The sequence below is a fragment of the Engystomops pustulosus genome, chromosome 10 (genome assembly GCF_040894005.1).
Source record: "Engystomops pustulosus chromosome 10, aEngPut4.maternal, whole genome shotgun sequence".
Taxonomy (NCBI): Eukaryota; Metazoa; Chordata; class Amphibia; order Anura; family Leptodactylidae; genus Engystomops; species Engystomops pustulosus.
Window position 1 is genome coordinate 88,849,517 of NC_092420.1, and position 72,089 is coordinate 88,921,605.

Below are 72,089 nucleotides of genomic sequence, written 5' to 3' on the forward strand. Positions count from 1 at the left end.
ATCTTATTAAATCCCGGCCGGACCCGAATCCAGTGCAGAGAACGCGCCGCTGGATCGCGAATGGACGGGTAAGTAAATCTGCCCCTATATATACACATAGGGACAGTCTATGGTGGACATATATTGTATAGTTTATGACGTATACAACATATATGTAGAGTCACAGAAGAGAAGGCTTGTCCAAAGAAGATGGATCTTATGGTTTCGGTTTCAATGCTGAAACACATAAGGTCAGTATAGTGATAGACACGGAACCCTATAACTCCAGTATTGTATACTCTTCCTAAAATTTCACAAAAATCTCAATAACCCTTCAGGCCGGCCAATCATTTTCCATACTACTCGAAAAGATCTTTCACACTCTACAAAATCCTTTTTAATTGATCCATATATTTGTTTATCCTCCACTGGAGTATTTCTACCTTAGTCTTATCCATTCATTACACGGTGTTAGTCCCATTTGACTTTACATCTGGATGTCCCTCGTTCATGTTTTACAGAAACTTTATCATGACTTTTTGTTATTTTCATCTCAAATACAAGTTTATATTTTAATACAGTGTTTGAAGAAGGTCTGAAATTAGGACCGAAACGTCACCTTGCTGTAACTTTCCAATACAATTTGTAAATGTCTAAGAACAGTGTGACGGGAATCATAACTTTACCTGGACTAAGGGATTGGCTTCCCTTCCAGGAAACTCCTCTTCCATGTTATAATTTAGGGGACCTGGAGTGATGTTTGTAGTAACTTTTGGGGGTCCGCTTTAGGATATGTATTAGTTGAGGAAGTATGGCCTAAAGTCGATGTTAGGGAGTAGCGGTGTTCACTGGAGGAAAGCACCAGCACCAGTCTCGACTATAAGGTCAGGAAATACTTTCTCCATCGGTGACAACCTTCTCATCCATTCTGTACAAGGATCTATCGATGGTTATTAATGGCAGGAGACTCGGGGGTCATCATGGAGCTCAGACTAAAAAGGAAAGTAACTAGTGGGTCAATATCAACAAAGTGCAAACATGTGGCCTCTTGGATAAAGTCGGGACCTGACTAGGTTCTCACCCACTGAACATGTTGGAAGTTTAGACGATAGATGTTTATCCATTTCCATAGAAGTTATTTTGGGGCGGTTTATTGATTATGGTAGGTATGGGATTTTTGCCTCTTTACGGTTTAGGGTTAGGTTCAGTTATAATTCTCAAAGTATTTATGTATTTGTATAGTTAAAACTGTCTCTAACTGTGTAACAATTGCCGGAACACTATGAACAATATAATCCCCCCCCCCCCAGGGGATCAATAAAGTTGTATTGTATCGTATTGAATAACGTGTTTGGGACCATCCTGTGATTCCGTTTCCCACGTGAGTGACCCTTGTGTTTTGGCTTTCCTTTTAGTGCGTTTCGGCTATCTCCCTCCTCTTCATCATTGGAGCCATTGTTATCTTCTTCGAAGAAGCCCGAGTACATTCTGCCATCATGAATCAATCTGTCCCTTCCTACGACTACGTCCTCCATTCGGTTCCTCAAGAGCTGAACCTCAAGAAGGCTTCATATCTGCCGTATCTGGAGCTCCTCTGTGTCTTTTGGTTTATCTCGGAGTTTTGCATCCGTCTTATCTTTTGCCCTGATAGGAAGGAGTTTATTAAGAATCCACTGAACTGGGTGGATTTCCTTTCTCTCTTCCCCGTGTTCATTGAGTTGATGTCTCAGGGTCAACACCAGCAGATAGAAATCCTGTGGAAGGTTTTGGGTTTCCTTCGCTTGCTTTATATTTTGAAGTTGTTTCGATTCCTCCTGCACGTTGAAGGCAGCCTCGTCCTGCGGGTTCTATCTGGAACACTGAAGGATATTTCCCGGGAGATCTTTGTTTTTCTCCTTATCTTGGGCATAGAGACTCTTTTTTTTGCTAATTTGGCTTTCTATGCGGAATGGTCAGGGAGCTCGGTACAAGATGAGCTATTTTTAGATATCTATGATTGCTGCTGGTGGGCCATCGTTACCCTGACCACAGTGGGCTACGGGGACATCATTCCCAGGAACACCGCAGGCCGCATTGTGTGCAGCATGGCTGCAATCTCAGGTGTTCTCACCATTGTTTTACCCATCCCAATCCTAGTGTTAAAGTTTCACCATTATTATTCCATTGCTCTGGCCAAAGAGAGAATGAAAATTCATAGAAGCCAATAAGAAGGTTTATCCGTATTTAGAGCATTCGTCTTTTTATCTGCGGAACCCAAACAGGTGACGCCACAATGTAACCAACTATAAGTGTCAAGTGGCCCAGTTACCCTTAGGGTCATTAATAATAAGAAATATAATAATAAATCTTTGTTTATTTAGTGGCAACATATTCCGCAGCGCTTTACAGATTAATACATTTTTCATCAAAGACCCTAAGACAACAGCTTTAGCAGCCTCCAAGTCAACCACAGATTGTCCTCTTCTCAGCTCATGGGGAGGACCAGGGGATGATTTATCTTGTGTTTTACAATATAAAACTGCCATACAAGACGCATCATTTATGGTGCATGATATAGTTGTCCTCCTTGCAAGGTCGGCTCCAGGTTTCAGTAGGCCCCTGGGTGACAGAGCCTCAGTGGGCCCCTTTGCAGTGAACTTGAGTGGCAGCATTAAACATTTAAAAACTAAAACAGAGTCCTCTTCCCTAATATATTTCCTAATTTATCATCCCAAACAGCCCCCTCATGATTATTTTATACAAGCCCCCCTCACATTGTATGGATTCCTTATGTACAGCCTTATGTGGGGCCCCCAGCAGCTCTAGGCCCCGGCACTTGCCCAGGTATGCCCAGTGCTGGTGCCAGCCCTGCCTCCTTGCCTTATTAATGACCAAAGCTGAATGCTACCCTAATCCTAATGGCCAAACTGATGTGTGACTCAAGGCACTCAGTATGTTGAAGAGCCATCACCATCGCTTGTTCGATCATTTATATTCATATCATAGTAACATCGCTTGACATCTTCAGTTATATCAGGGCCATTCACTTTATAATAAACTACCAGGATCTCATGATTGTCACATTTCTTTGCATGTTCTTGTCCTACGATGGTGACAAAGTTTCTATACCCTGCTGCAGGACCAGGGTAGTGAACATTAATGGCTTCCACTGATGTGTTCACTCTAAGCCAATAAGCGGCAAAGTCGCAGATGACCTGGAATGGTTGATGGAGACTTTATAGGGAACAGATGATCAACCAGAAAAGAACTCTAACTTTATCTTTTTCTAGATCTAACTGTCAGGACTGGGAGTCTGTGGACCCTCTGGACCACCACGGTAGGTGATACTAGCCGACCTGGGACTGGAGTCTAAGTGGAACCCAGTTTTCACCAGAGCCCGCCGCAAAGCGGGATGGACTTGCTGCAGCGGGATACCACCAGGTCGTTCCACAGGTGCGACTAGCCCGCGGTGGCTGCCAATGTAGTAACACAGGAGACAGTACCCGCAGTGACGACAGGAGAATAGCACAGGAAGGCACAGTAGGACTCACATCAGGAATCACAGGAGCTGGCCCACAGGAACGCAGGAACACAGGAACGGACTGGCACACAGGAACGTACTGGCACACAGGAATCACAGGAACGGACTGGCACACAGGAATCACAGGAACGGACTGGCACACAGGAATCACAGGAACGGACTGGCACACAGGAATCACAGGAGAACTTTTTCTTCAGGGGAAGTTTGGAGATCCGGTAGGGGTAACAGGAAGAGGCAGGAATTTATATCAGGCCAGCGCCATTTATCGGCGCGCTTGCCCTTTAAATTTTAGCGAGCCGGCACGGGAGCAGCGGAGATCGCCGCTGGAGTCAGGGGAGGTAAGCGGTGCCGGGCTCTGGGGGTGCACGGAGAGACACGGGTGCGCCCGCAATCCGAGACAGGGATCGCGGGAGCACCCATGACACTAGCCCTGAAACAAGACACCGCTGTAACACATAAAATAGAAAAGGACCCCAGGACAAGTCATTCATATGTCATAATCAATAAGAACAATTACATAAATCACCAGCATAACACAGAGACAAAGAAAAAAAGTGTGGATGCTGCCCCAGCCAGTCTCAGTGCTTACGTCCCCTATTTGAGCCATCAAGGTAAAGCCTCTGCCCATAACCCTCAGCACGTTACTAGAAGAAATCAGCGCCGGACCCAGGAGGAGTCTCTCCAATGATCCACTGTGAGCATTAGGCTTCAGGCTGCGTTCACACCATGCGTTTGCCTTGTGTTTTGAAATGCATTGGGCAAAATGCTTCATCGCATGTAAATACATTTTCTTAGTAACAGCATGTGGTGTGTGACATTGTAAGTCATCGCTATTAAAGGGATTGTCCCATTAAGCAAGTACGGAGCTCGGCTATCTTCATCAGTAACATAGAGATGAACGGGGCAGCCTTCGTATGCGGGATTGGCTGCTCCAGTCATTTTGAAGAGCAACGAGGGTACATGGGACCCCTGTTCTCATGATCAGTGGGGGTCCAATCACTCCCTACAGATCAGCAAGTTAGGCCCTATCCAACAACCCCTTTAATGTTAACTTGCAATCCGGAATGCACTTTGTGCACATGCGCTCGGGAGACTCGTCCTCACTGCACATGAACTGTGTTCCTAATTGTAATTGAAGCGCAGCATGTGATCATGTAATCACCAGGAACCTAGGTGCACCCTAACCCTAAGCCAACCACAACTAGCCCTGAACTACTGACCCACTAACATATACAGTACCCTCCATAATTACAGGGGTTGTCCAAGCTGAGGGAGTAGGGAACGTCAAAACAAGAAAGCAGTCATAGTCGTACCTACCCTATCTGGTGCTCCTGTCCAGTGCTGTGACCCCCATCACCTGCGATCTGTATGTATACAGAGGTGCAGCAGTGACATCCAGCTGAGTATTTGAGAAATGTGACGTGCCATGTAGCTAGTCAATCAGATGTCTCGCTAAACACGCCTGATTATATCGCTTAACATCTGGGAAGGTGAGACCTCCGAACAGTTTTGGAAACATTAAATGCTGAAACGAGATTTGAGACCTTTTACCCTCCCATAGGAATTTGGTAAAGGATTTAGCAACATCTCTAATGTCTTTTTATTTTAGAAGTAGAGGCAGAGTTTGGAGCGGATACAAGAGTCTTAAAAAACTGGTCATCTTGATTAAGTGGACCCTCCCTGCCTGTAACACATGATGCTGCCTCTCAAGGTCACTTGAGAGATGATCTGAGATGGTCGTATTTTCAACCTCAAACTCTATCCATCAGCCTTTGAGAAGTTGGACAAATTGGTCATCCTGTGCCCGATGAGTCGGGAAGCACCAGGTATAATCAGTGCCGGGGGTTGGAAATCAGTCAGTTCTTTGGTAATCGGAGAGTGATCAGATATGAGCAATGGGGCTATATGTACCGAGATTGTACGATGGAGCAGGTGAGGTCTAACAAAAATATAATCGAGTCAGGACCAGGATTGGTGGACTTCTTAATAACAGGAGAACTCCATGGCATCCGAATGTAAGTGTCTCCATGTGTCAACTAGACCCAGTTCTATCTTCCGTTGCATACATTACTTGATTGGGTGAGAATCTTTTGCCAGAGTCGCCATCAGTGATATTGATGCTGGTCGACATTAGGGCCATATATATATATATATATATATAATCTGAGCTCTCCTACTGGAGTGTCTAGTGCCTCATGGATTACACATTTATCCTCTGAAACCTCCTGAAGGCGTACTTGTATAGAGACATTTTTGCTTATGAAGAGGGGAGTCCTATCTCTTCTGCGGGATTCCAAGTCCCCAAATGCATCTGCCATCATTAACTTCCATGAGACAAATATCACTTGCCATAAATGAGATTCTTGAATGAGGGTAATATCAGCTTTAAGCCGCCTGAGGTGACGTAAGACCAAAGCAATGCTCGCAGGAACACAGAAAAAGCGTTGTTCTACCCCAAACCAGGGTTGTAACGAGGCAGGACAGGGCCCCATAGCCGACTTCTGAATGGGGCCCCCTTATCCCCTCATAAAATATACATATTTGGATACTCACACATTTATACAGTCTTAAGTAGACGCAGGAATTAGAGATGAGAGATCCCTAGTCCTATTGTTTTGCTGTCTGCTCCCTCTCCCACAACATTTCTTATCTGAGCTGCTGATTCCTGCTGTGCGCTGTGGAAGAGGTGACCTGTTATGTACATATAATACTGTACAATGGGGCACATTTACTAAGGGTAGTTACGGCTTTTTACGCAACAGAAATCGGGAGCCATGGCCGTGGGGAAAACCCGACGGATTCGGAAAAACCGCGGAATTAAAAATAAAAATTTGTGTTGCAAAAATAGCACTCACATACACCAAGACGGAGGAGGTTAATTCCGGTGGACTTCAGCGCAGCAGCGACACCTGGTGGACATTGGGCGCACAGCCTTAGTGAATCCCGGCAGAACCCCAATCAGCGTCTGAGAACACGCCGCCGGATCGTGACTGAACCGGGTAAGTAAATCTGCCCCAATGTGTAGCATAATATGTATATAATGATACATATCCTCCATTCTTTATAGTTCAAGGTCGGATGCCAGGGCCCTCTGACATTGTGGGCCCCATAGCAGCTGCTATCGCTGTAGTTACGCCAGTGACCCAAACAGCCTAGATGGTGGGGAGTTTGCAGTCACATGGTGTCAGAGGCGGGGAAAGGAAACCCAGCACTCCCTGTACTATGCTCTGGGAAAAGAAAGGGAAATTGCAAAACATAGGGGCATACCCGCATGTAATTTTATCCTGGCTCTGGAGGAGAATACATACTCGGGGAATTTGATCATTTATTTAACTTATTATAGTGAAAATAAATATATGGTCTAATCAATAATGCCTCAAAGCCAATATATTTTAAATAATAAGCAAATAAAAGATATGTTATAACCTTAGCACTTACATCTCTGCCTTAAACTTCTCTCCCCTTCCACAACTTCTCTGAGCCCATTTATCCAACACCCTCTTCTGTCCCCTCCTGCTGAATCATTGAGCTCGTAATCTCTGGCCAAAACGCTCTATGTGAACCAAGTGCTACAGGGACACATTTCACACTTTGAAGACACATTCATACATACTAAGCAGGAGAGTCTTAGTAGCAGAGATGGATGGCAGACAGCCAGAGCCTTCCCTGTAGGCCACAACTTGCTGCAGGAACATGGACGGATCAAGAAGGAGAACTATATGACTGAAATATAGACACACTCTATCAAGTAGATAACCTCCTGAGACATCAGCAGGAGAGCTGTCCATTGGGCTCTACTTAGGATCCACCATAGTCTTCAACCTATGACCAGCATCTCAGATTTTCGACTACTTGCTGGCTGCCCTAAATTATTCTGTCAGTGACTTTTCTATGCCGCACCCCTGATGTCCTTTGACCAGTCTGGGTGGGTGTCCTTGTAGTAGCAAAGTCCAGACCACTATATAGGGGTCAAAGGGAGAAGACCAATGTAGACATCTGCAGTGGATCGGACTAAAGTTAAATTTTCCAAACATCATACATTTAGTTGGTTCCAGTTGAACCTTCTCTAGATCACTCTTTTCTTAGGGTTAGAGTAGGGTACAGTAAGACTCTTCTCTTGAAGTCAGGCAGGAAGAAATCAATATGCAGCGGTCATAAAGACTTAGTCCACCTGGTAGTTCTAGCAGCCCATGTGCGACACAGACAACACTGCACACATAGACACAGTGGACACATCTGCTGTAGGGTAACCATCATTCAAGTAGATGATGAGGCCCTAAATCTTCAGATAAAATACACCTCCATGGGCCCGCGGCTGCCTTCAACCTCCTACTCACACCTTTTGAGGCCTTGTTCTGCTCAGAATCCCCTCCGGAACATTGTATCTCTGAAATATATAGTTTCCTTCTGAATGAATCAGATACCTCAACCTTGCCTTACTTGGCTGGTTGGACTAAGGACTTGGGTATTGCACTGAGGATTGGGATAAGGCATTTTTGTTTTCACATAATCTCTCGGTGGCTTGTTCATCACAGGAACGCAACTACAAAATCCTTTCTAGGTGGTATAGAGTTCCAACCCTCCTACACTCCATCTACCCCTCGGTCCAGCACACATGCTGGAGGCGACATGCTACACATTTGGCGATGTGCCGTGAAATCTCTCCTTTCTGGAACCAGGTCTTTGCAGCTACATCTGAACTAACGGGCCAATTACCCCCAAAACTCTTGAAATAGCCTTACTCTCCATACTCCCAAGGGATATGGGAAAGCGAAACCTCCTGAGATTCTTTCTTATTGCAGCGCGGTCGGCTCCAACGTGCCTCCTACTATTTCAGAATCGGCACAAGAAATGTTGCATATCTATCGTATGGAAGAAATCATTGCAGATACCTCAGGCATTTCGGAGAAATTTCTGAAGCTGTGGATAATATTTTGTGAATCTCAAAGATTCCAAGACTCATAATCACAATATCATTCCCTCTCCCCGAGGCTTACATAATTTAGCTGAATTCACAGGAAAATTTCCTTTCCTTCCTTTTTCTTGCCCCCCTTTTCCTCCACTGTTCCCTTCCCAACTGTGTCCTACCTCCTTCCCTGTAGGTCGCCTGATTGTTCGTGTTTGTCTAAGTGTTTACTCTCCCCATGACTCGCCTGCAACTATCGTTATGCACACCCGGCCGGCTCTAGGTGCCTTACTGATCATATGCCAAGGCCAAGAGCAGACACTCTGTGGTCAACCTCACGCTTTGCATGTGAAAGGGACATGACAGCTCTATCCTTGCCTCAATCCTACAATACACCATCGAGTAACACCAAAGATACTACGATACTCATAGGACTGTGAGCCTCGTGACTATCACCATGATAGACTTGGAGGCCTCATGGGCAACACACCTTCATTTTCAGACTACTAAAGACCATGGAGAAATGTACTTGTGTTTTTGCTTGTTTCTGCCTCCTTTGTATATATAATTGTAGTTTATATGTGCTTGTTTGGATGTTTAAAATCTTTACTTGAAATCCAATCAAAATGATTGAATATAAAATACACCTCCATGGTACACACCTACCATATATAAACTATAGCTGTCCACAATGGCAGCTCATGTCAGAAGCGTAGGCAGCCATGGACATCTCTGATGGTTGCGCATAGTGGATGAGCGAAGGACATAGTCCCTCCTGTGGTCCCCATTCATTAATTTAAGGCAGAGTATACAATATTTAATCGATCCGTATGAGAGAAATGTCCCTCTGCTTCTACTACTGCCAACCTGTGATCTTCTGGGAGTGGTAGGTCTATGACCTGGTCCTATCTTCTGTGTCTTCTCACATCCTGGTGGTCCTGGGCTTCTGTAAGAGGGCGGTGAAGCCATTTTCCATCCCTCTGGTTGAATTTGGTTACCGTCATTGTGTGCAGTGTGTGAGGCGGGTGCAGGGGGTTTGCATTGTGTGATCAGGATCTGACTCACTCACACAAGTTATTACAAGAGTCAGGATGTGACATCACCGGAGGAGCAGAGCTCTGGCTGTTTTGTGCGTCGTCGACAACTCTCGGAACTGGAAGGTTTATGGATCTTCAGAAGCCATCACCTTCTCCACTAAGAAGGAGCAGCTCCTACTACCCGGGTAATGAGGGTGGGGAGGGGGTGACACTTTTCAGGAGGTTTATTGGGAGGCTCCAGCTGGTGGGGAAAGATTCCTACAGGACTTAACTTTCCACTAGAATAAGGGCGGGCATGGATGCCTCCTGCTACAGATCAGCACAGATTAGGGAGGTCTTCAATCATTGCCCCCCCTCCTCTATCAGCAGAAGCTTGTGTCGTCAGGTTCTTCTTGGAAAGCTTCTTCCTCGTCCACTGAAAACTTTTCTTAAAAAATGTCTAGTTTTTCTGACTTGATAAAGACTCTTTAGCAGAAAAAAAGGTGTTCACGTACTAATACAAGTGTTTCTTGCTGCTGGTACGTGACCTCTATGATGTCCGTCACCAAAGGGGGTGGATACTGACCTGTGGTTCTGCTCAGAAAGCATCGGATTAAGACTAGACATCACACAGGACTGTCAGGTAGAGCAGGATCCTGAGGAGACATCACACAGGACTGTCCGGTAGCGCAGGATCCAGACGAGACATCACACAGGACTGTCAGGTAGCGCAGGGTCCAGACGAGACATCACACAGGACTGTCAGGTAGCGCAGGATCCAGACGAGACATCACACAGGACTGTCAGGTAGCGCAGGATCCAGACGAGACATCACACAGGACTGTCAGGTAGCGCAGGATCCAGACGAGACATCACACAGGACTGTCAGGTAGCGCAGGATCCAGACGAGACATCACACAGGACTGTCAGGTAGCGCAGGATCCAGACGAGACATCACACAGGACTGTCAGGTAGCGCAGGATCCAGACGAGACATCACACAGGACTGTCAGGTAGCGCAGGATCCAGACGAGACATCACACAGGACTGTCAGGTAGCGCAGGATCCAGACGAGACATTACACAGGACTGTCAGGTAGCACAGGATCCAGACGAGACATCACACAGGACTGTCAGGTAGAGCAGGATCCAGACGAGACATCACACAGGACTGTCAGGTAGCGCAGGATCCAGACGAGACATCACACAGGACTGTCAGGTAGTGCAGGATCCAGATGAGACATCACACAGGACTGTCAGGTAGAGCATGATCCAGACGAGACATCACACAGGACTGTCAGGTAGAGCATGATCCAGACGGGACATCACACAGGACTATCAGGTAGCACAGGCACCAGACGAGACATCACACAGGACTGTCAGGTAGCGCAGGATCCAGACGGGACATCACACAGGACTATCAGGTAGCACAGGATCCAGACGAGACATCACGGAGGACTATCAGGTAGCACAGGATCCAGACGAGACATCACGGAGGACTATCAGGTAGCACAGGATCCAGACGAGACATCACGGAGGACTATCAGGTAGCGCAGGATCCAGACGAGACATCACGGAGGACTATCAGGTAGCACAGGATCCAGACGAGACATCACGGAGGACTATCAGGTAGCACAGGATCCAGACGAGACATCACGGAGGACTATCAGGTAGCGCAGGCTGCAGTGGTACGGGTCTCTCACTGCTGCTTCCCTTGACCCCATAATTTTTCTTTGATGTTATATAATGAGTTACATAAGTGTTATTCTCTCTTATTATGGTGAAGGTCTCAGCAGACTCTTCATTTTCCTTCTTCTTCTTGTAGATTATCTGCTGTGATCTGCATGACAGAGCGGGGCAGACATCATGGCATTGTGCCTCACCCAGGTCTTTAACAAAGACAGAACATTTCGTCCAAGGAAGAGATTCGAGCCTGGAACTCAACGGTTTGAGCTCTATAAAAAAGCACAGGCCTCTCTGAAGTCAGGCCTAGATCTGAGGAGTGTGGTGCAGCTTCCCCCCGGAGAGAACATCAATGACTGGATAGCTGTGAATGTCGTCGACTTCTTTAACAGGATAAACCTAATTTATGGGACAATGTCTGAGTTCTGCACGGAGAGGATTTGTCCTATCATGTCAGGTGGACTCAAGTATGAATACAGGTGGCAAGACGAGCACAAGTACAAGAAGCCTACAAAGGTATCTGCTCCGCTCTACATGAACTTGCTAATGGACTGGATAGAAACATTAATAAATAATGAAGACATATTCCCAACCACAACCGGTGAGTCAGCTCCACTTTGGGTCTCTGCACCATGAAAGGTGAATGTGCTGGGTACATGGGCAGGGTAAGATCGGCAGATCCGAGATCCATACAGTTCTTCGGAGAAGTCTACAGGCTGCAGTCACTCCTCCTCTTCGTATTTTTGGAATCCCAATGAATCTAGTAGAGCCACCTCCGCCAAAGTCACCCTCCCCACACGTGCCCATGCTTGGTCCCAAAGTTGGATGCCTAGAGGTTTGACAAGTGTCTTCTGTTGTTCAACTACAACAGACAATATAGTGGAACCATGATATAGAGATATGTGGTGGATTCTCTGTCAGTGACCTCCAGGGTTAGGGACATGCTGGCTGGTCCCTCCTCAGCTGCTCTGTGGGAATGGAGGCCTCATAGTTTCCTCTCATTTGTTATGTGGAAGTCACAGATCTTGTGGCCGCAGGGCAGGATATCCTGTCAGGCAGCAGCTTTCTTCACTGCTCTACGCAGACAACACGCAGCAGCTGGATAGTCCTATCTATGTGTGTCCCCATCCTGGAAACACCATATCTGCAGCCATAGTCCTTTTGTGGCCTTTGAAGACTAGATGACGCATGTACACAGCAATAACCAGTCACTACATTTAGATAGTTGCTTTGTTGGTGGTTATTATTCAGGAGTTACACTTTTGAGCACTTTAGGCATGACTATAGTCTACATAGTGCTACACGGTCCATGCAATGCACGGATTCCAGGAGGTGCAGGAAGCCGAGATAGAGTTGCCCACACAACCTCCCGTAAGGCACAACACTCAGCCACAACCCTGAATGGCTAAAAGTCCCCTTACACAAGTCTCAGTGAAACAGAGCCTTATCGGTACAGTAGGCTGCCACCAACTCTCCTTTGATCTAAACCCGGTCCATAACGGGAGTTATATAGAGTCAGAAGACAACCCAGGTAACATATTTATAACTGAGACATGGACACGGGGATTCAAGGATCGGGATAAAAGTGAACCTGCCACCTGGAATGTGAATTTTAAATGGTGACCGGTTCCAATATCCTAGGCTTAGTCAGCATTCTGAATCATTTTAGGAGTATAAATAAGTTTAATTCACATTACCTGCCCTAGGGGGCAGCCACAGCCTGTGTGTACCTGTGTCTGTCTCCTCTCATCTAGCACCCTCCCCCTTCCAACTTCCTGTCATGTGCATTGAACAGGCAGAGGATCGAGGGGGTGGTGTAAAGTGGAGGAAGAATACACAAGGAAACACAGGCTGCAGCTGTCCCCTCCCTCGCCTCCCACCTCTGGGACTCACCACATGCTACTGGCCCAGGAAATCTTTTTAAATCAGCATAGCATAGGCTATTGGAACCTGTTATCAGATAAAAATGACATTCCTGGTGACAGGTTCGCTTTAAGGGCCCACTAGACAAAACAATGTACACAATAGAGATATATAGTTAACAGAGTACAAGCGGAGCACTACAAGCATAAGCAATTCAGAGAGTCAGTAAACTGGTGCTGGTCAACGGAGATACTGTAGATTACCACGCTTGACGATTCCCTGCTCTTGGTGTGATGATAATATCTCCCAGCAAAAAAACAATGGGCAAAAGATGTGACTTGCTTATATTAAAAGCATAGACTCCCCCGAGGTGGCTCTACAGAACATCCCACCCAGATCAGAACCTTGGATGAATTATAACTTCTCAATGGGAGTTCATAAGATTATGGTTATGGTCCTATCAGACCCATCCGGCCCTCCATTGTATGTTGTCCCACATACTATGCTCCTATTGATAGTTATACGTATGTCCTTTTCCAAAGCTGCCAGAACAAACTGAGTCCCAGTAGCATGTGCGTCCCTGTGCCCTGATACCAAATATATGCTTGGCTTCTGGTTGGGATGGACCATGAATCCATAAATGGTATATTGGTTTGTGTCCCCTAGGCCTTTGAAGTTATGCCTCCTAGAGAGGTAATTAAGCCATTCAAGATAAGGCTGGGTGGTGGGGATAGTAGGGACATGTGTGATGCACTGATGCACAAGACAAAACCTGACACATGTCCCCCCCGATGATATTTCTATATCTTCGTCACAGTTCATCATTAGATACTAATGCATCATACAGAAGAGAATATACTCATCATATTAGAGAACACTCACCAGCCATCACATCATAAGAGCCCACCAGGGACCCCATGTCCAACCTTCAGAAACCTGCACTCCTGTAGTCAGGCTTCATCTTCTTTCACCATCCTGGGATACTTAAGTCATCCTTTGGTCATTTCCTTGTAGACTTAATTTTAAGTCTACAGTAGTGTAAGACGACCCGTCTCATCATTGGTTCTTGGACCCCCCCCAAATTCTGCCTCTTCTCATTGGATACTGGACACATTTATAAAAACTAAGCATCTACCAGGTCTTTGTTTCTGCACGTATGTATGGACTCTTAGCAGGAGATAGTCTGTAGGTGTCTTGGACCTCATTGAGTTTTGTTCTGTTCCAGTTCTTTCTCTTATCATTCTGTGTTTATATTGCAGGGATACCCTTTCCAAAAAACTTCCAGCAAGTCTGCACCAAGATCCTGACACGGTTATTTCGTGTCTTTGTACACGTGTACATCCATCACTTTGATGGGATCATTAGTGTGGGAGCCGAGGCTCATGTCAACACCTGCTACAAGCACTTTTACTACTTCATTACAGAGTTCAGCCTTGTGGATCATCGAGAGCTTGAACCACTGGTAAGAGACGTCAGCCGAGATACTCGGTTGTACCTTGTTCACTGGTGAGACAGAAATACTTGGGTATGTACCACGTCTGTAGTTATAAGTGATTAGGATGTGGCCCGTATCCAGGGAACATGGACCTGTATCAGTAGCAGCTTCATCACAACCAGGACCGGAAGCAGTGGATGTAGTGGCCACAACCAGTTCTTGTTTCTCTACCTACAAAATGTATAAATACAAAAGACACAAAACTTAAGAAGCACAAGTTAAAGGAGGACAATCTATTTTTAAGGGGTTGTCCACTTTACTTCATATTTTGTGTAATGTGGGTGTAAGTCTGGGGGGGGGGCAGGATATTGTTACTGCCGTGGTCGGTGCAGGCAGCAATCCAGGCACATAACCTGTTAAGTGCCACATCCAACGCGACCACGGCACCTGACTTACCATCCCACGGTTGCCACGATCTTGGATGAGACTTGTAGGTTGCTGTGTGTAATGATCTCTTAAGGCCAGCAGATGGCAGGCTATTAGAAATCAGCACTAAAATTGCCAAATACTGCTACACAGTAGTACAGGCAGTCCCCTACTTAAGAACACCCGACTTACAGACGACCCCTAGTTACAAACAGACCTCTGGATGTTGGTAATTTAGTGTACTTCAGCCTTAGGCTACAATAAACAGCTGTAACAGGTATCACAGGTGTCTGTAATTAAGATTTATTGTTAATCCTGGTTCTGATGACAACCCAACATTTTTAAAATCCAATTGTCACAGAGACCCAAAAAATTTTGCCTGGAGCTACAATTATAAAGTATACAGTTCCGACTTACATACAAATTCAACTTAAGAACAAACCTGCAAAACCTATACTGTATGTAACCCGAGGACTGCCTGTATTTCAGTTTATAGTATTATCAATCATACCCTGCACGGTTACAGAACACTGGAGGGTCTTAAATAATGGTTAAATTTATTTTTTTAAATAAAAAAATAAAATAAAATAAAACAAATGTAAAAAAAAAAAGGTAAAAGAGTTAAATCACCCCCCTTTCCCTTCACACAATTAACAAGCCCTAACACATCTCTGTAATCGTAAAAAAAAAAAAAGTTATTCCTTTTGGAATGAGAGGAGTAAAAAACAAACGCAAAAACGAAAAAGGGCCGAGTCCTGTAAGGGTTAATATAGTTCATGTTTCAGGTCGTGGATGCTTGTGATTGTAATCTGTTATGGATGTAAGTTGTTATCTATTTTTTTATCTGATCTGAGGATCGAAATAATAATTTCCTCATTGGGGTTAGTTTCGATTTGTCGTAGAGAAAGACGCTTGTGTCTTCTCTCCGGGTTCTCCGGCTGTGGAGACCACGCCTGCTCCTGCCACGTGTCACAGAGAGAGACACTCATTGCCCTCGGTCGTTATCAGGTTAAAACAAAAACACACGGTCAGCGATTGGGTCAACAAAAAGTTTACTTTGAGGCCTGGGACAGTGACGTGTGAGCAGCTGCATGTATCACACGTGACCCGCTCTATCAGACGCACACAGATAACCACGACATGACTTTCTTTTCCCACTCATTCTGCGTAGTTTTACATTTTCTGCAAGCAATCTTCCCATTTTTGGGGTTATTATGGGGTCAAATTGGGGGTCATTAGGGGTCAAATTTATAATCATTAGGTCATCGCCGGGTTAAAGTGAACCTGTTATCAGAAATGTATTTTTGGCTGCTGACAGGTTCCAATAGTCCCAGGATACAATGATCAGTTGTGACTGTTATCGCAGGCGTCTGCAATTAAGCTTTATTGATACTCCTGGGTCTTATGACAATCCAACATTTTTAAATTCCGATTGTCACAGAGACCCAAAAAATTTAGTTTGGAGCTACAATAACAAAATATACAATTCCGACTTACATAGAAATCCAACTTAAGAACAAACCCATAGAACCTTCTTGTACGTAACTTGGGGACTTTGGGCTCCGAGTCTCGCCTCTGGCACGTATGCTGTAAGGTAGACACCATTGACCTTAGGCTGCATTCACACTGCAGTTGCCCGCCGTACCGTACCGGGCAACGGCAGCGCACGGGGAGAGGAGGAGGAGGTGAGCCCAGCTCACCCCCGCCCCACTCCACAGGAAGATATGGCGCACGGCGAAAGCTAGGACATGTCCTATTTTTTTCCGGGGTACGGAGCGGTACGGTGCCGCACTGTACCTCTCCCGTAGGGCGCCGTGCGCCCATTGCCGTCTATAGGGGACGTATATCGGCCGTATATACGTCCCCCATCCGGTCATGTGAATGTAGCCTAAGTTAGGAGGACAACATGACAGATGGAGCTCACATGATCCGTCACAGAAATCTTCTATGCAGATGTTTGGATGGCAGCCAAACATCTCTAGAGAAGTTGGATTGCAGTCAGCTCTGGGATGATGCAGGAACACTCATAGGGGGTTATTTATTATCAGGTTTTAGAGTTTTTTTTGGCATAAAAATGTTTTTTTTTTTTAAGTCATTTTTTTTAGGACTTTTTAGTGCTATAAAGTCACACAGGACTATTTCCACCACTTCATTATTCTGGCATAAACATATTACTGTTAGTAGAAAGCCACATTCATGACATTCACGCACAATGGGGCACATTTACTTACCCGGTCCATTCACGATCCCGCGGCACATTGTCCAACATGGATTTGGAACTTGCGGGATTCACAAAGGTTGTGCGCCCGATAGCCACTAGGTGTCGCTACTGCGTTGAAGTCCGCCGGAGTTCACCTTTTGTGTTCTGGTGTATGTGAATGCTATTCTTGCAACACAATTTTTTTTTTAAATTCTGTGTTTTTTCCAAATCCGTCGGGCTCTCCGACGGCCATGCCCCCCCCATTTCTGTTGCGTGAAAGCCAGCACCAATGCGCCACAATTCGATCGCGTGCTGCAAAATCCCGGGGCAATTCGCCGCAAATCGGAAATATTCGGGAAACCCGACGAAAATGCACGATTCAGACCCTTAGTAAATGAGCCCCAGTGACTCTCGTCAGGGTTATCGTATGTGCTGAATGTGATGGTCAGTGGAGCTACAAAGACAGACATAGAAGGGCTTATGGAGTCAGAGCCCGATGGGGGGGGCACGGGTAGCGCTAAACGGCATGAGAACATTGGGAATATATGTCTGGATCGACCTAGTCAGGGACGGCGACCTAGTTGCTGGACTTATTCAAGGTGCTTAAGAGGTTAAGTCAGACCAAGGGAGAGACAGAGTTGAGCTGTAGCCACGTGGATGGGAGCGTGTGGTAGAGAAGGGGCGGAAGCTGGAATCTGTAACAGAGGAATGATTGATTTCGACAGGTGGGAGCAGGAACAAGCCTGGTGCATATTGCAGTGACAGGTAGATCTATGTGAGTGGACTGAAGCTGAAGTATAGTAATTACTGCCCAGAGCTGCTAGCATGGTGGAACAGCCTGACCAGAGACGTTCTGAGGCACTAACACACATATACATTATTGTGTACTCACCTGAGGACATATTTCATTTTTAGAAACACATAGAACAGAAGTCATATAGTAAAAGAGATAAGGTTTCAAAGTCAGAGAGGATACAAGCCAGGTGAGGGGGTTATACACAGGAGAGGACACAAGCCATGTGAGGGGGTTATATACAGGAGAGGACACAAGCCATGTGAGGGGGTTATATACAGGAGAGGACACAAGCCATGTGAGGGGGTTATATACAGGAGAGGACACAAGCCATGTGAGGGGGTTATATACAGGAGAGGATACAAGCCATGTGAGGGGGTTATATACAGGAGAAGATACAAGCCATGTGAGGGGGTTATATACAGGAGAGAACACAAGCCATGTGAGGGGGTTATATACAGGAGAGGACACAGACCATGTGAGGGGGTTATATACAGGAGAGGACACAAGCCATGTGAGGGGGTTATATACAGGAGAGGACACAAGCCATGTGAGGGGGTTATATACAGGAGAGGACACAAGCCATGTGAGGGGTTATATACAGGGGAGGATACAAGCCATGTGAGGAGGTTATATACAGGAGAGGATACAAGCCATGTGAGGGGGTTATATACAGGAGAGGACACAGACCATGTGAGGGGGTTATATACAGGAGAGGACACAAGCCATGTGAGGGGTTATATACAGGGGAGGATACAAGCCATGTGAGGAGGTTATATACAGGAGAGGACACAAGCCATGTGAGGGGGTTATATACAGGAGAGGATACAAGCCATGTGAGGGGTTATATACAGGAGAGGATACAAGCCATGTGAGGGGTTATATACAGGAGAGGATACAAGCCATGTGAGGGGGTTATATACAGGAGAGGATACAAGCCATGTGAGGGGGTTATATACAGGAGAGGATACAAGCCATGTGAGGGGGTTATATACAGGAGAGGATACAAGCCATGTGAGGAGGTTATATACAGGGGAGGATACAAGCCATGTGAGGGGTTATATACATTAGTGCAAACAAGCCATGTGAGGGGGTTATATACAGGAGAGAACACAAGCCATGTGAGGGGGTTATATACAGGAGAGAACACAAGCCATGTGAGGGGGTTATATACAGGAGAGGACACAGACCATGTGAGGGGGTTATATACAGGAGAGGACACAAGCCATGTGAGGGGGTTATATACAGGAGAGGACACAAGGTAGATCTATGTGAGTGGACTGAAGCTGAAGTATAGTAATTACTGCCCAGAGCTGCTAGCATGGTGGAACAGCCTGACCAGAGACGTGTGAGGGGTTATATACAGGGGAGGATACAAGCCATGTGAGGAGGTTATATACAGGAGAGAACACAAGCCATGTGAGGGGGTTATATACAGGAGAGGATACAAGCCATGTGAGGGGGTTATATACAGGAGAGGATACAAGCCATGTGAGGGGTTATATACAGGAGAGTATACAAGCCATGTGAGGGGGTTATATACAGGAGAGGATACAAGCCATGTGAGGGGGTTATATACAGGAGAGGACACAAGTCACGTGAGGGGTTATATACAGGAGAGGATACAAGCCATGTGAGGGGTTATATACAGGAGAGGATACAAGCCATGTGAGGGGTTATATACAGGAGAGGATACAAGCCATGTGAGGGGTTATATACAGGAGAGGATACAAGCCATGTGAGGGGTTATATACAGGAGAGGATACAAGCCATGTGAGGGGGTTATATACAGGAGAGGATACAAGCCATGTGAGGGGTTATATACAGGAGAGGATACAAGCCATGTGAGGGGGTTATATACAGGAGAGGATACAAGCCATATGAAGGGGTTATATACAGGAGAGGATACAAGCCATGTGAGGGGTTATATACAGGAGAGGATACAAGCCATGTGAGGGGTTATATACAGGAGAGAACACAAGCCATGTGAGGGGGTTATATACAGGAGGGGATACAAGCCATGTGAGGGGTTATATACAGGAGAGGATACAAGCCATGTGAGGGGTTATATACAGGAGAGGATACAAGCCATGTGAGGGGGTTATATACAGGAGAGGATACATATAACCCCCATGTGAGGGGGTTATATCATGTACTTCTGTTTAGGGGGTATTTAGTTCTCCTCTTCTGTATGATTCTGTACTGTTGTATTCCTTGTATTGTGCTCTTATACACTCATCATCCTGTTATGTTGGTGTATGGTGCATATTAACCTTCTCTGTGTAAGAATTCATGGTATTATGCCCTCTTTCTCTTTTTATCCTTTCATTTATTCCATGTCATTCTTATTTTGGTTTTTACTTTTGTTTCCGTAGAGAGAAATGACAGAGAGAATCTGCCACTGATACCAGAGATACCACAATCTGCCAGATTCCAGATATCATACATGGAACATCCAATGTGAATTTCAGAAGGGGGTCAATACCTATAATGTTAAGAGATGCTGGTAAATTTGTTGGTGGCCCATCAATCCCAACTTCCATAAAATGGGCAAAAAAAAACAGCAAAAAACTTCTACATTAGCAGTCAATTTCCAGGTATATTTCCAGGCTCTGGGATCAGCCTTGGAGTACAGTAGTATGGCCTCTTCCAGGACAAATGTATTGGACAGGACAATTGGACCACAGTAGGTTCTTGATATGGAGTAAAAGTACAAACCCCTTTGGTTTCTACTTATATTTTGGATTACTTTTGTAGCACAACAATATCATTTCAGTTCAACAACAGGAAAGTATTAGAATGTTTGGATCTTCCTGTATCTGACACTTTTTGCCCATGGACTTATATGTGATAATATGAGCCTTCCGGGATCCATTTCAATAATCATTAATGGTTGGGAGACGCGATGGCACAGAATCACAGTAACTTATGATGCGGGACCTATGTTTCTGTATAAGGTTATCTTGCAAGTCCTTCTAGTGACACATATGCAGTTCCTCCTGCATGGACCTTATAGAGAGTAATAAATATTATGAGGCTCATTTACTAAGGGTCCGTCGGACGCATTTTCGTTTTGGGATTTCAATTTTGGGCTGAATAGCCCCGGGATTTTGGTGCATCGGCACCGGCTTTCACGCAAAATCAGGGGGCGTGGCCGTTGGACAACCCGACGGATTCGGACAAACCGCGGAATTTAAAAAAGGAAATGTGTCGCAAGATCAAGCACCAGGAAGAAGCAGGTGAACTCCGAAGGACCTCAGCCCAGGAGCGACAGATGCAGGAACACGGGCGCACAATCTTCCTGAATCGCACCGGACCCGAATCGTCGTCAGACAACGCACCACGGGATCACGACAGGACCGGGTAAGTAAATCTTCCCCTATGTGTGGGGCATCGTACACTTCCTGCTGGGTGAAGAGATATTTGTTCCATGGTGTGGAGACCGTCTCAGAATTGCTGTGGTATCTATGGACAGAAGATGTGGTGCTTATGGATGGACACTGCACCCTCTACGTGTATTTTTGGTTATAGTCTGTGGAAGGAATCAGTGTGGGGAATATGTATTCCGAAACAGAAACAAAGTAACTGTGCAGATAAAACCTTTTTCTCCAAATATTAGCCCCTCACTTGCATTAATACAAAGGTGGACATGGACATCTAGCACTGTACAGCACAAAGATCTCATCCTCCAGAAGGAAAACTCTTCTTTATGAATATACAGTCTTTAATAAAAAAAAAAAAAAAAAAAAATGCATCTGTCAAGCCACCGATGTTGTATCTTTATCTGAGACTTAATAAAGTTTTCCTTGAATGGCAAAAAAAAAAAAAAAAAAAAAAAATGCCATCAGCTTGTGCGTGTAGCCGCTGTTATGCCGTCACCTCAGTTGCTGTCAGTCGCGCAGTCCCAAGTAGCGCGCACGCACCTCAGTTGCTGTCAGTCGCGCAGTCCCACGTAGCGCGCACGCACCTCAGTTGCTGTCAGTCGCGCAGTCCCACGTAGCGCGCACGCACCTCAGTTCCTGTCAGCCGCGCAGTCCCACGTCGCATACACCTCAGTTCCTGTCAGCCGTGCAGTCCCATGTAAGAAACACCTCAGTTCCTGTCAGCCGTGCAGTCCCATGTAAGAAACACCTCAGTTCCTGTCAGCCGTGCAGTCCCATGTAAGAAACACCTCAGTTCCTGTCAGCCGTGCAGTCCCATGTAAGAAACACCTCAGTTCCTGTCAGCCGTGCAGTCCCATGTAAGAAACACCTCAGTTCCTGTCAGCCGTGCAGTCCCATGTAAGAAACACCTCAGTTCCTGTCAGCCGTGCAGTCCCATGTAAGAAACACCTCAGTTCCTGTCAGCCGTGCAGTCCCATGTAAGAAACACCTCAGTTCCTGTCAGCCGTGCAGTCCCATGTAAGAAACACCTCAGTTCCTGTCAGCCGTGCAGTCCCATGTAAGAAACACCTCAGTTCCTGTCAGTCGCGCAGTCCCATGTAAGAAACACCTCAGTTCCTGTCAGCCGTGCAGTCCCATGTAAGAAACACCTCAGTTCCTATTAACCGCGCAGTCTCACGTAACATACATCTCTTGCATCAGCTATTGCTGTCTGGCCACCTCCATACACATGGACACACTGTCCTGAAGACAGACATTACAGCTGCTCCACTTCCATGACACTTCTTATAACTACCCGGAGCGAGTCCATCCCAGACGCTACCGCCTACCGCGCTAGAAGTAAGAAGTAGCGCACGTCCCCATTACCCTCTGACACATATTCCCGCCATTTCCCTCCTCTTACATGGAGGTTACATCACTTCCGGTCTGCATATGCCTCACACCTGAACTATGAACTGAGCGCAGGAATGACAAGGGGTGGAGCCACTCATCTGAGAGGGCGGGGAATCACAGGGAGACGCTGGCTAATCACAACACAGGAGGGAAGGACCTCGAAAAAATAAGCCAATCAGCGAAGAATGCGGAAAAAGAAAATGTAGAAACTGCCAATCGATGAACGGCGCAGCTGTGGGAGGGGCGAGCGGTGGGCGCTTGTGTCCGGCGGTGGCCGCTTCTGCTCACAGTCCTCAGTCACTCGGAGCCTCCGCCAGCAGGTGAGGGGGGTCTGCCCATAACTAGAGGGGTGACACAAGAGCTTACAGTCTATGAGGATGAGGGGGTGGCACAAGAGCTTACAGTCTATGAGGAGGAGGGGGTGACACAAGAGCGCGCAGTCTATGAGGAGGAGGGGGTGACACAAGAGCTTACAGTCTATGAGGATGAGGGGGTGACACAAGAGCTTACAGTCTATGAGGATGAGGGGGTGACACAAGAGCTTACAGTCTATGAGGATGAGAGGGTGACACAAGAGCTTACAGTCTATGAGGATGAGGGGGTGACACAAGAGCTTACAGTCTATGAGGATGAGGGGGTGACACAAGAGCTTACAGTCTGAGGATGAGGGGGTGACACAAGAGCTTACAGGCTATGAGGATGAGGGGGTGACACAAGAGCTTACAGTCTATGAGGATGAGGGGGAGACACAAGAGCTTACAGTCTATGAGGATGAGGGGGAGACACAAGAGCTTACAGTCTATGAGGATGAGGGGGTGACACAAGAGCTTACAGTCTATGAGGATGAGGGGGTGACACAAGAGCTTACAGGCTATGAGGATGAGGGGGTGACACAAGAGCTTACAGTCTATGAGCATGAGGGGTTGACACAAGAGCTTACAGTCTATGAGGATGAGGGGGTGACACAAGAGCTTACAGTCTATGAGGATGAGGGGGTGACACAAGAGCTTACAGTCTATGAGGGGGTGACACAAGAGCTTACAGGCTATGAGGATGAGGGGGTGACACAAGAGCTTACAGTCTATGAGGATGAGGGGGTGACACAAGAGCTTACAGTCTATGAGGATGAGGGGTGACACAAGAGCTTACAGTCTATGAGGATGAGGGGGTGACACAAGAGCTTACAGTCTATGAGGTTGAGGGATGACACGAGCTTACAGTTTATGAGGATGAGGGGTGACACAAGAGCTTACAGTCTATGAGGATGAGGGGGAGACACAAGAGCTTACAGTCTATGAGGATGAGGGGGACACAAGAGCTTACAGTCTATGAGGATGAGGGGGACACAAGAGCTTACAGTCTATGAGGATGAGGGGGACACTGCTCCTCTGTGCTGCAGATGTGTGATGGTCTATATTGGACCTGGATTATAGTACACTGTTGCCCAAACAGACTTGATACAATGTGGACGTTATCTTGGCGCCCCGGATCACTAGAAGGTCAGGAATTCTGTTTTGTTTGAACTTCATCTAAGTTTTATTTATATATTTATTTAAAATGCCAAAAGGTTTAGAACATCTTTATAAAACCAACAATGCGATTTAATAATAATAATCTTTATTTATGTTGCGCCATCAAATTCCGTAGCGCTTTACAAATCATAGGGGACATATACAACTATATTACATTACAAAGAACAAACAGTCATATGGAACAATAGGATTGAGGGCCCTGATCACAAGAGCTTACAGTCTATGAGAGGGTCCCATCCAAACACTTCATTAGGTTGTTATCGGGTTCGCCTGATGAAGTGTCTGGATGGGACACAAATCGTGTGGTTGTTTGTATAAAGATGGATATAAACCTTTGTTATGTTAAATAAATATATGAATAAAACTTTGATAAATAAAAAAAAAAAAAAAAAACAGAATTCCTGTGCTGCAAGTGATCCGAGACCCCACATTTTATCGAGTCCGTTTGGACCCCTGTGTACTGGTTTAGCTGCAGCCCATTGTGTTGTGGTAGGGGCGGGACGAGGCGAAGGTATCACACGGGAGAACTTTATTATACAAATATGAATATTAAAGGAATTATACAAATTCTACCCCCACGGTCTTTAGGTTATAAGATTTTTCTGTTCTGATGATGTCGCTGCCTCATTGTAACCCTTCATTCTCTCTAGACATGGTCAGCACGCCACATATCCCCATAGAGGATCTTGGGAAACGGAAAAAAAAAAAGAAACGGTCAAGAGCTGCTGAGGCTTTCACCGGGAGATTTGCAGGTTAAGTTTTGTGGTGACTGCCTGTTTAGGATATTTTGTCAATTTGTCAATGGCACTATAACCTACTCCCTCCCTCCCCCTGGCAAACAGAGTGGGGAGCAGAGGTCAACTTTACACTTCACAAAATGCCACCTGCTGCCCTTGAACTTAGAGCGTTATAGATGAGATGGTTCTATACCTTTTATAGAGGAGTTATATATCACATTCCGACCTGAAAGTTTGTGCAAAATGTATGTACACAGTGACTGCAGCAGCAGCAGAATAGTGAGTGCAGCTCTGGGGTATAATATAGGATGTAACTCGGGATCAGTACAGGATAAGTAATGTCATGTATGTACACAGTGACTGCACCAGCAGCAGAATAGTGAGTGCAGCTCTGGAGTATAATACAGGATGTAACTCAGGATCAGTACAGGATAAGTAATGTCATGTATGTACACAGTGACTGCACCTGCAGCAGAATAGTGAGTGGAGCTCTGGGGTATAATACAGGATGTAACTCAGGATCAGTACAGGATAAGTAATGTCATGTATGTACACAGTGACTGCACCTGCAGCAGAATAGTGAGTGCAGCTCTGGGGTATAATACAGGATGTAACTCAGGATCAGTACAGGATAAGTAATGTCATGTATGTACACAGTGACTGCACCTGCAGCAGAATAGTGAGTGGAGCTCTGGGGTATAATACAGGATGTAACTCAGGATCAGTACAGGATAAGTAATGTCATGTATGTACACAGTGACTGCACCAGCAGCAGAATAGTGAGTGCAGCTCTGGAGTATAATCCAGGATGTAACTCAGGATCAGTACAGGATAAGTAATGTCATGTATGTACACAGTGACTGCACCTGCAGCAGAATAGTGAGTGCAGCTCTGGGGTATAATACAGGATGTAACTCAGGATCAGTACAGGATAAGTAATGTCATGTATGTACACAGTGACTGCAGCAGCAGCAGAATAGTGAGTGCAGCTCTGGAGTATAGTACAGGATGTTGTCCTTGTCCGTTGCATGTTCTCTGGTGGTTTCTCTTCTGCTGACGGTTTTGTCCTTTGCTGTATCTTGCAGACTTGTACAGACTGACGGACGAGCTGCTCGGACAAGGAGCTTACGCCAAGGTCCAGGGCTGTGTCAGTCTACATAACGGGAAGGACTATGCAGTGAAGGTGAAGTAGCGTTACACATCTGGGACCCCTTCTGATAGACTCCCCCCTCCCTGGGTGGCTGTGACCTGTGATTGGTGGGTTGTACAGATGTAAATGTCCTCTCCTCTGGCAGATTGTGGAGAAGAAGAGCGGGCACAGCCGCAGCCGCGTCTTCCGAGAGGTGGAAACTTTGTACCAATGTCAAGGCAACAGGTAACTTCTTAGACTCCATGCACATGGATGGGAGGAGAAGGGTGGGGGGGTGTGTGATTGCTCTTATATTTTGCAGCGGCCGCTAAGCTTGTTCATCGTTCAAACATTTGGTAGAACCTTTTTTGTTTCCTACTTTTGGCACAGTATCAATGGTCCAGAGTCTCCCCCTGTTGTGGTCATGATGGTTGAGCAACTTCCTGTCATTCTCACTTCACTTCATTCATCCGGCTTCATCTACATTAGGCTGTTTGGTGATTGTGGAGCCCTCCACCACTTCCCTCTTGGTCAGATTAGCCCTTAAGCCGTTAAAGTACACGGCCTCGGTGGCAGATGATTTTACGTGATCTGGGGTGGACTTTCAACCCAAATATTACTGGTGTAAGGGATAAACTTCATGTGACGGGTCGTCTTTACCCTTTTGTTGCTCCATGACATAATGGCACTTCATGGACCCGATGGCATTGCGGAATTGCATAACAAATTTTAAGATGGGTTTTCTTTTTTTCTTTATCTTTTATGAATTTTTAAATTTTAGGGCTAAATGTACGTATTACTGAAAATATTTGGAGTGTTCTAAATTTCACCTCCACTTTGTTTTTGAAGGGGTTTTCCCACGAGTACAAGTTGGCCCCTATCCACAGAATAGGGGCTTACTTGCTGATCGGTGGGAGTCTCTGTGATGAGACACCCATAGATCACAAAAACGAGGGGTCCCACGTACTTCCGTCAGACCCCTTGTCGCTCAGAGAGCAGACGGCTGTGCATGACCGTTCTGCCCCATACTTCTCAATGGAGATGACGGAAATTGCTGAGCGCCGTTCTCCGTGAGCGCAGCATAGAGGCAGCGTCCTTGCTTTCCTTGCTTCCCCGAAACAGCACCGGTAGCTGTCTCCTTCTCTAAGGCCGTGTGCCGGCTTTAGAGCCAGTGCACACAGCGGGCACAAGCTGAAGGAAGGAGGTGGCTGCTGGTGCTGCTTCGGGGCAGTGAGAACAGTTGAGTAAATGTTTTTTCCCCTTCACCACGACTTCGGCAGAGAGAGAGAGGGATCTGCCCCCAAGGACAGAAGAGCTGAACTTATAAAAACAAGCCCCTCCTATTTCCTGTCCCTGGAAGGGGACCTAACTGGACCCGTTGTAACGGGTCCAGGAAAAATTCCTCCCGGTACACTACTGACCCCCATGAGTAGGGGAGTGTGGTGCTGGTGATCAGGACCGCATGGTACCTTCTTAGATGCCGGCTCCAGTAAGCCCCACAGTATCGCTTGCTGCCTGGTCCAGCTCTTCCCCGCAGAATCTGACCGGGATCACTTTGTCCCGCATCTTGTGGAGTCGCTGGAGTTGGCAGAATCGTTGTTAAGTGACTTACAGCCTCCATATCTTGGCGGACATACTCGCTCAGTGATGGCGAACCTTTTGGAGACAGAGTGCCCAAACTACAACCATAACCCACTTATTTAATGTGAAGTGCCAACATGGGTTTTTAAGAAGTAACTTATTGCTTCCTGTTTTTCCACATCAAAACCTTCTCACTTTTCATGCAGTTCCTAACAGCCAATGAAGTGTCACTTTAAAATAGCATTGAGAGCAGCATCTCTTAAGTTGCCTGGGACTGCAGAAAGGTTTGATGGATTTGGTCATGTTTGGTGAACTCTGTCCTGGGCCAATGGTCTGAGTGCCCACAGAAATTGTTCCGAGTGCCACTTCTGGCACCCGTGCCATAGGTTCGCCACCACTGTACTAGCTGGTGTGGACCTGTGAGGTTTCCTCGGAGGAACCCATGGGATTTGATGGCACTGGAATTTATTCCTCTTCCTCCATTGAGTACAAAAGATTCTACTGGGAAACAACCAGATCCTTTTTTTTTTTTCTCAGAAATTATACTGATTGGCAAGAAGGTATTGTATTGTGCCAAGTCCCAATGGGTGAAGAAAGTCAGGGTAAAAAAGCCAAATGGATCTTTAAGAACCATCATAAATTTAAAAATCCCTAAACAAACATCTGTGTCCTGGGTTCATGATGGAAACATTCAAGTCTACAGTAAACCTCCTCTATCCCAATTGCTACATGGCTTGACAGATCTCACAGACACCTACTATCACAGCCATCCATTATCAAAAGTATCTAAGAATAGCGATTCAAATAGCTATGGAGGTCTTCCATTTTCGGTACAGAGCCCTACTCTTCGGCATCTCAATAGCCCCAAGTTATTTACTAAAATAATTTCAGAAATGGCGTCACATGTAAGGGAAGGTCAGGGGTTATTCATTCCATATCTAGACTATTTTCAGATAAGGTGGTAAGGGATCAGGTTAGAGGAGTTCTAGATTCTAGAACTCCTAGGATGCCTCATAAATCCAGAAAAATCCTCCGACTCCCACCCAACAAAATCTTTTTCTAGGTGTCTGTCAGAATTCCTGATATAAAAAATCCTTCCCCAGGAAAAGATAGAAAATATAAGGTCCAGGTTTGTAGAAATACCCTTGCATTTCCATAAGATCAGCCATGTCCCTTCTAGGTCTGTTGACAGCTGCAATCCCAGCGGTTCCCTGGGCCAAGTTTCAAAATATTCTAATTCTAGCCTGGGACAGACGCAGAGATTCTTTACAGTACACTTCAGGTTCCAGAGGAAATACTAGGGTGGTTGGTACCAAAAAATTTAGAAACCGCTCTTCCTTGGACTCCCTGTTACAACAATATCATTATCACAGATGCCAGTCCCAGACTGGGGGGGGGGGGGGGGGCTCCCATTCTAGACCAAGTGTTTCTGGGCTCCTAGAGTCAACCAGAACTACACCTCTCTTCAAATTGCAAACAATTGCTGTCTACCCTAAGGAGGTTACAGTCCGCCCTCCCTGTCCTTGTCCTCCCTGTGACCCTAGATCGTGACCCAGAGACATGATAACCAGACTGTGGGGGACCCCGTTCAGACCTCTTTGCCAGGAGAAAAAAAAAGTGAAACTGTTCTACTCCCTCGGCCCAAGTGATTAAACTCTAGCGATAGACACTTTCTCTTACTTTTGGGGTCATCACCTGTTGTATGCCTTCTCCGCCCCATGATCCTCTTTCCCAGATCCTTGAGGAAGATGAGGCAGGACAAAGCCAAAGTCCTTGTAATCGCCCCCTTTGGGCCACGCTGCCCCTGGTTGCCAACAATTGGATCTGTCATTAGCAGATTCCTGGCTGCTTCTGGGAGTAAGAAACTTACTATCCCTATTTGTCATCCGGAGGTGAGGAATGTTCATCTCTCGGCGTGGCGATTGAAAGGTTAATTCTTGAACGGGAGGCCCTTTCTTCGAAGGCTATTTCCACCTTACAGCGTTGTAGAAAGCCGATCACTTACAGGATCTATTTGCGGGTCTGGAAGACATTCCTATCGCTCATAGGTCAGAACCTTAGAGCTGTCTCATCCGGATATAAATGTCATTTTAGAGCTTCTTCAAAGAGGACACGATAAAGGGTTAAAACTATCTGCTTTATAAATACATATTTCAGTACTAGCAGCTTTTTTTGACCAGGACCTGGTTAGTCACCCGTGGGTCACTAGATTTATGAAAGCCGCAGGGAGACTCCGTCCCTCCATCAGGTCCAGGTTCCCTCCTGGGTATTGTCACTCCTATTAAACCTTTAGGGGATATTCCCATTAAGACCGTCTTCCTGATGGCTGTGCTGGCAGGGAGCGCTGTGGTGCAGGGAGAGTTCAGCTTTGTTGCTGCGCTCGAATGGCTGCTTGTAATGGTAATTCTGCATAAATGTAACAACTAAACAGAGTCGATACATTTATACAGTAATAAAATGACATTCAGCTCCTTTCCTGCAACCAAGAGGCAGATTTGACCCCCCCCCCCCCCCACTAATATAAAGTGACACTTGTCAGATTACAAAATGTGCGGCTGATCCATAACCTACACACTGGCTGCTTCCTAAAGAGCTGGAGCCAGTGCTCTGCATTCTCTGGGGTTCTCACACTGCTGTGTTCTGTGCTCTCTGCAGCCAACGTTTGATATTTTTTTTTTTTTTTTTTTTGTATGTTGGTTGTGGCACATCTGAAATAAGAATGTATAATCCAGGTTTGGAGCTGGACTTGGAGCACTGGGGGGGGGGGGGGGGGAGTTGCCTCACACTGCTGTGTTCTTTGGTCTACCTGCTACTTCTATTGCTTTGAGGGGAGAGGTTGTACTTTGATCTCATGGAGTCCTGGTACAATCCTGGAATAGACATTTTTATATTTAATTGTATTATATAATTTGTATATAAATTATAGATTTTCATAATTGGTTGTGGTCAGTAACCCTGTGCTGCAGTGTGTGGACGTCTGCCACGGAGAGCGTGCGCTTGTGCACTGGGAGTTGTCTTTGCGCATGCACTCGGTGTATGTGGTTGTGCATGCGCACGGGGGGGATGTATATGTGTCGTAGAGACACGACCTCCAGCTGTTGGCCTACGGCTTAACTGTTTGATTTTGCAGGAATATTTTGGAGCTCATTGAATTCTGTGAAGACGACTCCTGTTTCTACCTGGTGTTTGAGAAGTTAAGAGGCGGTAAGTCGGGGAGTCTGGGGTTTGCCCTTTCTTGGGGGTTGTTGCCGAGATACATTGTACAGAGTCGGTAATGGTAGATTATGGATCTCCAGTTGTAGACTCCCATTATACCTTGTCCCTGGTTGCCTCTAGTGTCCAGGCCTTTAGTGATATCCGCTGTTTGAGATTTTTGGGCTTTTCCTGCAGGTTCCATCTTGTCCCACATCCAGAGGAGGAAGCACTTTGATGAGAGGGAAGCCAGCACGGTGGTCCGGGACATTGCCTCCGCACTGGACTTCCTGCACACAAAAGGTGGGTGCAACATTACTCTACCTGTGGCTAATGTCTCCATGGACAATGGTAGATGATTCCGGTGCTCGGATCTCATCCTCGGGAATCTCTCTTGCCCTTTTAGGGATTGCACATCGAGATCTGAAACCAGAGAACATCCTATGTGAATGTGAAGACAAGGTATGGAGGGGGATGAAGGGCTCTCATGTCACGGATCTGTATCACTGCTCACACTCTGCGCCTTTTTTAGGTGTCGCCTGTGAAAATCTGTGATTTTGATCTTGGAAGTGGCGTAAAGCTGAGCAGTGCATGTACCCCGATCACCACCCCGGAGCTCACCACCCCTGTAAGTCCAGGCACCCATCAGTGCGTCTCTGCAGGGACAATAACTTTTTTTCGTGGGTAGAATATAATCACCATAACTACTGCTGGGAACAAGTAATGATAATCTGTTGGCGAGATACAGGCGAGTCATGACTCGCACCTGTTGGCGAGATACAGGCGACTCATGACGCGCACCTATAGGCGAGATACAGGCGACTCATGACGCGCACCTATAGGCGACTCATGACGCGCACCTACAGGCGAGATACAGGCGAGTCATGACGCGCACATACAGGCGAGATTGCGCACCCTCCACTGCTGGTAACCTTCTGTTTTGTCTATTTAGTGTGGCTCTGCAGAGTACATGGCTCCAGAGGTGGTGGAGGTCTTCACAGAAGAAGCCACCTTCTATGACAAGCGCTGTGATCTGTGGAGCCTGGGGGTCATCCTCTACATAATGCTGAGTGGCTACCCTCCCTTTGTGGGGAATTGTGGGACAGACTGTGGCTGGGACCGAGGAGAGGTCTGCAGAGTGTGCCAGGTAATGGGGGCCATGCAGGATGATGGCTGCTGTTATTACCGCTTGCTGTAGCTCCACCATACTTACTTACCTACCTACCTACTATTGTCACCATTGTTCCCTAGAACAAACTGTTTGAGAGTATTCAGGAGGGGAAATACGAGTTTCCTGAGCGAGACTGGGCACACATCTCCAGCCAGGCCAAGAACTTAATATCTAAGCTGCTGGTCCGTGACGCAAAGGAGCGGCTCAGCGCAGCGCAGGTCCTCCAGCACCCATGGGTTCAAGGTGTAAGTAATGCTGCACATTTCACATCACCGCCCTGTAACCTACACAACCCGTCTGGTGTAAGCCCCTGGGGTCCTCCTTTGACCTGACCCCTCCTGCACCTTCTATATCTTTTTTTACACTTCTGCAGACTAATTCTTTGTTCATTTTGTTTTTTGTCAGGACGCGCCTGAGCGAGGGCTACCGACCCCACTGGTTCTCCAGAAGTAAGTCTAACCATGAGGGAAGGGGGGTCTCCAGATTCTCCTCCTGCTTTAGTCCCACTCTTTCTCATACACCTTCTTATTGTGCAGGAACAGCAGCGCTAAAGACCTGACCTTATTTGCTGCGGAGGCCATTGCAGTGAACCGGCAGCTCTCCCAGCACGACAGTGACCAGAGCGAGGAGAGCGAGAGCTTCATCCAAAAGATCTGCTCCATGAGGCTGTCTCCTCCCTCCAAGTCTCGCCTTGCCAAGCGGAGAGCACAGGCCCTGGCCAGTAAGGGCGGTGCTGCAGTCCATACCTTCCCTGAGTGAGCATGCGGCTGCAGCCCTGTCCATACCTTCCCCGAGTGGGCCTGTGGCTGCAGCGTTTTTACACTTTTAAGGTTGCGTTGATGCAGTGTTAAGTTTTAAATGGGGAAAATTCTGGAGTTTTTAAATAACTGTGACCCTGTCCGTCCAACACACAGCTGCCTCTCTGATGAATGTGACCTCCGGGTGTTTATTTATTGTGGACTTGAAGGGTTAGGGTTAAATCTTTATATATATATATTTTTTTGGTTGATAAATGTTATTTTTATACGGGACGGCGCCATCTCCGGACTCCTTCCATCCCCAGGAGTTTGTAAAATATTACAGAATACAAAGAAATAAACTTCCAAGTTATTTTTATCTTTTTGTGGTCATGGAGACATCGGGGATCGGTCTGACCATTTTCTTTCTGGGTTTTCACGCAAAATCACCATAGGGATGTTGACACGGAACAGAAATAATGGCGGCGTCAAGGAAGGTACCGTGGCTCAGCCACTAGTGTCACCAGCCGAGGCCATGATAGTAATAGTACAGTGTGGACCGGTGTCTAGTCCATTCAGAACAGCTCCAGTGACAGCTCAGATGCTACATGTATATACACTATATACAATACTAATACATGCATGTACACTGGGTACGGAAAGTATTCAGACCCCTTTACATTTTTTTTTAACATTTGCCTGCAATGAAACAGATCAAATTGGTTCTGGTGCGGCCAGGAGTCTTGGGAAGATGCTACAAGTTCCTCACCCCTGGATTTGGGGATCCTCTACCTCTTCCTTGCAGATCCTCTCCAGTTCCCTCAGGTTGGATGGTGATTTTAGCTGTGTGCTTAGGGTCCTTGTCTTGTTGGAAGATGAACCTTCGGCCCAGTCTGAGGTCCAGAGCATCTGGAAGAAGTTTTCATCCAGGATATCTCTGTACTTCGCATTCATCTTATGTACATAAATATCTGTATTTCTGTTTTTATTTGTCAAGATAGGGACAGAGGGTACATAATTGAGCAAAAAATAGGTTTTGATTTTTTTCCGATTGGCTGCAATGAGACGGAGTAAATTATTATTATTTTTTTTAAAGGGTCTGAATACATTCTGTGCACACTATAGACAGTGACATGTATGTGGAGGGGGGGTACATCGTTTGGGGGGGGGGGGGGGGACAGTGCTGGTTATATAGACACTGACGTGTATGTTGGGGTGGGGCACATTGCTGGTTATATAGACTGATACAGTGACGTGTATGTGGGGGGTCCAAATGAAAAAGGCCTAGTTTACGCCATCGAGGGGATGCAAGAAGAGGGAGAGGCCACAAAAAGAGGTTTCCTCCTAGGGCACTCCTGGTGTATGTGTGAGGTAGGGATTGAGGGTAGATGGTAGAGGGGAAGCCTGTGATGTTAGCAGCAGCCAGGGATCACCTTGGAGAGAAGATGCACTACAAACTTAGTCTCTTTTTTTTTTTTTTCAAGATTTCTGTAGGTATGCAACGTTCACTATGAAGCTTAAGTAGTACTACAACCTGACTTCACTGCTCAAGCTGTGTAGGTACACAGCATGTACTATGAAGAACCCTGGCTTCACTACACAAGTGCTGTAGGAACGCAGCATGTACTATGAAGCTGGAGTAGTACATCCTGCCCTTACTGAACAAGTGCTGTAAATGCACAGCATGACACCAAAGTTGTACACCTTGTCCTCCCTGCACAAGTACTGTAGGTACACAGCAAGTCCTATGAAGCCAGAGTAGTACATCCTGGCTTTACTGTACAAGCACTGTTGGTACACAGCATGTACTATGAAGCCGAAATAGTGCACACTTGCTTTACTGCGTAAGCGCTGTAGGTACAGAGCATGTACTATGAAGCCAGAGCAGTACACCCTTTATTGCACAAGGGCTGTAGGTGCACAGCATGTACTATGAAGCCGGAGCAGTACACCCTTTCTTTATTGCACAAGGGCTGTAGGTACATAGCATGTACTATGAAGCCAGAGTAGTACACCCTTTCTTTATTGCACAAGGGCTGTAGGTGCACAGCATGTACTATGAAGCCGGAGCAGTACACCCTTTCTTTATTACACAAGGGCTGTAGGTACACAGCATGTACTAGGAAGCCGGAGTAGTACACCCTTTCTTTATTGCACAAGGGCTGTAGGTGCACAGCATGTACTATGAAGCCGGAGCAGTACACCCTTTCTTTATTACACAAGGGCTGTAGGTACACAGCATGTACTATGAAGAACCCTGGCTTCACTACACAAGTGCTGTAGGAACGCAGCATGTACTATGAAGCTGGAGTAGTACATCCTGCCCTTACTGAACAAGTGCTGTAAATGCACAGCTTGACACCAAAGTTGTACACCTTGTCCTCCCTGCACAAGTACTGTAGGTACACAGCAAGTCCTATGAAGCCAGAGTAGTACATCCTGGCTTTACTGTACAAGCACTGTTGGTACACAGCATGTACTATGAAGCCGAAATAGTGCACACTTGCTTTACTGCGTAAGCGCTGTAGGTACAGAGCATGTACTATGAAGCCAGAGCAGTACACCCTTTATTGCACAAGGGCTGTAGGTGCACAGCATGTACTATGAAGCCGGAGCAGTACACCCTTTCTTTATTGCACAAGGGCTGTAGGTACATAGCATGTACTATGAAGCCAGAGTAGTACACCCTTTCTTTATTGCACAAGGGCTGTAGGTGCACAGCATGTACTATGAAGCCGGAGCAGTACACCCTTTCTTTATTACACAAGGGCTGTAGGTACACAGCATGTACTAGGAAGCCGGAGTAGTACACCCTTTCTTTATTGCACAAGGGCTGTAGGTGCACAGCATGTACTATGAAGCCGGAGCAGTACACCCTTTCTTTATTACACAAGGGCTGTAGGTACACAGCATGTACTATGAAGAACCCTGGCTTCACTACACAAGTGCTGTAGGAACGCAGCATGTACTATGAAGCTGGAGTAGTACATCCTGCCCTTACTGAACAAGTGCTGTAAATGCACAGCTTGACACCAAAGTTGTACACCTTGTCCTCCCTGCACAAGTACTGTAGGTACACAGCAAGTCCTATGAAGCCAGAGTAGTACATCCTGGCTTTACTGTACAAGCACTGTTGGTACACAGCATGTACTATGAAGCCGAAATAGTGCACACTTGCTTTACTGCGTAAGCGCTGTAGGTACAGAGCATGTACTATGAAGCCAGAGCAGTACACCCTTTATTGCACAAGGGCTGTAGGTGCACAGCATGTACTATGAAGCCGGAGCAGTACACCCTTTCTTTATTGCACAAGGGCTGTAGGTACATAGCATGTACTATGAAGCCAGAGTAGTAAACCCTTTCTTTATTGCACAAGGGCTGTAGGTGCACAGCATGTACTATGAAGCCGGAGCAGTACACCCTTTCTTTATTACACAAGGGCTGTAGGTACACAGCATGTACTAGGAAGCCGGAGTAGTACACCCTTTCTTTATTGCACAAGGGCTGTAGGTGCACAGCATGTACTATGAAGCCGGAGCAGTACACCCTTTCTTTATTACACAAGGGCTGTAGGTACACAGCATGTACTATGAAGCCGGAGCAGTACACCCTTTCTTTATTACACAAGGGCTGTAGGTGCACAGCATGTACTATGAAGCCGGAGCAGTACACCCTTTCTTTATTGCACAAGGGCTGTAGGTACACAGCATGTACTATGAAGCCGGAGCAGTACACCCTTTCTTTATTGCACAAGGGCTGTAGGTACACAGCATGTACTATGAAGCCGGAGCAGTACACCCTTTCTTTATTGCACAAGGGCTGTAGGTACACAGCATGTACTATGAAGCCGGAGCAGTACACCCTTTCTTTATTGCACAAGGGCTGTAGGTACACAGCATGTACTATGAAGCCGGAGCAGTACACCCTTTCTTTATTGCACAAGGGCTGTAGGTACACAGCATGTACTATGAAGCCAGGGTTTATAGGGGGGGGAGGTTGCCATGGTCTTGTTTGTCTAGGGCATTAAAATGCCTTTTCCCGGCCTTGGCGAATTGCATAAGTCCCATACTCATTGAGGTTTTGTTTGCTGCACAGCGGTTCATGCCGTCCGCCATCTCTTATTGGATGTAAGAACATAAATGTTCAGGGTCAGACTCTGAAAATATGAGACGCCTCCTCTGTGATGTTTGTTCATCTTCACCAAGGGCAATATTGCTGCAGAACATAGAGATGATTAGAGCGGCTCGGGAATTGAGCCGCAGGATGGAACATGTAAATTCTCCCTCAATAAAGGGGCGGGGCTGATTCTTCAACAATTGATAATGATACATTAATGGAATGAGAGTTCTAAGGGCGTGGAATCTATGAAGGCTCCAGGTCTTCCATCGATGGAGGTCTTATATCCTAAACCGTCACCTAGTGGAATCATCTGAGAACCACATCTCTGGAGCAGGTGAAGGCCACACTCTGAGGAGGATGGAGAGATGGGAACCACCATGAGGCCAAGGCCAGGTAGACGTATCTGCTTGGCCTCTTTCTCGTGCTCCGCTCAGACTCTGCACGGATCTGTTTTTCTTTAAGCTAAGGGGAAGTAAAAGTGGAGCTTCTATACAATCAGATCATTCGTACTCCACGGAAACCATGGAAACAAGTTACCATGACAACTGGAAGGCGCAAGGACTAACCCTAATCTTGACATAATCCATTGCAGGATAAGGATGGGGTCACGTCCTGCACCCCCAGAGATCCACAGCTCAAGCATATGCCTTGAGGTGCCGAGTTAAGGGGGGGGGGGCACCACCAGTTGGTTTTCGATGATGAGATGACCCACCTTAATGGCAGGTTGTAGGATAAGAAGAACCTCCTTCTCTCATTGTAATTACATGTAACTACTATATGACACGGGATCGATGGGTGTTGGACAAATCATATGTAAAATGACATTCAGTGATCACAGGTCAATGAGGGCCACGGAAAGATGAAACACCACTTATTAGCCCTTCAATAGTGCCTGCTCCTCTTCATGACCCCTCAATAGTGCCCGCTCCTCCTAATGACCCCTAAATAATGCCCCCTCCACTTATTGACCCCTCAATAGTGCCCTCTCCTCTTCATGACCCCTCAATAGTGCCCATTCCTCGTAATGACCCCTAAATAGTGCCCTCTCCTCTTAATGACCCCTCAATAGTGCCCTCTCCTCTTAATGACCCCTCAATAGTGCCCTCTCCTCTTAATGACACCGAATAGTGCCCTCTCCTCTTAATGACCCCTCAATAGTGCCCTTTCCTCATAATGACCCCTCAATAGTGCCCTCTCCTCTTAATGACCCCTCAATAGTGCCCGCTCCTAATGACCTCACACTAGTGCCCGCTCCTTGTAATGACCCCTCAAATGTGTCTGTTTCTTTAAATAACCCCTCAATAGTGCCCCCTCCACTCATTGACCCCTCAATAGTCCCCGCTCCTCCTAATGACACCTCAATAGTGCCTGCTCCTCCTAATGACACCTCAATAGTGCCTGCTCCTCCTAATGACAACTCAATAGTATTTGTTCCACTTAATAACCCCTCAATAGTGCCCGCTTCTATAAAAGGCTCATCAAAAGTGCCCATCCCTCCCAATATACTCAGCAATACTGCTCCTCTTAGTGACCCCTCAATCATGTCTGCTCCTCCTGTTGACCCCTCAATAGTGACCTCTCCTCCTAATGACCTCTCAACAGTGCCCGCTTCTCCTAGTGCATGCTCCTGCAAATTATAACCTCAATAGTGCCCGCTTCTCTTAAAGACACTTCAATAGTGCCCGCTCCTCCTAATGAACCATTAACAGTGCCCGCTCCTCCTAACGACCTCTCAATCGTGCCTGCTCCTCCCAAGGATCACCTTAATAGTGGCGCTTCACCTAATGACCCCTCAATAGTGCCTGCTCCTCTTAATGACCCTTAAATAGTGCCTGCATCTCCTAATGATCCCTCATTAGTGCCAGCTCCTCCTAAAGACCCCTCAACACTGCTAACTTCTTAATGACCCTTCAATAGTACCCACTGCTCTGAAAGCTCAACTCCATAGTGCCTGCAACTGCTAGAGATCCCCTCAATAGTGCCCGCTCTACCTACTGACCCCTCAAATGTTGTCTGTCCTCTTATTGTCCCCTCAATAGTGCCCGCTCCTCCTTATGGCCCCTAAATAGTGCTCGCTTCTGCTAATGACCCCTCAATAGTGCCCACTCCTAATAATGACCCCTCAATAGTGCCCTCTCCTAATAATGACCCCTCAATAGTGCCCACTCCTAATAATGACCCCTCAATAGTACCCTCTCCTAATAATGACCCCGCAATAGTGCCCACTCCTAATAATGACCCCGCAATAGTACCCACTCCTAATAATGACCCCTTAACAGTGTCCTCTCCTAATAATGACCCCTCAGTAGTGCCCACTCCTAATAATGACCCCTCAATAGTACCCACTCCTAATAATGACCCCTCAGTAGTGCCCACTCCTAATAATGACCCCTCAATAGTACCCACTCCTAATAATGAACCCTCAATAGTACCCACTCCTAATAATGACCCCTCAATAGTGCCCACTCCTAATAATGACCCCTCAATAGTACCCACTCCTAATAATGACCCCTCAATAGTACCCACTCCTAATAATGAACCCTCAATAGTACCCACTCCTAATAATGACCCCTTAATAGTGTCCTCTCCTAATAATGACCCCTCAGTAGTGCCCACTCCTAATAATGACCCCTCAATAGTACCCACTCCTAATAATGACCCCTCAATAGTACCCACTCCTAATAATGACCCCTCAATAGTGCCCACTCGTAATAATGACTCCGCAATAGTGCCCACTCCTAATAATGACCCCGCAATAGTGCCCACTCCTAATAATGACCACGCAATAGTGCCCACTCCTAATAATGACCCCTCAATAGTGCCCACTCGTAATAATGACTCCGCAATAGTGCCCACTTCTAATAATGACCCCGCAATGGTGCCCACTCCTAATAATGACCACGCAATAGTGCCCACTCCTAATAATGACCCCGCAATAGTGCCCACTCCTAATAATGACCACGCAATAGTGCCCACTCCTAATAATGACTACGCAATAGTGCCCACTCCTAATAATGACCATGCAATAGTACCCACTCCTAATAATGAACCCTCAATAGTACCCACTCATAATAATGACCCCTCAATAGTACCCACTCCTAATAATGACCCCTCAATAGTACCCTCTAATAATGACCCCTCAATAGTACCCACTCCTAATAATGACCCCTCAATAGTACCCACTTCTAATAATGACCCCTCAATAGTGTCCTCTCCTAATAATGACCCCTCAATAGTGCCCTCTCCTAATAATGACCCCTCCGTAGTGCCCAGTCCTAATAATGACCCCTCAGTAGTGCCCACTCCTAATAATGACCCCTCAATAGTACCCACTCCTAATAATGACCCCTCAATAGTGCCCACTCCTAATAATGACTCCGCAATAGTGCCCACTCCTAATAATGACCACGCAATAGTGCCCACTCCTAATAATGACCACGCAATAGTGCCCACTCCTAATAATGACCATGCAATAGTGCCCACTCCTAATAATGACCCCTCAATAGTGCCCACTCCTAATAATGACCCATCAATAGTGCCCACTCCTAATAATGACCCATCAATAGTGCCCACTCCTAATAATGACCCCTCAATATTACCCACTCCCTCAATAGGTCATTATCGTTCCTGCTAATGACCCCTCACTAGGAACTGTTCCTAATGATGACCCTTTAAAAGTGCCTGCAATTCCTAGAGATCCCCTCAATAGTGCCCCCTCGGAGAGCTTCTCTCCTCTCATTGTCTCCTCAGTAGTGTTCGCTCCTGCTAATTGATAGACAATCACAATGGCCCCTGCCCGCCCAGCACCTTTCCATTTGCGCCACTTTAAATACAACCAAGGAAGTGCTCCAGCATAGTGATTGGACGAATTGGAGGCGGGGCCAGTGTAAACGCGAGCAGACATTGGCGGACTCTCCTGAATGTCACCTAGAAGGGCGGGACCACGAGACTTCTTAAAACGGCAACGTTTTAGCGATGTAAGGGAGTCGGCTGTGCTCAGAAAGGGCGCCGCCTGCAGGAGACAGCGGGAGGTGCAGGATGCTGAACCAACGCTGAGCTGCGGGCACCTGAGACACCACCGCAGAATCAGAACCGAGACCGGAACCGAGGCAGCCCGAGCCCTGGTGAGGAGCACACACTGCAGGCCACTGAGGATGGGAGTGCTGGGAAGGGGGTTATAGAAAGGCGGCCCCCCACATCATCCCCGGTCCTTATATATAGACTGACCCCCACATCATCCCCCAGTCCTTATATATAGACTGACCCCCACATCATCCCCCAGTCCTTATATATAGACTGACCCCCACATCATCCCCGGTCCTTATATATAGACTGACCCCCACATCATCCCCCAGTCCTTATATATAGACTGACCCCCACATCATCCCCCAGTCCTTATATATAGACTGACCCCCACATCATCCCCCAGTCCTTATATATAGACTGACCCCCACATCATCCCCCAGTCCTTATATATAGACTGACCCCCACATCATCCCCCAGTCCTTATATATAGACTGACCCCCACATCATCCCCCAGTCCTTATATATAGACTGACCCCCCACATCATCCCCCAGTCCTTATATATAGACTGACCCCCCACATCATCCCCCAGTCCTTATATATAGACTGACCCCCACATCATCCCCCAGTCCTTATATATAGACTGACCCCCCACATCATCCCCCAGTCCTTATATATAGACTGACCCCCACATCATCCCCCAGTCCTTATATATAGACTGACCCCCACATCATCCCCCAGTCCTTATATATAGACTGACCCCCCACATCATCCCCCAGTCCTTATATATAGACTGACCCCCACATCATCCCCCAGTCCTTATATATAGACTGACCCCCACATCATCCCCCAGTCCTTATATATATATATATATAGACTGACCCCCCCACATCATCCCCGGTCCTTATATATAGACTGACCCCCACATCATCCCCCAGTCCTTATATATAGACTGACCCCCACATCATCCCCCAGTCCTTATATATAGACTGACCCCCCACATCATCCCCCAGTCCTTATATATAGACTGACCCCCACATCATCCCCCAGTCCTTATATATAGACTGACCCCCCACATCATCCCCCAGTCCTTATATATAGACTGACCCCCACATCATCCCCCAGTCCTTATATATAGACTGACCCCCACATCATCCCCCAGTCCTTATATATAGACTGACCCCCCACATCATCCCCCAGTCCTTATATATAGACTGACCCCCACATCATCCCCCAGTCCTTATATATAGACTGACCCCCACATCATCCCCCAGTCCTTATATATATATATATATAGACTGACCCCCCCCCACATCATCATCCCCCAGTCCTCATATATAGACTGACCCCCCCACATCATTCACCAGTCCTTATATATAGACTGACTGATGAGGACCGGGGGGATGATGTGGGTAGTCAGTCTATATATAAGGACTGGGGGATGATGTGGGGGTCAGTCTATATTTAAGGACTGGGGGATGATGTGGGGGGGGGTCAGTCTATATATAAGGACTGGGGGATGATGTGGGGGTCAGTCTATATATAAGGACTGGGGGATGATGTGGGGGTCAGTCTATATATAAGGACTGGGGGATGATGTGGGGGGGGGTCAGTCTATATATAAGGACTGGGGGATGATGTGGGGGGGGGGTCAGTCTATATATAAGGACTGGGGGATGATGTGGGGGGGGGGTCAGTCTATATATAAGGACTGGGGGATGATGTGGGGGGGGGGGGTCAGTCTATATATAAGGACTGGGGGATGATGTGTGGGGGGGTCAGTCTATATATAAGGACTGGGGGATGATGTGGGGGGGGGGTCAGTCTATATATAAGGACTGGGGGATGATGTGGGGGGGGGTCAGTCTATATATAAGGACTGGGGGATGATGTGGGGGGGGGTCAGTCTATGTATAAGGACTGGGGGATGATGTGGGGGGGGTCAGTCTATATATAAGGACTGGGGGATGATGTGGGGGGGGTCAGTCTATATATAAGGACTGGGGGATGATGTGGGGGGGTCAGTCTATATATAAGGACTGGGGGATGATGTGGGGGGGGGGTCAGTCTCTATATAAGGACTGGGGGATGATGTGGGGGGGGGGGTCAGTCTCTATATAAGGACTGGGGGATGATGTGGGGGTCAGTCTCTATATAAGGACTGGGGATGATGTGGGGGGGGTCAGTCTCTATATAAGGACTGGGGGATGATGTGGGGGGGGGTCAGTCTCTATATAAGGACTGGGGGATGATGTGGGGGGGGGGTCAGTCTCTATATAAGGACTGGGGGATGATGTGGGGGGGGGGGTCAGTCTCTATATAAGGACTGGGAGATGATGTGGGGGTCAGTCTATATGTCTATATATAAGGACCGGGGGGATTGTTGTCCTATTTCTGATTGTCCTTGTGGTCTCTACAGGTCACATGAAGGGAAAGCAGAGACTTGAGTTGCACAAGAAGCAAAGTTCGGATCAGGATGTTTAAAGAGAAAAGTACCTCGTCTCTGGGGCAGAAAGCTGTGCAGAAGAAGACGCGTCCTCATGGACTGCCCTCCCCTGCTCTATGTTGTGCCTGCGGCCTCTGCATCATGTTGGCCGGAATCAACATCACCCTCGTCGGTGCCTTCGCCTTTGGGACTTTCTTACCCGTCAACAACCCACCGATCATCATTGGACCCATTCTATTGGTTGTTGCTTTTGCGTTTTTTGGCGCTTGTTGCATCTGTAGTCGGAGACCCCCGGCTCACGGCAGCAGGAAATGTAAACCCGGCTCTAACATTGGATTTATTAAGCCGGGCAATGCGGCCTTTGAGATTGAGACCAGCGAGCACACGGTGCAGGACACCACGGCCGTGCAGCTCAGCCCCACCAACTCCCCGGGGTCTTCTCGGAAGTCTTCTCCTGTGCACGAAAATGCCAAAATGTGCAAACTCTTCACTATGGAGGGCAACGGGGCGACTGCCAAATTTAGTGCAGGTGGAGAATGTGTACAGCTAAATCTTCCCCGAGACCCCATCACCTAGGGTGGGCGACTCTCTGGAAACTACTTCTTTATGTCTGCACATGCTGCAGCCCCCAGAAGAGGTGAGGACCCCGAGTCCTGGACCAGCGGTAGTGGTGGACTGGACAGCGCCTGGACATTGTGACCCTTTGTTTCGTGCTGGTGTTCAGTCTGTAGACTTGTCCTTTGTTGTCTGAGACAATATCCAGGTGAAGCGGCGACGACTTGTGCAGTGACTGAACCTCGGAGGTGACCGGACGTGGACTTCTCTAGTTCTTTTGTAAGATGCCAATGGCTTCCATTTTTTCTGGTTTGCTTTGGTGTTTGGCAAATCGGAGGAAGAGTTACAAGAAATCCTATGGTTATTGTGTCGTAGGGCGATGCCCGATATGTGGGGAGTGTGTACAGGGCCGGTGCTCCAGCCACAAACTTAAATGTTCTTTGTAGGATCACATTTATCTACAAGACTGTTGGGGGTTTCCTCTACTAGGTTTGCACATCTGGAGGTCCCCCCATTCTTCTCTGCACATCTAGAGGCTGGAGGTCCCCCCATTCTTCTCTGCACATCTAGAGGCTGGAGGTCCCCCCATTCTTCTATGTACATCTAGAGGCTGGAGGTTCCTCCATTCTTCTCTGCACATCTAGAGGCTGGAGGTTCCCCCATTCTTCTCTGCACATCTAGAGGCTGGAGGTCCCCCCATTCTTCTATGTACATCTAGAGGCTGGAGGTTCCCCCCATTCTTCTATGTACATCTAGAGGCTGGAGGTTCCCCCCATTCTTCTATGTACATCTAGAGGCTGGAGGTTCCCCCCATTCTTCTATGTACATCTAGAGGCTGGAGGTTCCCCCCATTCTTCTATGTACATCTAGAGGCTGGAGGTTCCCCCCATTCTTCTATGTACATCTAGAGGCTGGAGGTTCCCCCCATTCTTCTATGTACATCTAGAGGCTGGAGGTTCCCCCCATTCTTCCTCGTACATCTAGAGGCTGGAGGTTCCCCCATTCTTCTTTGTACATCTAGAGGCTGGAGGTTCCCCCCATTCGTCTTTGTACATCTAGAGGCTGGAGGTCCTGCATTTATCTCCATACACCTCACCATCCACTGTGAGCTTCTCCCCAGTCCTTGCTGAAGTTTGGCCCCCTCCAGCATGATGTAACCCTACCCCCCGGGTGTCATGGTCATGGATGTGCGTTGTGCTTTCTACACGTAGCGTTTGGTTGTATTTGTTGTGGTCTCTTATGGCTTTCAGTTTTGGCTTCTTTGTGCTGCTCTTCCATAAAGGGCAGATTTGCGGAGGACACAACTAAAAATTTCAATAAAATACGTTTAGGTTTGTGGCTGTAATCTTTAAAAATAAGGAAAAGTTCAAAGGGTGAGAAGACATTTCCAACCTCCTGTATATTGGGCTGCGCTATTGTATTACATGGATGACTGTTGTACGGCGGTGTGTTGGGTGTATGTGTTATACTGATGACTTGTATACATGTAGCAATGTTCCATCCACAGGTACCGTATTTTCCGGGCCATTAGGCGCACCGGAATATAAGGCACATCAGTCCGATGCGCCTTATATATGTAATAATTCCATATATAAGGCGCATCAGACTATAAGGCGCAGGGTCCGGGGGCGTGGCGGAGGCCCGGGGGCGGAGCGGAGACCCGACGAGAAGAGACGCGACGCCGAGACGAAGACGAGACACGATGAGACGCGGCGACGCGGGGAAGGTGAGCGGGGAAGGTGAGGGGGAGGTGGAGGAGGGCAGCGGACCATACTTACATAGGTCCCCGCTACCAGAGACAGCAGATCTCCAGCGGGAACTGCAGACCGACGCGGCAGAAGTTGTTCGTGCCGCGTGGTCTGCAGTTCCCGCTGGAGATCTGCTGTCTCCGGTAGCGGGGACCTGTGTAAGTATGGTCCGCTGCCCTGCGCCATACATAGGGCGCACCGGACTATAAGGCGCACTTTGGATTTCCAAGGAAATCCAAGGCTTTTATGTGCGCCTTATAGTCCGGAAAATACGGTATATAAAGTCAGCGTAATACTGTTCTCACTGACAGCCCCTGTCCGCACATGATTAGAGGGGCAAAGGAAGTGTGAAGAGGTGGTCCAGGTGTCCTCCAGCCTGGCACAACACTCGCTCACAACCCTGATTGCCGAAAGCCCCCTTTCACTAGCCCCATTGAACACAGTAAGGCTACATTCACACAAACGTATGGGGGACGTATATACGTCACCCATACATCACAATGGCCTCACGACGCCGTACGCACACGTACGGCACCGTTCCGTAGAACGATAGGACATGTCCTATCTTTTGACGGAATACGGCGCCGGGCTCGATGTTAAGCTATGGAGTCGGGCGGGGGTCAGCGGTGCTCTCCCTGGCGCCGATGTATGCCCTGCGTACTACCTGTGTATCCTATCTTTCTTCCGGCTATGGGACAATACCGCATGTGTGCTGCCCCGTACTGCTCCCGTATGGTGTCGTGCACCCATTGCCGTCTATGTGGGACGTATATACGGCCTATATATATATATATATATATATAAACGTCCCCCATACGGTCATGTGAATATAGCCTAAGTGATGGAGAGCACATGGCTTCACTACTATGCTTTCACAAGGAGTTCTACACATCTACCCACCACAAGGGCCTAGGCAGGCATTTGTCCCTTTTCTAAGATCTCGGAAATGTAAGCTGTATACGGCTAGGATGTACCATAGCTCCTTATGAAATTATGGCTCCTGTCTGTCTTTAGGGGACTACTTAGAAGTGGGTTTGTTTTTCCCAGAAAAACCCTAGTTCCAGCCTAGATCCCAAAGTTGTGAAATTCTCGCTTCTGGAGCTGGACCACCTGCAGAACTAGATGCCTTATCTCGGCTACTCATTTTATATATTAGGAGCACTAGGGGGCAGTGTTACTTTTGGAGAACAATGTCCCATTCGTATTGGTTGTCTAACCAGCGGAGGAGCTTGTGGTTTGTCTCCATCAGGGCCAAAACAATCACCGATATTCCTTCATCATGGAGAGGGCCACCTCCCTCGGTAAGAGCTTCCAGCTCAGGTACATATCGGATGTTTCTGGCCCATAGAGTCAACCTGGCTGAATTCAGCACCGAGGCCAAAGTCACTTGTATCGGTCTCCACTTAAAACAGCCATACCAAGTCAGTGGCCTCTGCTCCCGGGAAGCTAGAAAAGATCTGTGAAGAGTTTTCCCAGCCTGCTAGAATTGGGTACACACCTCCAATAGTATCTTGTTGGTGTCCACAAAGGATATTACCTGTTTCTTGGTCAGGGGGGTGGGCCTGGAGGTGATGGCATCCACTTCCCTGGGCTCCGGCTTCAGAACTCTCCAGCCAAGTTCCTGTCCGTGTACGGCTTAAAACCAATGTCGTGATTAGAGATGAGCGAACATGCTCGTCCGAGCTTGATGCTCGGTCGAGCATTAGGGTACTCGAAACTGCTCGTTACTCGGACGAATACTTCGCCCGCTCGAGAAAATGGCAGCTCCCGCCGTTTTGCTTTTTGGCGGCCAGAAACAGAGCCAATCACAAGCCAGGAGACTCTGCACTCCACCCAGCATGACGTGGTACCCTTACACGTCGATAGCAGTGGTTGGCTGGCCAGATCAGGTGACCCTGGGATAGACTAGCCGCTGCCCGCGCTGCTCGGATCATTCTGTCTCTGGATGCCGCGTTCTATATATTTGATTTCTGGTTGATCTGCTGGTGGCTGTAGTTTCTGCAGTGCATGTACTTGCCAATTCTGAGCAATTTGTAGTGAGACTTGCGACCGCTGTGTTCTGCGCTTAGTGGCGCACATATCCATAGCAAAGGCCGAAGTGGCAAAATTCAGTAGGGGTTGGATTTCTATTAGGCAATAACTCAGTGTCATCTCATCTGGCATAGTAGTGTGCTTCCTTTGATACTTGGCTAGAAAATAGCCATAGCAATAGGATAGGATTGTTTGGTTTTAAAAACTCAAAAAAAAACAAAAAACACAAAAAAACACAAAAAAAAACAAAAAGAAGTAAAAAAAAAAAAAAAGTTATAACTCTCATTTTAAAAATGTTTAACCCGAGGGCTAGGGGTAGAGGACGAGGGCGGGGACGTGGGCGTCCAACTAATGCAGGGGTCAGAGGCCGTGGTCCTGGGCGGGGTGAGACACCACCTGCTGATGAGGGAGCAGGGGAACGCCGCAGAGCTACACTCCCTAGGTTCATGTCTGAAGTTACTGGGACTCGTGGTAGAGCACTGTTGAGGCCAGAACAGTGCGAACAGGTGATGTCGTGGATTGCTGACAATGCTTCGAGCAATTTGTCCACCACCAGTCAGTCTTCCACGCAGTCCACCCATGTCACCGAAATCCCCACTCCTCCAGCTCCTGCACCTCAGCCTCCTCCCCCCCAGTCTGCCCCCTCCCAGGAAAATTTGGCATTTGAACCGGCATACTCTGAGGAACTGTTTTCTGGACCCTTCCCACAGTCACAAACCACTTGTCCGGTTGCTGCTGAGCAATTTTCCGATGCCCAGGTTTTCCACCAGTCACAGTCTGTGGGTGATGATGACCTTCTTGACGTAGTGGAAGTGTGTAAAGAGGTGTCCGAAGATGAGGAGACACGGTTGTCAGACAGTGGGGAAGTTGTTGTCAGGGCAGGAAGTCCGAGGGGGGAGCAGACTGAGGGATCGGAGGATGATGAGGTGACAGACCCAAGCTGGGTTGAGAGGCCGGGTGAACACAGTGCTTCTGAGACGGAGGAGAGTCCTCGACCTGAACAGGTTGGAAGAGGCAGTGGTGGGGCCAGACGGAGAGGCAGGGCCAGAGCTGGTGCATCAGCGCCACTGTCAACTAGTGAAGCTCCCGTGGTGAGGGCTCTTGCGGCGAGGGCTAGATCTTCAGAAGTGTGGAGGTTCTTTAAGGAAACACCGGATGACCGACGGACTGTGGTGTGCAACATTTGCCAAACCAGGCTCAGCAGGGGTTCCACCACTACTAGCTTAACTACCACCAGTATGCGCAGGCATATGAATGCTAAGCACCCCACTCAGTGGCAACAAGCCCGTTCACCTCCGGCCGTGCACACCACTGCTCCTTCCCCTGTGTCAGCTGCTAGTCAGCCCCCTGCCCAGGACCCTGCCACAAAAACCCCATCGTCGCCTCCACGATCCTCCACAGCATCCACCAGCGTTCAGCTCTCCATACCCCAGACGCTGGAGCGGAAACGCAAATATAGTGCAACCCACCCGCGCGCCCAAGCCCTTAATGTCCACATCTCCAGATTGCTTAGCCTGGAGATGCTGCCCTATAGGCTAGTAGAGACCGAGGCCTTTCGCAACCTCATGGCGGCGGCCGCCCCTCGGTATTCGGTCCCCAGCCGCCACTACTTTTCCCGATGTGCCGTCCCAGCCCTGCACCAGCACGTGTCAGACAACATCATCCGTGCCCTGACCAACGCCGTTTCTGACAAGGTCCACCTGACCACGGACACGTGGACGAGTGCTGCCGGGCAGGGCCACTATATATCGCTGACGGCACATTGGGTTAACTTGGTGGAGGCTGGGACCGAGTCTGACCCTGGGGCTGCTCATATACTGCCGACGCCGAGGATTGCGGGGCCTACCTCGGTCCAGGTGTTTCAGGCCTACTATGCCTCCTCCTCCTCCCACCCCTCCTCCACCTCCTCCTCCGAACTACCATCCGTGGGCACGGCGCCATCAGTCGGTAGCTCTAGGCACAGCAGCAGTGCCGTCGCTAAGCGACAGCAGGCGGTGCTCAAACTGCTGAGCCTAGGCGACAAAAGGCACACCGCCCAAGAGCTATTACAGGGCATCACGGCGCAGACTGATCTGTGGCTGGCACCGCTGAACCTCAAGCCGGGAATGGTTGTGTGTGACAACGGCCGTAACCTGGTGGCGGCTCTGCAACTCGGCAGACTGACACATGTGCCATGCCTGGCCCATGTGTTAAATCTGATAGTGCAGCGTTTCCTCAAGACATACCCCAATCTGTCTGATTTGCTCACGAAGGTGCGCCGCATCTGTGCGCATTTCAGGAAGTCCAGCCCAGATGCTGCCACTCTCAGGGCAGCGCAGCGCCGCCTCCAACTGCCCGCTCACCGACTGTTGTGCGACGTGCCCACGAGGTGGAATTCAACACTGACCATGTTATCCAGAGTTTACCAGCAGCGCCGAGCGATTGTAGACTGCCAGATGTCAACTTCCACCAGAACTGGTAGTCAGGTCAGTCAGCTTCCTCAAGTCTACAATGAGGAGTGGACGTGGATGTCTGATATCTGTCAGGTGCTGAGTAACTTTGAGGAGTCAACACAGATGGTCAGTGGCGATGCCGCCATCATCAGCCTCACCATCCCGCTGCTTGGCCTGTTGAAAAACTCTCTGGTCAGCATGAAGTCGGAAGCTTTGCGCTCGTCACAAGAGACGGGGGAAGAATATTCCCTTGTTGATAGCCAAAGCACCCTTAGGTCTGTTTCTCAGCGCATATCGGAGGAGGTGGAGGTGGAGGAGGATGAGGAGGAAGAGGAGGAGAATGTTGGCGAGACACAAGAGGGGACCATTGTTGAGTCCTTCACTGTTCAGCGTGTATGGGCAGAAGAAGAGGAGTTGGAGGAGGAGGAAATGGACAGTCAGGCCAGTGAGGGGAGTGAATTCTTACGCGTTGGTACTCTGGCGCATATGGCAGATTTCATGCTAGGCTGCCTATCCCGTGACCCTCGCGTTCAAAGAATTTATTCCAGCACCGATTACTGGGTGTTCACTCTCCTGGACCCACGGTACAAGCAAAATCTTCCCACTCTCATCCCTGGAGAGGAAAGGAGTGTGAGAATGCATGAATACCAGCAGGCCCTGGTGCACAAGCTGAAACAGTATTTCCCTTCTGACAGCGCTAGCGGCAGAGTGCGTAGTTCTGCAGGACAAGTAGCGAGGGAGAGTAGGCGAGCAGGCAGCTTGTCCAGCACTGGCAAGGGTACGCTTTACAAGGCTTTTGCCAGCTTTATGTCACCCCAGCAAGACACTGTCACCTGTCCCCAGTCTCGGCAGAGTAGGGCTGATCTTTACAGAAAGATGGTGAGGGAGTACGTAGCTGACCATACCATCGTCCTAAATGATCACACAGCTCCCTACAACTACTGGGTTTCAAAGCTGGACATGTGGCACGAACTGGCGCTGTACGCCTTGGAGGTTCTTGCCTGCCCTGCCGCTAGCGTCTTGTCCGAGCGGGTTTTCAGTGCAGCTGGTGGCATCATCACCGATAAGCGTACACGCCTGTCGACTGACAGCGCTGACAGGCTGACGCTTATTAAAATGAATAAAGGCTGGATTTCTCAGAATTTCCAATCTCCACCAGGTGAAGGAAGCTCAACCTGAATAATTGATCCACTCCTCCTCCTCCTCCTCATTTTCCTCCTTCTCCTCCTCTTTGTACAGTAAAGCAGAGGAAAATGGCTATTTTTTGACAGGGCCCACTGGCTCTTGCTATAGTACTTCATGCATTTAATTTTTCTGGAGGGCCACCTACCCGGTCCTCTGTTTGAAACTATTTTTGTGAGTGCCACATACAGGCACTCAATCTATTCCATTTTTCTGGAGGGCCACCTACCCGGTCCTCTGTTTTAAAAAATTTTTGGGACTGCCACATACAGGCACTCAATCTATTCCATTTTACTGCAGGGCCACCTACCTGCTCCTCTGGTTTGAACAATTTTTGGGACTGCCACATACAGGCACTCAATCTATTCCATTTTACTGGAGGGCCACCTACCTGCTCCTCTGGTTTGAAGAATTTTTGGGACTGCCACATACAGGCACTCTATCTATTCCATTTTACTGGAGGGCCACCTACCTGCTCCTCTGGTTTGAAACATTTTTGGGACTGCCACATACAGGCACTCAATCTATTCCATTTTACTGGAGGGCCACCTACCTGCTCCTCTGGTTTGAAACATTTTTGGGACTGCCACATACAGGCACTCAATCTATCCCATTTTACTGGAGGGCCACCTACCTGCTCCTCTGGTTTGAAACATTTTTGGGACTGCCACATACAGGCACTCAATCTATTCCATTTTACTGCAGGGCCACCTACCTGCTCCTCTGGTTTGAACAATTTTTGGGACTGCCACATACAGGCACTCAATCTATTCCATTTTACTGGAGGGCCACCTACCTGCTCCTCTGGTTTGAAGAATTTTTGGGACTGCCACATACAGGCACTCAATCTATTCCATTTTACTGGAGGGCCACCTACCTGCTCCTCTGGTTTGAAACATTTTTGGGACTGCCACATACAGGCACTCAATCTATCCCATTTTACTGGAGGGCCACCTACCTGCTCCTCTGGTTTGAAACATTTTTGGGACTGCCACATACAGGCACTCAATCTATTCCATTTTACTGCAGGGCCACCTACCTGCTCCTCTGGTTTGAACAATTTTTGGGACTGCCACATACAGGCACTCAATCTATTCCATTTTACTGGAGGGCCACCTACCTGCTCCTCTGGTTTGAAACATTTTTGGGACTGCCACATACAGGCACTCAATCTATTCCATTTTACTGCAGGGCCACCTACCTGCTCCTCTGGTTTGAACAATTTTTGGGACTGCCACATACAGGCACTCAATCTATTCCATTTTACTGGAGGGCCACCTACCTGCTCCTCTGGTTTGAAACATTTTTGGGACTGCCACATACAGGCACTCAATCTATTCCATTTTACTGCAGGGCCACCTACCTGCTCCTCTGGTTTGAACAATTTTTGGGACTGCCACATACAGGCACTCAATCTATTCCATTTTACTGCAGGGCCACCTACCTGCTCCTCTGGTTTGAACAATTTTTGGGACTGCCACATACAGGCACTCAATCTATTCCATTTTACTGGAGGGCCACCTACCTGCTCCTCTGGTTTGAAGAATTTTTGGGACTGCCACATACAGGCACTCAATCTATTCCATTTTACTGGAGGGCCACCTACCTGCTCCTCTGGTTTGAAACATTTTTGGGACTGCCACATACAGGCACTCAATCTATCCCATTTTACTGGAGGGCCACCTACCTGCTCCTCTGGTTTGAAAAATGTTTGGGACTGCCACATACAGGCACTATCCAAATTAAATTGTCTCCATAGCAGCCTCCACACGTTGTCTCCATTGCTACCTCCAAAAGTCGTCCATATAGCTGCCTCCATACATCGTCCCTTTATCAAACGAGGTGTGTCAGGCAGAAATTTGGGTTGTTTTCATGGATTCCACATCAAAGTTGTTAACTTTGTCGCCACCCTGCTGTGTTATCCACAAAATATACTGGCAAACTTTTACCATTTAGGGATATTATTTCAGCGCTTCTTGCGCATCTGTTTACATTCCCCTCACCCGGCATATCCTAAACTTATAAGAACGCTACTACACTTGATCTTATACAAAAGGTTCTTAGAAGTGCTGTTTGGGGAGTAGCCTAGAGACAGGGGCTTGGATTGGCGAAAGCTCGCCTGGCAGCGGAACGCCAGCTCCATGCGCATCATGCGCTTCTTGCGCATCTGTTTACATTCCCCTCACCCGCCATATCCCAAACTTATAAGAACGCTACTACACTTAACTTGGTGCAGGCTGGGACCGAGTCTGACCCTGGGGCTGGTCATATACTGCCGACGCAGAGAATTGCGGGGCCTACCTCGGTCCAGGTCTCAAAGGCCTACTATACCTCCTCCCACCCCTCCTCCACCTCCTCCTCCTCCGAATTACCATCCGTGGGCATGGCGCCATCAGTCGGTAGCTCTAGGCACAGCAGCAGTGCCGTCGCTAAGCGACAGCAGGCGGTGCTGAAACTGCTGAGCCTAGGCGATAAAAGGCACACCGCCCAAGAGCTATTACAGGGCATTCCACATCAAAGTTGTTAACTTTGTCGCCACCCTGCTGTGTAATCCACAAAATATACTGGCAAACTTTTACCATTTAGGGATATTATTTCAGCGCTTCTTGCGCATCTGTTTACATTCCCCTCACCCGCCATATCCTAAACTTATAAGAACGCTACTACACTTGATCTTATACAAAAGGTTCTTAGAAGTGCTGTTTGGGGAGTAGCCTATAGACAGGGGCTTGGATTGGCGAAAGCTCGCCTGGCAGCGGAGCGCCAGCTCCATGCCAAGATCCAACTAACATAGTTTTAACTGCAGCACCTTTAATCTACTACTAGTTCACTGCCTCCATACATGGTCCCCTTATCAAACGAGCTGTGTCAGGCAGAATTTTGGGTTGTTTTCATGGCTTCCATGTTAACTTTGTCGCCACCCTGCTGTGTAATCCACAAAATATACTGGCAAACTTTTATCATGTACCGATATTATTTGAGCGCTTCTTGCTCACCTCCTTTGGTTCCTCTCTGCCACCCATTGGTTTGAAGCCTGAGTCCATTTAGGGTATGTCGCCATGCCACTCTCTAGCCTTCCGCTGCTGCCGCTGCCTCTGCATGCCGTCCCCTATAGTGTCAGGGTCAATTATTGGATGTTTTAGATGCTATCTAGCTTCATTCTGTCACTCTGTCATGGCCATGCTGTTGCCCATAATTTTGGCATAATGGTGCGATTAGGCAGCCTCAGAGGCATCCATGCATGCTGCCCCTGCTGTTTCCTGTCCATTTCCGTGGTGTTTCCATCCTTTTCTGAGGTTCCCAGGTGTTTGGCCAAGCTTCCCTGTGCAGAGCCTTGGTCCCCTTGAAAAATGCTCGAGTCTCCCATTGACTTCAATGGGGTTCGTTATTCGAGACGAGCACTCGAGCATCGGGAAAAGTTCGTCTCGAATAACGAGTACCCGAGCATTTTAGTGTTCGCTCATCTCTAGTCGTGATCCTCAAGTCCCTTGAGAAGTCTTTTGACCATTCGCTGAGAAGTGGCAGGGCCTTCTTTATGCCGAATAGCATCACTGTGGAATAGTACAGTATGGCAGTATATGATAGGATTGATCAGAGAACCTAGGGTTAAAGTACCCTAGGGAGTCTGAAAAATAGTAAAAATAAAAGAAAGTTAAAAAAATTATAATAAAAAAACCTAAAAATTCAAATCACCCCCCTTTCCCTAGAACTGATATAAATATACATAAACAGTAAAAATCATAAACACATCAGGTATTGCCACATCCAAAAATGGCCGATCTATCAAAATATAATAACGGTTATTCATTGCATTTAACCCCGTAACGGAAAATAGCGCCCAAAGTCGAAAATTGCACTTTTTTGCCATTTTTAAAAATATTAAAAATTCAACAAATTGATTATATATTTAATAGGGAGCCGTTCAGGAGCCTGAAGAGACGGCTCTTCTTAGTGACTGGAGCCTATTGATCCAGCTCACTAAGAAGAGTCGGACTTCCCATCACTAATCCATTTATTGTATGATTTTTCTATTAGTGTGTGAGATATTGTTATAAGGTGTTTATGATGTCATTTTCCCATGTATCTTTGCTCTTATGTTCCTCCTCCCACCATGGGATGTCATATCCTCCTTTTTCTGCTGTTTCTCTCTCCTGTAGCTGTTACTCAGAGCTGGTAAAGTCAACCCCAAAGGTAAAGTGAATAAACTACCTAAAGCTCTACCATTGTATCTTCCTCACTGGATCTCCACTGGTGAAGCTTGGGGAAGGAATATAGCGAGATCGCTATCTGCCATTATCTTGTACAGATAGATAGATCTTTAGATATATCGGATACTGAGTGCAGTGCAGTGACTTAGGTCTCAGCGTCTGATATATTGGACGCAGAGCTGACGCCGGTTCGGCTCAAGATCTGAGCCGAACCAGCATCGAGACACACGGGGTGCTGGCTATTACTAATAGCCGACACCCCAGTATAACACTCGCAGTCGGAGAGGACTCTGATCGCGGGTGTTTAACCCGTTAAATGCCGTGGTCATTTACTAATGGTCCGCGGATCGCACTTTCGTTGGATTTTCGTGATTTGCGCCGCTGTGACAGGTATTTAACTGGGGATTTTGTTGCATGGGATCGGATTTTGTCGCAGCTGTGCTGACTTTCATGTGACAAGAATCGGGGGGCGGGCCCTCTGACAATTCGACTCATTCGGACTGAGCGCGGGATTTAACTTGTGTCACAAGACAAGCACTTACATGCACCAGGAAGAAGGTGAACTCCGGTGGACCTGATCGGGGAAGCGACACATGCAGGATATCGGGCGCACAGTGAATCGCGGCAGAGGGCATTATACACGGAGAATGGACTTTATGTGAACTCCACAGGACCGGGTAAGTAAATGTGCCCCAATGTCTCTCACAGGTAAAGTGACCTACGAGTAAGTAAAAAAATATACACCCTTCCATTCCATGTAGGTGTAAAAAAACTTTGGTAATGTATGAAAAATTATTTTACTCACTATTTACTCATTATTATGAGCTCTGCACGGTACTACTACCCCTATCCTGTATTTACAGACACTAGCAGTTGTGGCTGCCCTGGTCCCCAATTTCCCCTAGCAGGGGTGGTCTCTCCCAGTTCCCAGATTGCCCCTAGCAGTGGTGGTCTGTCCCTAGTCCCGGATTGCCCCTAGCAGTGGTGGTCTGTCCCTAGTCCCGGATTGCCCCTAGCAGTGGTGGTCTGTCCCTAGTCCCGGATTGCCCCTAGCAGTGGTGGTCTGTCCCTAGTCCTGGATTGCCCCTAGCAGGGGTGGTCTCTCCCAGGTCCCAGATTGCCCCTAGCAGTGGTGGTCTGTGGCTAGTCCTGGATTGCCCCTAGCAGTGGTGGTCTTTCCCTAGTCCCGGGTTGCCCCTAGCAGTGGTGTTCCCTTTCTTAAGCTTGTCCTGTATACACATTATAAGTTTGACTGTAACTTTATACAACCACAGTGACTCCTCTGCCGGTTACATTCCCAGTCAGTGAGATTTCCTAACCTGAGAACATTCAAAACAACAACACATATTTAGCAGAGAAAGGATGGTTGCACTTCATAGAGGCCTCCACTAGGTGGTGACATAGACCATCATATATCTCAAGCTTGTCCTGGATACTCTTCATAAAGCTATAAGACTGTGTAACCTCATACAACCACACGGACTGTACCTGTATACAACCACACGGACTGTACCTATATACAACTACACGGACTGTACCCGTATACAACCACACCTGTATACAACTACATGGACTGTACCTGTATACAACCACACGGACTGTACCTGTATACAACTACACGGACTGTACCTGTATACAACCACACGGACTGTACCCGTATACAACCACACGGACTGTACCTGTATACAACCACACGGACTGTACCCGTATACAACCACACGGACTGTACCTGTATACAACTACACGGACTGTACCTGTATACAACTACACGGACTGTACCTGTATACAACTACACGGACTGTACTTGTATACAACTATACGGACTGTACCTATATACAACTACACGGACTGTACCTATATGCAACCACACGGACTGTACCCGTATACAACCACACATCATCTACATCACTGGCCTCTGTACATCCACTACATCATATACATCACCGGCCTCTCTGTACATCCACTACATCATATACATCACCGGCCTCTCTGTACATCCACTACATCATATACATTACCGGCCTCTGTACATCCACTACATCATATACATTACCGGCCTCTCTGTACATCCACTACATCATATACATCACCGGCCTCTCTGTACATCCACTACATCATATACATCACCGGCCTCTCTGTACATCCACTACATCATATACATTACCGGCCTCTCTGTACATCCACTACATCATATACATCACCGGCCTCTCTGTACATCCACTACATCATATACATCACCGGCCTCTCTGTACATCCACTACATCATATACATTACCGGCCTCTCTGTACATCCACTACATCATATACATCACCGGCCTCTCTGTACATCCACTACATCATATACATTACCGGCCTCTCTGTACATCCACTACATCATATACATCACCGGCCCCTCTGTACATCCGCTACATCGTATACATCACCGGCCCCTCTGTACATCCACTACATCGTATACATCACCGGCCCCTCTGTACATCCACTACATCATATACATCACCGGCCTCTGTACATCCACTACATCATATACATCACCGGCCTCTCTGTACATCCACTACATCATATACATCACCGGCCTCTCTGTACATCCGCTACATCATATACATCACCGGCCTCTGTACATCCACTACATCGTATAAATCACTGGTCTCTCTGTGTACATCCATTACATCATATATCGCCGGTCTCTGTACATCCACTACATCATATACATCACCGGCCTCTCTGTACATCCGCTACATCATATACATCACCGGCCTCTGTACATCCGCTACATCGTATAAATCACTGGTCTCTCTGTGTACATCCATTACATCATATATCGCCGGTCTCTCTGTGTACATCTACTACATCGTATATATCGCCGGTCTCTCTGTGTAGATCCATTACATCGTATATATCACCGGTCTCTCTGTGTACATACACCATTGCTCACAACCGTTCCATATTCGGCGCTACAGTCCCGGTTTTTGGGCGCTGTCCCGGGTGGTAGGGACGCTGTCCTGCAATTCTCACGTCTTGTCTTTGACCAGATATAGTAGAGGTGCAGAGCTGAGACCAGGAGTCCTGCTAACTCTTCTTTGTTTAACCCCTTATCAATGATGCCTGTTTTCAGCTTCATGACCGGACTTGATTTTTAGAATATGACATATGTAATAAATAATAATTCTTTATTCATATAGCGCACACAGATTCTGCAGCGCTGCACAGAGCTTGCCAAATTGTTCCCTGTCCCCAATGGGGCTCACAATCTAATTAACCTACCAGTATGTTTTGGAGTGTGGGAGGAAACCAGAGGACCCGGAGGAAACCCACGCAAACACAGAGAGAACATACAAACTCTTTGCAGATGTTGACCTGGATGGGACTCGCGATAATTGGTTATAACTTGGGAATGCTATAACATATCCGGGTGATTTTGAGATTGTACTTCATGTTAGTTGTAAAACTTTAGTGATAATTCATAATTTTCAAAGTTTGAAATGTTCTGCTTTCCGGGCAGTTAAACTACCCAAAAGGGAACCTGTCACTAGTATACCCCGATTTTAGCCCTCCACACTTCCCCATAGAGCATTGCATGTACACTACTAAACATCTTTTGTTGCAAAAATCGGCTTTACAGAGAAAAAGATAACTTATATTTTACCTGTGCAGTTTGACTACTCCAGTCACTAAATAGGCGGGGTTGAAGAGGAGTATATTCCCCCCCACCCTCGGGAAACGTCTCCTCACTGCCGCATTTTCAAATCAATATTACCGCCCCCTGGCTTGGCCGTACTGTTCACGTCACCTACACGTGTCCCGCCTGCTTGCCGCAACTCTCGCTGACCGCGTCTGGCATTCTCGCGCCTGCGCGGTCAGCATCGCTTGTGGCGTGCGCACAGACATGAGCAGATGAAGCAGTGCCGGCCGCAAGGTCCCCGCATTCATCTGCGCATGCGCCCCAGGTAGTGTGGCACATGCGCAGATGAATGCGGGACGTTTCCCGAGGGTGGGGGGGAATATACTCCTCTTCAACCCCGCCTATTTGGCGACTGGAGTAGTCAAACTGCACAGGTAAAATATAAGTTATCTTTTTCTCTGTAAAGCCGATTTTTGCAACAAAAGATGTTTAGCAGTGTACATGCAATGCTCTATGGGGAAGTGTGGAGGGCTAAATCGGGGTATACTGGTGACAGGTTCCCTTTAATAATTGACATTTTCCATAATGTCTGCTTTATGTTGGGATGATATTTTATGCGTCCTCTCATTTTTCTAGGATGTTATGAGGCGCAGAACTTTAGGTGCAATTTTTCCTCATTTCCACGAAAACCGGCAAAACTCACGTTTTGTAGGGCAACTCAGCTTTCAGGTGACTTTGAAAGTCCTAAATAATAGTAAAACCCCATAAATTACCCCACTATAGAAAATACACAATTCTACGTATGTACAACTACTTCTATTATGTCTATTAACCCTTTAAGTGTTTCACATGGGTTAAAACAAAATGGAAGTGCGATGTAAATACTTAAGAATTTTTGGGGAAAATACATTCATTTAGGCCAAAAATGACACTTTCATAATGAATAAAATAATAAACCGCTCTGCAAAGTTTCATGCCCAATTTTTGCCGAGTGTAGCGATACACCATAGGTCAGTGCTGACACGCGTAGCCATTTTCACTGACACGCGGCTGCCTGAGAGTTAAGTTTCATCCTACATGATCAGGAGAGGTGACCCGGCCATACACCCAGGAGGCTCCTCTGCAGCTCCTGATAGTTGTGGTGGGGGTAGGATGGCAACACAGTCAGAGGTCACATCGCTGCTGCCTTGTGTGATGTCCCAGCAGCTACCACTCTACACTGACCAGCTCCAGAGCAGGGATGAGGGAGGACAACCACTCCCATCACACAGTGAGTAAGGTCAGTGCAATGTATGATAGAAGACAGTCGATTATTTTGCTCCGCACACCTTCTCCATGCCAAGAGGGCATGAAGGAAATGCGGACAGCGGCGCCTGTGCCCTCGCTATAACCTGTGAACTTTCATGACTGAAAGTTTGCAGGTTACTAAGCAATTTCACACCTGTCTGATTGTATGGCAGTACATGGTAGGATCAATCAGACAATCCACGGTTAAAGTACCCTAGAAGTTAAATAGTTTACATATTTGTTATTTAAACTATAAATATCACAAAAATATGTTTTTTTGTCAAGGTGACACACCACCCGAGTTATGCTCGTTTTTTTGGCGAATTTTGACACACCAAGCTCAAAACGTTGCCCATCACTGCCATAGGTGGTGGTAAACTCCTGTATAGGCGCATGGCTGGGCATAGGATGGAATCAGCGCCATTCACAGCAGATTTATATTGTCACATTGTACAGACTATACTTTTTTTTTTTTTTTTTTGGTAATACGAACATATGAGGCTTATTATTTGCAGGGTGAGATGCAATGTATAAATAATTAATTTTGGGGGTCTGTAGCTTATTTATGAGATTTTATTAACTATTTCAATTGGGACACAAAAAAATGATCAATTTTTTTTTTGGAATTTTAGCACTTTTTTTTACCCCCGCTCCCAATAACATAAAAATAATATTTTATCTGTATTCTCGGGTTCACTACGATTGCGGCGATACCTCATTTATATAGTTTTTCTTATCTTTGCTCAATTTTACCGAGCAAAACCAATATTGGAGAAAATCATGTTTTTTTTTTTTTTTTTTTTACTGTCAACAACTTCTGTATTTTTTCTGTTGTCAGATCTGGATGAGGGCTTATTTTTTGAGGAAAGAGTTGTTCTTTTAAGTCGTATCATATTACGGCGCATAACTTTTTTTGAACACCTTTTAGAACATTTTTTGTGAGGGTATTTGATGAAAAAAAAATTATTTTTTTTATTTTTTTTTTATTGTCTAACGGGTTCAATATTGATGTAGATTTATTGTACAGATTATTGAGGACACCGTGATACCAAATATTTATTTTCTTTCTGTTTTTATACACTTTATTTGGATTTTATATGTAATTGGGGGTGATTAGGGGACTTTTATTTATTTTTGTAATTTTTCTAGACTTGGGCTTGAACAAGCGTTCTTCTGATCACGTGTTCAAGCCCCTACACTGTAATGTAAGTAACTGAGCATGCTGACTCAAGAGTCAGAACTCGGTGTAAAGAGGAGCCGGCAACCTTGGGGCACACGCTGGACCCTGGTGCTGCTGCAGGAAGAATAACCGGGGGGGGTCAGATCTACAGGGGTCACACTTGCACGCTGCGGGGTTAAACACCCGGGATCGGAATTTTGCGATCACGGGTGTTAGTGCCGGATCTGGGCTGTGATGATTACATGATACAGCAGTCATTAAGGGGTTAAGAAAAATCTTTACTTACCTTTCCATCGTTCCCCTGCAATCCTGCTTCCTCCTCTCCCCAGGGCTCCAAGGAGAAGGGGTGTGGCCATTAGAGGGGAGGAGCTACCCCTTTATGGCCCCTTCTCCTCGTCATCGCGGAGCCCCAGGGAGAGGAGGAAGCAGGACTGCAGGGGAACGATGGAAAGGTGAGTAAGTTTTTTTTTTTAATTAATTTAATAACCAAGAGGGGATAGAGGCCACAATAAGTGAGGATGGAGGACAAGGGGACACAATATTCAGAGGAGAGAGGCCACAATGTGATTGGAGTGGAGGACAGTTGGCCACAGTATAATGGGGGAGGGAGGCAACAAAATTAGAGGGATGGAGGACAGGAGGCCACAGGAGGAAGCTGGAGGTCAGGTGGCAACAGCAAAAGGCTGGGGGACAGGAGGCCACAATACGTGGGAGGGTGGAGGATAGGTCGAAATTATACTATGCTTGCGGGTGAGGCAAGGGGGTGTGGTTTATAAAAAGCGGGGTGGAACTTTTTGTCTCTCTTTCTCTTGCCCAAAAGTTGGGAGGTATACACTACTCTGCATTTCTCTGGCCTCTGTCTACATACAGCACTCTGCAAGTCTCTGACCTCTCTGGGTACATACACTACTCTGCAGGTCTCTGACCTCTCTGTACATACACTAGTCTGCAGGTCTCTGGCCTCTCTGTGTACAAACACTATTCTGCAGGTCTCTGACCTCTCTGTGTACATACACTACTCTGCAGGTCTCTAACCTCTCTGTACATACACTACTCTGCAGGTCTCTGTGTACATACACTACTCTGCAGGTCTCTGACCTCTCTGTACATACACTACTCAGCAGGTCTCTGACCTCTCTGTGTACATACACTAGTCTGCAGGTCTCTAACCTCTCTGTACATACACTACTCAGCAGGTCTCTGACCTCTCTGTGTACATACACTAGTCTGCAGGTCTCTGACCTCTCTGTGTACATACACTACTCTGCAGGTCTCTGACCTCTCTGTGTACATACACTACTCTGCAGGTCTCTGACCTCTCTGTGTACATACACTACTCTGCAGGTCTCTGACCTCTCTGTGTACATACACTACTCTGCAGGTCTCTGACCTCTCTGTGTACATACACTACTCTGCAGGTCTCTGGCCTCTCTGTGTACATACACTACTCTGCAGGTCTCTAACCTCTCTGTACATACACTACTCTGCAGGTCTCTGGCCTCTCTGTGTACATACACTACTCTGCAGGTCTCTGACCTCTGTGTACATACACTACTCTGCAGGTCTCAGACCTCTCTGTGTACATAGACTACTCTGCAGGTCTCTGTGTACACACACTACTCTGTTTGTCACTGGCCTCTCATGTCACTCGCTTCTGCACACATCTTCACCGCCCTGACCATGCACATCCGCAGTGTTGACTCGAGGCACCTTTACTTTTTAACGCCTCAATTGCTCCATTAATTCCTCCCTATAATGTGGGACTAGTGATAATTCCTCACGGATTAGGGGAGATACGGCGCGGCCGGCGCTCCCGCTCCACGCCTATGTCAGACATAATTCATTCACAAAGCCATAATGCAGTCATCTATCATCGGCTGGTGGCGCCCGGGGCGCTGGCGACTCGCGGCCCCGCTGATGTATGAGCTAACATATGCAAGCTATGAATTATCAACTGAAAGAAGTCAATTATCCACTCTAGAAATGAGTGCCTGGGCACCAATAGCCCCGGGGTCCCTTCTTGTATTTACCAAATGATTTCTAGCAGGGATGGGTGGGGGCAGGGCGCTCCTCCTCGGCCCCGCACACTCGTCTTCTTGATTTCTCCGGAAAGCGTTGAGCAGCAGAGAACATTCTGAACTTTTAATGCAATAATCCATTTTTATATCCAGCCGCCTTAATAAGTGGCTTCATAAAAGAGCCGTCAGCTGCGGGGTCCCGGACCACCCCAACCCCCCCCTCCTGTCTGCGCTCGCCTCAGCCCTCAATCACACACGGAGGTGGCGGCTGACAGAGGACGCTAATAGACTGGATAGAAGAGGGAATATTGGAGATTTTTCTGGGTCCCCTGCTGCCGGCCGCCACCTTCATCTCTCTCTGCATTGATTTCTCTCTTTCTCGGAGACGCTCCCGTCAGCAAGAAGCGCGCGGCGTTGACACTTAGGGAAATGAGGTCATTAGAGGGAATTACACCGCAGCTTGATGGCTGCCTAATAGGTTTTAATGATGGAATTTAACATGGGTCCCACCAGGGACAGCTTTGATGTACAGCAGACAGGCCATTTAATAACCTGTGCTCAGCGCTTCAGCCGCGGCCTCTAAAAATAAAATCCGTTTAACAAGTCATTACTTCAAGGACCTGGGACACACGTTTTCTCCGTGACCTCATCACTGTCCCAGCATGCCTCATTCTGCCCTATATATATATATACACGACATCTGTCCTGATAGCTGGGCATTACCATGTGGGAATCGGTATCACACCTCGGAGGTCGGGGGCACCCGCAAATCTGGACCAAACACGAGAATTCATTCTATAACCGTAGGGCCACGCACTGGCCCAGATTTATTAACCCCCTGCGCCAGTTTTCTGTCTGACTTTGCTGGTTTTTATCAGGGTAAACTACTTGTTCAGGTATTAATAATGGGGCACACTTATTTACTCGGTCACCGGAGTTCACCGAAAATGCATTGTCCGACGATTATGCCCTGTGCGGCGATTCACTAAGATCGTGCGCCCGATATCCCGCATGTGTCGCTTCCCTGCTCAGGTCCGACAGAGTTCACCTTCTTCTTCCTGGTGCATGTAAGTGCATTGTCTTGCGACACAATTTGAACGTTAAATCCAGCGCTCAGTCCGAATCAGTTGGATCATCCGACGGCCCGCCACCTGATCTCTGCCAAAATCCCAGCGCGGACACTTGTTAAATACCTGTGCAAGCCATGCAATTCCCTGAAAAAGGTGCAAAGTCCTACGAAAGTAGTATTTTCTATCCTTAGTAAATGAGCCCCAATGTCTCCGTGACGCACTATACCCGACACAAAATTCTGCAGTGAAAGGGGCGTTCCTGTGCCCAGTCGGACCATGCACCATATTTATCCTGCAAAGTCCGAAATGTGTCACACAACGTATGTTAATGGTGCACAAAAAATTAAAAATGTTGATGCACTCTGTCGGAGCAGTGCAGGGGGCTCCAGATCCATGCACACAATTCATGAATCTGGCGCCCCCTGCACACTACACAGGCAACTGCACATAGTACACACCGCACTGTTTTTGATAAATGAGGGAAAATGAGTCTTAGAGCAGTAGGCGGACCAGAGCATGGAGTCATTAAGGGTAACATCTTCTATACCTATAGGGGTCACATATTGGCTCCCATTTATCAAAAACAGCACACTCTGTACTATGTGCAGTTTGCCTGTGTATAGTGCAGGGGGCGCAAGATTCAGGAATTGTGGCGCACACACGTTCTGCATGAATTTGACAATTCCGCAGCTTGTCCGAATCGGTCGGGTTGTCCGACGGCCATGACCCCCGATTTGTGTTGCATGAAAGCCGGCGCCAATGCGCCAAAATCCGATTGCGTGCGCCAAAAACTCCTGTGCAATTCAGGGCAAATGCATCCGATGGACCCTTAGTAAATGTGCCCCAATGTTTATTAACCCCTGAGCGCATCAGGATGTACTATGACGTCCTGGTGCTGTGGGGGTGTATGGAGAGGGCTAACGGGCTGAGCTCTCTCCATACACAGCGAGTGTCAGCTGTATAATACAGCTGACACCCGCCTCTTACTGCCGCAGTCAGTGCTGGCACCGATCACGGCACTTAACAAGTTAACTAACCTGACCACAGCACCTTATTTACCATCCCGTGGGCGCCGCCACCTTGGATGACGTCATCGGAGGGCGGAGATCAGTTGCCATGGCAGTCTACAGTCTTATTGAGACTTGTAGGCTCGCCATGTGTAATGATCTCTAATAGCCAGCAGATGGCAGGCTATTAGAGATCAGCAGTAATATTGCTATTTACTGCAATACAGTAGTATTGCATTATATAGCATTAGCAATCAGACCCTGCAGGGTTAAAGTACCCTAAAGGGTATTTAAAAAAATAAAAATGTAAAAAAAGGAAAAATTAAAATCACCCCCCCCATGCCCTAGGACACATATAAAATAAATAAACAGAAAAAAGTCATAAACATGATAGGTATCACCGCGTCCCAAAATGCCCATATCAAAATATAAAAAAAATTATTCCTGGCTGTGAACATTTTAATGGATTATAGCACCTGAATGTCAGAATCGCCACTTTTTCCCCATTTTTCCATCCATGAATATTTGAACAAAAAATGATCAAAGAGTCATGTAGGTCCCAAATTGATATAAATGAATATGCCAGCACATACAGCAAAAAAATCACACCTTATACCAAAGTGTGAAAAAGTTATTGGTCTCAGAATTTGGCAAAATGGCAAATATTTTTTATGTACAAAAGATTATAATTTTTAAAAATCTATTATAAGGTATGTCTGGGCAGTTAACCCCTTAAGGACGCAGCCATTTTGTAGCTTAAGGCTCAGTCCCATTTTTTGGATTCTGACCTGTGTCTCTTTATATGGTTATAACTTTTGAACACTTTTACTTATCTAAACGATTCTGAGATTGTTTTTTCCCCACATGTTGTACTTCATTTTAGTGGTAAATTTTGGCTGATAAGTTTTGCTTAATTTACAAAAAAAAGAAAAAATTATGAATATTTAGAAAAATTTGCCATTTTCGTAATTCGAAATCATCGCAGATAGATTTACCACCTAAATAAGTTGCCGAATAACATTTCCCATGTGTCTACTTTATATTTTCATAATTTTTGAAATGTTTGGATAATTTGTTTTGACGTCACGCGGCCTACAAATCGAACAGCGATTTTCCGTATTTTCAGAATCGACTATTTTGGAGATAAATACAGTTTGAAATTAAATTTGACATATTTAGCATTAAAACCCCCTATATAACCAACCCATTTTCAAATCTGCACCCCACAAACTATCAGAAACAGCTTTTAAGAAGATTGTTAACCCCTTGAGATCTTCATAGTAATTGAATCAAAAAGGAGGTGAAATTTAGAATGGTCAAATTGTGTCGCTTATACGTTCATTTAGCCCTAAAATTTACACATTTCCAAAAGATAAAAAGAGAAAACCCACCATAAAATTTGTTCTACAAATTCTCCTGAGTGCAGAGACCCCCCACATGTGGCCAATACTTGTGTTATGGGCGCACAGCGAGGCGCAGAATGAAAGGAGGGACCTGCAGCTGCCAGGATTTTAGTTTCCTCATTGGTCCCTTTTGCAGGCTATAAAATTTTAGCTTTTTCGTTATTGGGGATTGGCATTTTTTGGGGGGGATGAGATGCTTTTTCCAGTGTTACCATTTTAGGGTTGGTATCCCCTATTGTTGAAAATTTAGGAACTTTTTTTGAGGTCACAAGTAGAAAAGCATCAATTCTGTACTGGATTTTTTAATTTATTTTTTTCGTGTTCACCGTATAGCCTAATAATCCTGTTATCTTTATTCTATGGGTCGATACGATTACGGGGATACCAGACATGAATATTTTTTCTTATGTTTTACTAAATTTGCCAAATAAAACCCTAATGTGGGGGAAAATCTATCATTTTTGCATCGCCGTCTTCCAAGTGGCAGAACATTGTTACGTTTTTGGCTACAGAGCTGGTTGATGGCTTGTTTTTTTGCGGGACATGTTGTACTTTGCAACAGTATCATTCTGGAGTACATAGGTTTTGTTGATCACTTTTTATTGCATTTTTAGTGGGATTCAATAGGTAAAAATCATAATATTTGGCAGATTTTTAAAGTTTATTTTTTACAGCATTCATCATACGGGTTCAATAGTTATTTAGTTTTATTCTATGGATTGTTACGGACGCGGTGATACTATATATGTGGGGTTTGTGTTATGATTTAGGTAGATTACCGCTGACAACCCGCGACCCTCGATGCCGGTTCGGCTCTTGGGGGGTCTAAGTGCTCTAGGGTCTAGTATTGATGAATTTAGCTTTGAAATTTCTCCTTTACCACCTTGAAATAAGGGGTTCTTCTTTTTCTTTAATGAAATCTTATATTGCACTTATCCCTGCCATGCCACCATGGGGCAAATTTACTAAGGGTCCGCGGAGCGCATTTCAGTCAGGTTTCCTGGATTTTTCCGTTTTGAGCCGCATTTAACAGGGTTTTTTGGTGCACACGATCGGATATTGGCACATCGGGGCAGGCTTTCACGTGACACAAATCGGGTGGGGGGGGTGTGCCGTCGGACGATACGACGGATTCGGACAACGCGCGTGATTTGACATCTCAAATTGTGTCGCAAGACATGCACTCACATACACCGGGAAGAAGAAGGTGAACTCCGGGGACCTGAGCGGGGAAGCAACACATGCAGGATATCGGGCGCATGATCTTGGTGAATCGCGCCGGACTTCATCTTCACCGGACTGTGCGGATCGGGGATCGCGAAAGGACCAGGTAAGTAAATGGACCCCCATATCTTGTTATTCCACTATCCCCTTTATTTTAAATATTTATAGACAATGCTATATCATTATAACTCGGTTTGCACTTACTAATCAAACAGCAAAGAGGAACGGGAAGGCTTGGCAGTGAGGACCCGGCGCCCAGGGAACACCCTCGACGCATGTTTCGCCTATGGCTTTGTCAGGAGGAGCGCTGTACAATGTTTGGTTGAATCTTGGTTTTGGAGTGCTGCTTCATCACTGATTTTGTTGCTGTTTCTATGGAAGGGCTGGACCTGCAAAATACCTGCAGAAACAGATAAGGTTGGATACATTGGTGGAGCAGGCATCAGCTCCCTGCTCCACTTCTCTGCTCGTTCTCTGCTGCCACATGCCATGTGATGATGTTCTTGTGTCTACTGCCTTCAGAGTAGTGGCAAATAATATATGCATTCTGATGGCTTACCCGGTCCTGTCGCGATCCCCAAGGTGCGTTGTCTGATGAGGATGAAGTCCGGCGCAATTCACCAAGATCGTGCACCCGATATCCTGCATGTGTCGCTTCCCTGCTCAGGTCCGCTGGAGTTCACCTTCTTCTTCTATGTGTATGTAAGTGCTTGGCTTGCTACACAAATTGAATTTTAAATCCCGCGCTCAGTCTGAATCAGTCGGGTTGTCCGCCGGCCACACCCCCAATTTGTGGCTCATGAAAGTCAGTGCGATTGCGGCAAAATCCGATCACGTGCGACAAAAGCCCCTGTTAAATGCGGCGCAAATCGAAAATAGTCGGGAAACACAATGGAAATGTGCCGTGCGGACCCTTAGTAAATGTGCCCCGATGTTTTATTAGAAAACCTAATGTACAGTTGTCTTCAGGAGTGACCTCACTGGTCAACAGAGAACATCTAGATGCCATTTATTTTTAGTATAACTACAGCTGTTCTGTGAGGCCTCAAAGGTTTCCTAGATAACATTAATGAACAGACAGCATCATGTACACCAAAGAGAACAGCAGTGTAATAACATGCAGGTGGGGTTGGTAGAATCTTTGTCCAATTATACATATCACCATTATACAAGCTCTTATACCTCTTGTGTCACCCCCTCATCCTCATAGACTGTAAGCTCTTGTGTCACCCCCTCATCCTCATAGACTGTAAGCTCTTGTGTCACCCCCTCATCCTCATAGACTGTAAGCTCTTGTGTCACCCCCTCATCCTCATAGTCTGTAAGCTCTTGTGTCCCACCTTATCCTCATAGACTGTAAGCTCTTGTGTCACCCCCTCATCCTTATAGACTGTAAGCTCTTGTGTCACCCCTCATCCTCATAGACTGTAAGCTCATGTGTCACCCCTCATCCTTATAGACTGTAAGCTCTTGTGTCACCCCTCATCCTCATAGACTGTAAGCTCTTGTGTCCTCCCCTCATCCTCATAGACTGTAAGCTCTTGTGTCTCCCTCATCCTCATAGACTGTAAGCTCTTGTGTCACCCCCTCATCCTCATAGACTGTAAGCTCTTGTGTCACCCCCTCCTCCTCATAGACTGTAAGCTCTTGTGTCACCCCCTCCTCCTCATAGACTGTAAGCTCTTGTGTCACCCCCTCCTCCTCATAGACTGTAAGCTCTTGTGTCACCCCCTCATCCTCATAGACTGTAAGCTCTTGTGTCACCCCTCATCCTCATAGACTGTAAGCTCTTGTGTCACCCCCTCATCCTCATAGACTGTAAGCTCTTGTGTCACCCCTCATCCTCATAGACTGTAAGCTCTTGTGTCACCCCCTCATCCTCATAGACTGTAAGCTCTTGTGTCACCCCCTCATCCTCATAGACTGTAAGCTCTTGTGTCACCCCCTCATTCTCATAGACTGTAAGCTCTTGTGTCACCCTCATCCTCAGACTGTAAGCTCTTGTGTCACCCCCCATCCTCATAGACTGTAAGCTCTTGTGTCACCGCCTCATCTTCATAGACTGTAAGCTCTTGTGTCACCCCCTCATCCTCATAGACTGTAAGCTCTTGTGTCACCCCCTCATCCTCATAGACTGTAAGCTCTTGTGTCACCCCCTCATCCTCATAGACTGTAAGCTCTTGTGTCACCCCCTCATTCTCATAGACTGTAAGCTCTTGTGTCACCCCCTCATCCTCATAGACTGTAAGCTCTTGTGTCACCCCCCATCCTCATAGACTGTAAGCTCTTATGTCACCCCCTCATCCTCATAGACTGTAAGCTCTTAAAACAGGACAGAGAAGTGTCCCATGTAGCAGGATAGAAGAGAAGTGTCCTGTGTAGCAGGATAGAAGAGAAGTGAGTGGGAGATGCAGACAGTACAGAGAAGTGTCTCCATGTAGCAGGATAGAAGAGAAGTGTTTGAGAGCTGTAGACAGGACAGAGAAGTGTCCTGTGTAGCAGGATAGAAGAGAAGTGAGAGGGAGCTGCAGACAGTATAGAGAAGTGTCCCCATGTAGCAGGATAGAAGAGAAATGTGTGGGAGCTGCAGACAGTACAGAGAAGTGTCTCCATGCAGCAGGATAGAAGAGAAGTGTTTGAGAGCTGCAGACAGGACAGAGAAGTGTCCTGTGTAGCAGGATAGAAGAGAAGTGAGAGGGATCTGCAGACAGTACAGAGAAGTGCCCCTGTGTAGCAGGATAGAAGAGAAGTGTGTGGGAGCTGCAGACAGGACAGAGAAGTGTCCCCATGTAGCAGGATAGAAGAGAAGTATGTGGGAGCTGCAGACAGGACAGAGAAGTGTCCCGTGTAGCAGGATAGAAGAGAAGTATGTGGGAGCTGCAGACAGGACAGAGAAGTGTCCCATGTAGCAGGATGATCACACTGGTGTCTGCGGAGGATACTGGCCAGAATTACCGGGGGGCAGCAGGAGATCAGCGCTGGAGGATCCCCTCGAAGAGAAGCCACTGCTGAGGAGGTCACTGGGTGCTGGGTGTCACACACCTGGGTGCTGCTGTGAGGGTCATTCTCATTCTGGGGTGCGGGGGAGAAGCAGAGAGGAGCTTGTAGGAGGATCACATGTAACTTCCCGAATTTAGGAAAACGGAACTAGTGTCCCACAACTGTGATACATCTGGCCCATAATCTACTTCATTTCTATACATCCATAAATCTCTATCATCTTTCATATTTATCTTCTACCATCCATCTTCCTATCATCTGTCTATCTCCTATAACATTCTCCTACAGCCCCATATTACACATTGCCTTCCCATAGTCAGAGGAGACCAAAACTAATACAACCAACCCCTATCACAGCCCATCCCCCGGACCTCCTCATCCCCACCATGCCATACTGGGGAGAAGAAGAGGTTCAGCTTGGACTGGGGAGATGCTCAGAGCTGATGGGAAAATGGATGGGGCTAAATACAATTGGTTACAGCCCATTCATGTTTACGATTGTTTGTTTGGCACTTTATATGTATTTTTTATGTATTGGAGGATTTCTGACCACCGCCACAACTTTTGTGTATTTTAAATTTGTTTTTAACCGTATGTCTTTGATGACCGATTAAATAAAGGTGTGTTTTGTTACTTATGAATTGTGTTCGATATGTAATGATTATTTATTAAGTTATTTGGGTATCCTATATACCTCCATTGGTATTGAATGTTTTCTGTTGGTAATAGGAGCTTTACATTGAGGATTGGGTTATCTTCTGTTTTGGTATTCATTGTTTATTTTTGATTATAGATCACCCAACTGTGTACTATGGATTTCCGGAGTAGGGAATCAAATTGGTTATCTATGATGAATCAAGTTT

General features: G+C 47.0%; 4 protein-coding genes and 1 long non-coding RNA gene across 5 annotated transcripts in view; 4 read left to right on the plus strand and 1 right to left on the minus strand.

The window, feature by feature from the left end:
* Nucleotides 1–3,033, plus strand: part of LOC140104414 (voltage-gated potassium channel KCNC1-like) — a 7,612-nt gene extending 4,579 nt beyond the window's left edge. The window contains exon 3 of the mRNA XM_072127949.1: nucleotides 1,395–3,033. Coding sequence (XP_071984050.1) covers nucleotides 1,395–2,186 — 792 coding nt within the window. The 3' untranslated portion in view covers nucleotides 2,187–3,033. The remainder of the gene's footprint in view (nucleotides 1–1,394) is intronic.
* Nucleotides 3,034–9,471: 6,438 nt separating this feature from the next.
* Nucleotides 9,472–21,569, plus strand: MOB3C (MOB kinase activator 3C). Its single transcript, XM_072127951.1, has 4 exons — nucleotides 9,472–9,627; nucleotides 11,245–11,703; nucleotides 14,225–14,427; nucleotides 20,195–21,569. Exons 2-4 carry the CDS (start codon nucleotides 11,286–11,288, stop codon nucleotides 20,222–20,224), a joined length of 651 nt encoding a protein of 216 aa, XP_071984052.1. The 5' UTR covers nucleotides 9,472–9,627; nucleotides 11,245–11,285; the 3' UTR covers nucleotides 20,225–21,569.
* On the minus strand, nucleotides 11,738–22,650 carry LOC140104417 (uncharacterized). The gene is made up of 2 exons (XR_011850314.1): nucleotides 22,605–22,650; nucleotides 11,738–14,631 (listed from the first exon to the last, which is right to left on the minus strand). It is a non-coding gene; the product is annotated as an uncharacterized lncRNA (long non-coding RNA).
* Nucleotides 22,651–22,781: 131 nt separating this feature from the next.
* On the plus strand, nucleotides 22,782–33,052 carry MKNK1 (MAPK interacting serine/threonine kinase 1). Its single transcript, XM_072127950.1, has 12 exons — nucleotides 22,782–22,914; nucleotides 24,777–24,878; nucleotides 25,949–26,046; nucleotides 26,159–26,238; nucleotides 30,704–30,777; nucleotides 30,964–31,068; nucleotides 31,172–31,227; nucleotides 31,298–31,393; nucleotides 31,718–31,912; nucleotides 32,017–32,181; nucleotides 32,342–32,385; nucleotides 32,473–33,052. Exons 2-12 carry the CDS (start codon nucleotides 24,779–24,781, stop codon nucleotides 32,693–32,695), a joined length of 1,236 nt encoding a protein of 411 aa, XP_071984051.1. The 5' UTR covers nucleotides 22,782–22,914; nucleotides 24,777–24,778; the 3' UTR covers nucleotides 32,696–33,052.
* Nucleotides 33,053–43,292: 10,240 nt separating this feature from the next.
* Nucleotides 43,293–43,838, plus strand: TMEM275 (transmembrane protein 275). Its single transcript, XM_072129188.1, has one exon. It carries the CDS (start codon nucleotides 43,293–43,295, stop codon nucleotides 43,836–43,838), a length of 546 nt encoding a protein of 181 aa, XP_071985289.1.
* Nucleotides 43,839–72,089: the final 28,251 nt, after the last annotated feature.

Coding starts and splice junctions, on each gene's coding strand:
- MOB3C (XM_072127951.1), top strand. CDS start 11,286: ATGGCATTGTGCCTCACCCAGGTCTTTAACAAAGACAGAACATTTCGT. Junction 11,704..14,224: donor CATATTCCCAACCACAACCG/GTGAGTCAGCTC, acceptor TTTATATTGCAG/GGATACCCTTTCCAAAAAAC. Junction 14,428..20,194: donor ATCGAGAGCTTGAACCACTG/GTAAGAGACGTC, acceptor TTGTTTCCGTAG/AGAGAAATGACAGAGAGAAT.
- MKNK1 (XM_072127950.1), top strand. CDS start 24,779: ATGGTCAGCACGCCACATATCCCCATAGAGGATCTTGGGAAACGGAAA. Junction 26,047..26,158: donor GGAAGGACTATGCAGTGAAG/GTGAAGTAGCGT, acceptor CTCCTCTGGCAG/ATTGTGGAGAAGAAGAGCGG. Junction 32,182..32,341: donor AGCACCCATGGGTTCAAGGT/GTAAGTAATGCT, acceptor GTTTTTTGTCAG/GACGCGCCTGAGCGAGGGCT.
- TMEM275 (XM_072129188.1), top strand. CDS start 43,293: ATGTTTAAAGAGAAAAGTACCTCGTCTCTGGGGCAGAAAGCTGTGCAG.